The following is a 67,834-nucleotide window of genomic DNA, read 5'->3' as shown; positions in this document are numbered from 1 at the left end:
AAGCAGAGACTTGTACACCAACGTTCATTGCAGCACTATTCACAATAGCCAAAAGGTGGAAATAATTTAAATGCCCATCAACAGATAAATGGATAAACAAAATAGAATACTACTCAGCCAGCAGCAGATATGAAGTCTTAAACATGCTACAATATGGATGGAGCTTGAAGACATTATACTGAGTAAAATAAGTCAATCACAAAAGGACAGATATTGTATGACCTCACGTATATAAAAAGACAAGAAAATGCAAACGTATTAGTGGTTACCAGGGGTGGGAGGTAGGGGTAAAGGGGGGGGTTATTATTGCTTATGGAGAACCGAGTTTTGGTTTAGAGTGATGAAAAATTTGCATTGATTAGGGGTAGGGTTGCACAGTCAATTATTCTAAGTGCTGTCCATAAGCTGTACACCTGTAAAAAGTTAAATTGGCAAAAATTGTGTGAAAGATATAACAATGACCAAAAGAAAAAAGACTAGCTGCTGAAGCTGCTTATGTACAACCAAACATTTTATAGGATTTGGTTCCTTGGTTTGGATGTTTAGGGTCATGGTTTCACAGGACATCACAGTTAATTGGCCTAATAACCTGTTTAGTGCTTCTGTTCTACCTCCTAGTTCATTGCATAGTGTCTGGGGTCTTGTGGGGATATATGCCATTTAAACATGGCTGCACTATTGACAACTGCAGCCCCCACAGGCCTCTATGCTACACAGCATGTTGAGACTCGTCTCCGTCATGTTGAGACTTGTCACGATTTGTTTTCCCAAACCTATTGTCCCTTTACTGATTGGCTTGTTTACCTGAATTCCTTCTCCCTTGCCCACACCCAAAGCCCATTGTTTTGTTAATTGCTTTATTGCTTGCTGTATTGACTATAAAATAAACTCCTGGGACTGAAGGTTACTGTCTCCGCCACTCGCTGCAACAGGGTCTTAAAAGCTTGCAACAGAGCAGCCAGCCAAGGCACAACAATTGGTCTCTATTTGCCAGGAGTAACGGAGGAAGGAGAGTCAGGAATAGGAGAAGGAAATGGAATGTGTGGCTAATTGCCTCCATAATCAACTGCCTCCTCTGCCACGAGACCAGAAGAACTGGATGGTGCCTGGCTACCATTACTGAACATTTTGTTCAAAGAGTCTATAGAAGAATCCTGATCAAAAGGGGAGAAATGAAAAACAGAATTTCAAATTCTCATGGACTCCAGACTTTCTTGAGCCATGGAAGCTGTATGAACTCCTGAAACTATTGCCCTAAGATAATCTTTAAAACTTAAAATAAAAATATCCCCTGAAGTCTTCTTAAAACCAAACAATAGTTTAGCTTAACTAAACTATTAAGCATTTTGCTCTTTTAAGAACGATCTATATGGGATCAAATTGACAACAGCAACTTGAAAGATTAGATAGAAACCTTAGGGGACAGTGCTTTTATGTTAATAGAGGAGGAACAACTCAGAGAAGGAGGGTGAGAATGGTTGCACAACTCGAAGAATGTAATGAATTGTACATGTGGAAACTGTTGAATTGGTATATGTTTTACTGTGTATATTCTCAACAAAAAAAAACAAAATAAATAAAATTTTAAAAAATAAAAAGGATGTGTTTCATAATAAAACTCAAAAAGATTTTAAAAAAGAAAAACAAATGGGGGAAGTGTTGCTGGAATTAGAGGTCTTCTCAGAAATGGTGGAGAGCGGTTGCTGTAGAAGCAGGGGTAGGTCTGTTTTGTGGGAGTTAACTGATGGTGTCTGGAGGAAGGAGTGGGATTGCCAATGCTCGCAAAATTAGAGAAAAGTGTCCAACTGGCAGGAAGACTGGACTCCTCTTACCAGATGCATTAGTTTCCTATTGCTGCTGTAACAAATTACCGCAAACCTAGTGACTTAAAACACAAATGTATTCTCCTACAGTTCTTGAGGTCAGAAGTCCAAAGTAAGTCTTATGGGGCTAAAATCAAAGTGTTGGTAGGGATAGTTCTTCCTGGAGTCTCTAGGGGAAAATCCATTTCTTTGCCTCTTCCAACTTCTAGAGACTGCCAGCATTCCTTGGCTCCTAGCTGCATCAGTCCAATCTCTGCTTCCATCTTGCATCACCTTCTCCTCTTTTGCAGTCAAATCTCCTCTGCCTTCCTCTTACAAGGGCACTCATAATTACATTGGGCCCACCCAGATAATCCAGGATAATTTCCCCATTCCAAGATCCTTAACTTAGTTGCATCTGCAAAGTCCCTATTACCATGTAAGATAACACATAAACAGGTTCCGGGGAATTCGAACGTTGGCATCCTTCAGAAGCCATTACTCAACCTACCATACCAGATGTGGGAGAAGTGGTCATGCAGGGCAGGGGTGTGGACAAAATAAGTGACCGTGACAGCCACTGTGACAGGAACATGGTGGCGAGGGGGTAGTGATGACCCTGGTGACAATAAGGGGAACTAACACAGTCCTGAAAGGTCTAGTAAACATGGAAGTAGGGGGTGGGAGGGGGTGAGTGTAGTACAAAGGGCAGCTAAGGCTTGGTTGAGGCAGGGACCTCGCTGTGGTGAAAGGTGACAGAGCAGTGGACTTAGGAGTGGAGCCCAGAGACCTAGCATGGCCCACCTGGGCAGAGAGGAGGCAGGTGAGAGTGCAGGGACCCATAACAGGGGGTGGAGAGGGCAGGGAGAGAAGAGTGAGCTCTTCCTGGCTAGGGGACACAGGATACCTCATAGTAGGTGTTAGGGACAGGCCACCCATGGCAGTGGGAGAGGGGCTGGGAGAGCTGCTAAGGCTCTAGATGGCAGAGGAAATGCTGCACTGTCTGGGGGCTGCCCTCACCCTGGCCAGCCAACTTCTCTGTCTGCCCTGTGCAGCCCCACCCTCTGGAGGCCAGTCAGGCTCCTAAAACTTTCCTGCCCCTGCCCCTCGGCCTCTGTCTTCCTCTCTCTGTCTACAGCCTTCCTTTCAAACCCTGTCCACCCTCTGCTCCTGCAAAGACTGAACGAGCACTCCCGCTTCCCCCACCCAGGACAAACCTGAGAACAGAGTCCAAGACAGAGAGTAGCCGAGGGGCTGCAGAGTAGAGACAGGAGAGAGGAGAGGGTCTGGGGACAGCAGAGGAGGGCAGAAAAGGCTCTTAGCTCACAGGGTTGGGGGCAGTGGCTGACCCATAAATCCCCAAGAACCTGGCTTCTGCCCCCAGCACCCCAGCCATGCTCTCAGGCTCCATTTTCCCACCATTAGAGAATAAGGAAGATGGAAGAAGAATTGATCCCTTTGAATTATGGTGTTGGCGAAGAATATTGAATACTGAATATAACATGGACTGCCAGAAGAACAAACAAATCTGTCTCAGAAGAAGGATAGCCAGAATGCTCCTTGGAATTGAGGATGTACGCCCCTTTGATCTGGCACTTATGCTCAGAGGCTCAAAACCAGCCACTCACTCACACATCTGTACAAAGACATCTGGGCAAGGATGTTCCCTGCGGCCTCGTGTCAGAGTGGGAAAATAGAGATGACTTAAAAAGTCACATCAATAAGGAAGTTACAAAGAAATCACAGGACATTCACACTGGATGGGTGGACAGCTGTTTAAAAAGTGTTCCATCTATATGTCCTGGCATGGAAAGCTGCTCAAGATATACTGATAAGTGAAAAAATGCAAGCTGTAGTTCAATGTGAGTAGTATGACCCTATTATTTTAATGACATATTTGTTGATAGGGAAAAAATCTGGAAGAATATACTCCAAATGGTCAACCAACTCTGGTGATTACTGAGGGGTGACAAGAGGTATTTCTATGGAGCATTAACCTCCTCTATTTAACCATTTCCAGAATGTCTGACATTTTTAAATGGGCATTATAATTTTTTAAACAGAAAACAAAAACAGTGACAATTTTTAAAACGGTAATCTCTAACCCGTTGCCGTCGAGTTGATTCCGACCCATAGCGACCCTATAGTTATCCCTAGGTGGCTGGATTATGGCGATTTCTAATTTCTCCCTTATTCTTATACTTTTCTTTTGTTTTTGTATTTTTTTAACCATGAGCTGCAAGGTCTGGCTGGTCCCAGCTCCAGCACTCTCTTACAGTGGACTAACACCCTCACTGAGCCCCTTTTCCTGTCTGTAACCAGGTGTCTCTCAGCATGGGACTCACATTAGTTATCACTTCTATCATGAGAACAAAAACTAAACAAGATTTTACAAGATTTTAAGATACAGAGAAAGTGAGAGGAAGGAAAGAGGCGGAGCAGAGGGAAGGAGAGGCTCAAACCCTCATCCCTCCCGTTGCTTGGCCAGAAGGTGGCCCTCTGTCAGTTCTCGTGCCCGCCGACTGCCTACAGCGCCTCATGCTGATCCTACACAGCCTGTGGCTCCTCAGAATGTCAATGCTGGCCTGACCATGGGGCTACCTAGTCCAGTGTTTCTCCTGATGTGACCCTTAGACAACTATCATGGGGCCACCCTGAAGCACTTGCTAAAAATGCACACCGAAGGACCCCACCCAAGACCAAACAGACCAGCTCCTCTGAGTGGCCTCATGACCCTGTCACACACTCAAGTCCAACCCACCGTTTTTCAGATGGGGAAACTGAGGCCCAGACAAGGAGTGTGACTCTCCAGAGGTCTCACTGCCAGTCTGCGGCACCACTGGGTAAGAACCCAGGAATCACGATCTCCAGCCCAGAGCTTGCTCCAGCTCCCTGTGGATCTCCCCACACCTGCACCTTTTATCCTGGCTCTTCTTTGGTGTGTGCTCTGCGTGTTTTCTCCCATCCCTGTCACCCTGGAACAAACTTCAGGCTGAGAGCATACCAGTGGCCATTAGGCCCATCTCTCAGGGGTGCTGACAGCTGCAGAACACTGGGCTTCTTTCTGCAGGGCCTGCCATGCAGGCACAGGGCCTACATGGTGTAGGACTCCATGTAGAGTTGCAGATTCAACTGACTGAATCACATTCAGCTGACCTCTCCCCCAGCCCTAGGAGCAGGGCATCTTCAGATTCCAACCCCTGCCCCATACAGGGCCTGTCTCCTTTCCTTCCTCCCATCACCCCTGTGCAACCCTGCCCTTGTTCTCCCCAGACCTGGGGAAAGGGGAGGAGGGTACCAACATAAATGGCCACATCCTCTTCCTTCCCCAGACTCTCAGTTATCCTCAAAAACCCCACTTCTCCTTCCCTTTCCTGATCACTGGCCTCCATAGCCACCTCCTGAGGAAAGAATAAAGTTCTGGCTGGCCTCCGAATGCTCCACAACACAGCCTTGCCCTTACCTCCTGTGGATCCCCACAGGTACTGTGCCATTGTCATCACCCCAAGTAGGCAGGAACTGCTCTTGCCCTTGTCCTGGACTCTAGCCCCTGCAGATACATCTGAGCACCTTTCCCTTTGGCTAAATCCATTTACCCCACCTCAGCCAAAACTAGGGTCTGCCTCCCTGGAGTTCCAGCCCAACCTAGGCACCCTGTCCTTGACTCTAGCAGAAGGTTCAGCCTGCAGTCAGCACTGATCTGTGAGCAGAGGTCTCTGCTGGGCCAGGTCCTAGAACTCGCCCTGTCCTGTCACTTTCTAAGCACTTTCCTGGTTCATTAGTTGATGATAATCCTGGGTGACAAGCTGTCCCCGTCCTCCATATCTCCACTGTAGGGGCCTAGGGACTCATGCTTCCCAGCACAGCCCCGTTTTGGAGTGTGATGGGAAGGCAAGCCCCCATCACTACCATGGCCTTCACAGATCAAACATCCCTACAACATTCGGACTGGGACAGGCCTCTGCTCACACGTTCATGGTTTGTTTTCGTCATTCTAATAATTCATCATTACAACGCTTGGAAACCTGCCCTCAGATCCCTTTCTCTGGCAGCAACATCGACTGTCCATCTTTTGGTCCACTACCCCAGAGAGCTGAACGGAGGGACGTAATCTGACCAGTGGGGAGAGGGCCAGGACGCTGAAGACCGGATGCAGAGGGCCTCGGTGTCCAGGCAGGGGATTTGGGGTGGCTGAAGAGTGGAGCGCCGAGAGCCACTACATTGGGAAGAGATAGCAAGGAGTTCATCTACCCCACCCTTGTCTCCCAGGCCAAGGCGGCTGCCTTTATCGCCACCTGGCGGCCACCGCCGGCGAACGGAGACAGGACCGAGCGCGCGTTTCGGCGCCTGCGGGGGCCGGTTCCCGCGGGGCAGGCGGGCTGGGGGCACGCCCAGCTTGGAGAACAGGCAACCGCGCCGCCCCGTGCGGGTACGCCATTGGATTCAGGCGGGCCCCGCGACCCTCCGCGAGACCCCGAGACCCGGTACCCGCGGCGCTGTGGACGCGGGGCCGCGGCGCTCCGGGGCGCACGGCGCTCGGAGTGAGCGTGCACGCGCGCCCGCTCCACGCCGCGCCCATCACAGTTGCGCGCGCGCGCGCGCGCACCGTCGCTAGCCCGCGCAGGCCTGGTTCCCACGCAGTGGTTCGCGGGCACGCTTGCACGTCGCCCCTGGAGAAAAAGGCCCTTCGGTGCGATGAACTCGCGTGATCACAGTGCCGTGCACTTTTTTCACCCTCACCTCTGGCACGAGGATGCCGCCGCGGCCGCACAGTTCCTTTGGATGACCCCTTGGAGGGCGGGCCGTGGGGGGTCTGTGTGGTCCGGGCTCCTCTGCTAGGCCGCTCCCACCTGCCGGCGCGGCGGCCAATGGGAACTAGGCCTGGTGATGTCATGTCCCGACCGGACTCTGGTGACGAAAGTCCGAGGTCACCCGTCAGGGAACCAGCGCAAGCCCACCCATGAGGGTTCCGGAAGTTTCCACTGCGGCAGTGGAGTGCGGCCTCGCCTCGCAGCCCTCCGCGGGTGGCACCACGTTGGCCTTCCCTCTTGGGTGACCCCGATTCACTTCTTTCCTCCATGGGGGTCCCCCATTTCCACTCTTCATTCCCACAGGTGTCCCCTCATCCCCAGGAGTGTCCCACGTCACCTTTTCTCTACCAGTGGTACCCCGACCCCTGAGGGGGTCCTCAGTCACATTTTCACCTGCTGGTCCTCCCATGCCACCCCTATCTGTGCCGTGTCCAGGGAGGCTCGTTTATTCGGTCCCGAGGACTGACGGCCCCTGGCCCTGCGGGGACTTCCCGAGCTTCGACAGAGGTTGTCAATGTGTCCGAGTGTGTCCGTCCGTCTCTGAACGTCGGCCACTGCGTCTGTGTCTGTCACTGCATGAGATTGTCCGTCTGAGTGTCCATCGCTGCGGGCTTCTCTCCGTCTGTCACCGCGGGGTGTCTTCCGCCGCTGCAGGTCCTTCTGTCGTGCCTGTCACTGAGTGTCCGTCTGGGCCCCCGGCTCTCCGGGTCTCTGCTCCGAGGGAGGGATAGAGAAGGGAGGTGGCAGCCTGGGGACGCGGGGAGGGGCGGGGGCGGAGACAGTGGGCGGGGGCGGGAGGGGGCGCCTCGCGACCCGGAGGGGTGTGTGCGGGGGGCCGGAGGCGGCGGCTGTCAGAGTCGGCTCAGCCTGCGCCGGGGAACGTCGGCCGCCTCCAGCTCCCGGCGCGGCCCGGCCCGGCTCGGCCGCCTCAGGTGAGTCTCCGGCCTCGCACAGGACCCTCCTCCGGCCTGCGGCCCATCAGGTGTCTGGGGGACAGTGCGCTTCCCGAGGGGTCTAGGCCCCTAGGCGGGAAGCCCCCGGAGCCCCCGGGCCCGCCCAGAGACGCCCCCCGCCGCACCACACGCATCCTTAACTCTTCCCTCACCGCCGCGTACTTACAGACGCCGACAGCGGGGGAGCAGGCACCCCGCGGGGCTGGCGGCCGCCTCTCCTCTGGGATTCCTGTGGGGACCCCCGAGCGTCCCTTTGCCCGCTTGCTCCCAAGTCTGGGGTTACTGGAAGGCGCCCCCTGCTTGGGCGGAACCCGAGCTGCGCAGGTTCCTGGCTCTGGCTGGGCCCCGGGATCCCCTACCCAGAGCCGGGCCAAGGTCCCCTCCGAGGCTCAGGCGCCCCCCTCCCGCGGGGACTCCGTCTTTATTTTTTGGTAAGGGGAGGCTCAACGGAAGCCCCGAGATATAATTAGCCCCACTCGGGTTTCCTAGTTAATCTCCAGCACCACCACTCCGCAGCTCAGGGCGGCGGGGGCTGGGTGAGGGGTGACCGCCGGGAGAGGGGGGTAGTTCCAACCCGGGGAATTTTGATCCCTTGGCTGGAGATGCCGGAACCACAGCAGCTGCTGCCCCAAAATAGCATCCCCATCCCTGTAGCCGGGGATCTCTGGAGCTCCCGGAACACGGGCGTCCCGGCTCGCCCTTCAGGCCCCTTCGCAATGCCCGCGAGCCCTCAGACCCCCGCCCCAAGTTCCCGGCTCCCGGGCTCAGGGCGGGGAGCGCCGTCCTTTTCTCGGTCTCTACTGCCGCCGCCTGGCTGCACGGTGCACCACAACATCGGACGGATAGGGGACTCGAGTCCTGGGAGGGGACGAGGGCTGGCGAGCCTATTTGCTGAGGCTAGGCAAGGCGGCCGTGTAGCTAACGGGAACCGGCGGGTCCTAACGCACTGTGCCAGACAGTGGATGTGCAAGGGTGTGAGGCAAGCAGGATTTGGAATGCCCCAGGACCTGTGGCTCCCACACTCCGCATACCCACCCCACCCCGCAGGGACTCAGCCCTGGGCAACCCAGGAGAGGCTTGGGCTGCGCCTTCATGCCGCCACAAGCTCCTCCATCAGCGCCGCCGGTCAGTGAGGGCCCCGCCCCTGCCGTGTGGCCTGTGCGTGGACTGCGGACTCTGGTGCCCGCACTGCACGCACTGGGCCCGGCCCCGTCCACCCAGCAGGGAAGGAGGTGAGGGCTGAGTTCCCTCTGCGAGGCAGGGGGCCGGGAGGTTCCTTGGCAGGTCTGTTTTGTGCTTTCGTCCCTGGGTTTGTCTGTCTGAGTGTGTGTCTGCCTGGTCTCTGGGCCCTCTTGCGTCTGTTGTCCTGCGTCCTTGTCTCTGCTTGTCTCCCTCCCTCCATTTATCTCCTCCTTTCTGCTAACCTGCCCCACCTCCTCTGCAGCTCAGTGATAACCCTTGGACAAGAGTGTTACCCAATCTCCTCCCTCCGGGTTGCCTCAGGCCTTCACCCTTTGCCTTTTTTTCTCCCAACAGACACCTGCCTGCCCTGGCAGCCATGCAGCCCCCATGGTGTCCCCTGCATACGCCCTCCCTGGCTTCCCCACTCCTTCTCCTCCTCCTCTTCCTCCTTGGAGGAGGTGCAGGGGCTGAGGACTTGGAGGACCGAGAGCTACTGGTGACCGTGCGTGGGGGCCGGCTGCGGGGCATCCGCCTAATGGCCCCTGGGGGCCCTGTCTCTGCTTTTCTGGGCATCCCCTTTGCGGAGCCACCCGTGGGCCCCCGTCGTTTTCTGCCACCAGAGCCCAAGCGGCCCTGGGCAGGAGTGCTGGACGTCAAGGCTTTCCAGAGTGTCTGTTACCAATACGTGGACACCCTGTACCCTGGCTTTGAAGGCACCGAGATGTGGAACCCCAACCGTGAGCTGAGCGAGGACTGCCTCTACCTCAACGTGTGGACACCATACCCCCAGCCTGCATCCCCCACCCCTGTCCTCGTCTGGATCTATGGGGGTGGCTTTTACAGCGGGGCTTCGTCTCTGGACGTGTATGATGGCCGCTTCCTGGCACAGGCCGAGGGGACTGTGTTGGTGTCCATGAACTACCGGGTGGGAGCCTTTGGTTTCCTGGCCCTGCCCGGGAGCCGGGAGGCCCCAGGAAACATGGGTCTACTGGATCAGAGGCTGGCACTGCAGTGGGTGCAGGAGAATGTGGCAGCCTTTGGGGGTGACCCGATGTCAGTGACATTATTTGGGGAGAGCGCAGGTGCCGCCTCTGTGGGCATGCACCTGCTGTCGCCTCCCAGCCGGGGCCTGTTCCACAGGGCTGTGCTGCAAAGTGGGGCACCCAATGGGCCCTGGGCCACTGTAGGCGTGGGAGAGGCCCGCCGCAGAGCCACACGGCTGGCTCGTTTCGTAGGCTGTCCCCCGGGCAGCACTGGTGGCAATGACACAGAGCTGGTGGCCTGCCTACGAACACGGCCAGCCCAGGATCTGGTTGACCATGAGTGGAGCGTACTGCCTCAAGAAAGTGTCTTCCGCTTCTCCTTTGTGCCTGTGGTAGACGGAGACTTCCTCAGTGACACGCCTGAGGCCCTCATCAACGCTGGAGACTTCCAGGGCCTGCAGGTAACTAGTGGCTGGAGAGGGTGGAGCCGGTTCCTCGGGCCCATTCTCCCACCCACCACTTCCCCCTGGGGACCCAGGCATGGGGGCTCCTCAAGACCCACTTCCAGAGGCTCAGGCTTCCAGCCCCCATTCCTACCTCCTCCTCCCTGAGGACTCAGGCACAAACACACTCAGATCCCAGGGTAGTCAAAAGAATGGAAATGTGGGTATATTTTCTCTTTCTCTCCATCCCTTCCCCAATCTCACACTCTTTTGCTCTGTGGTTCTGGGTCTATAACTGTTCATCTCTCTGGCTCTTTGTTCTGTCTGCCTGTCTGTCTGTGCCCCCGTCCTTCATCCTGTCCCCCCAGGTGCTGGTGGGTGTGGTGAAGGATGAGGGCTCCTATTTTCTGGTTTACGGGGCCCCAGGCTTCAGCAAAGACAACGAGTCACTCATCAGCCGGGCCCAGTTCCTGGCCGGGGTGCGGGTCGGGGTCCCCCAGGTGAGTGACCTGGTGGCCGAGGCTGTGGTCCTGCATTACACAGACTGGCTGCACCCTGAAGACCCAGCGCGCCTTAGGGAGGCAATGAGTGATGTGGTGGGCGACCACAACGTGGTGTGCCCCGTGGCCCAGCTGGCTGGGCGACTGGCCACCCAGGGTGCCCGGGTCTATGCCTACACCTTTGACCACCGTGCCTCCACGTTGTCCTGGCCCCTCTGGATGGGGGTGCCCCACGGCTACGAGATCGAGTTCATCTTTGGGCTCCCTCTGGAACCCTCGTTAAACTACACCGTCGAAGAGAGAATCTTTGCCCAGCGGCTGATGAGATACTGGGCCAACTTCGCCCGCACAGGGTCAGCAGTGCTGAGGGGGAGGACGGCCTCTGGGGGCCAGGGAGGCAATGGGGAACAGAGACAGAGAGAAAGGCAGAGGGGCAGAAAAGGAGAGATGGATTCACAAACAAAAGGAGAAAAGGGGGGGGGGGAGAAAAGAAGATAAAGGGGGAGACCCAGAGAGAAAGGAAAGCAGGATGGCAAGTCCTAAAGTGATAAGGACAGAGGGAGAGAAGGGCAAAGTGAAGAAGAGATAAACAAAGAGACAAAGACATAGGAGTTAATATAGGAGCCTGAACTTTAGAGCTGAATTAAACTGGACCAAAAAAAAAAAAAAAACCAAAAAACCTCGAACCTGTTGCCCTGGAGTCGATTCCTACTCATAGCGACCCTATAGGACAGAGTAGAACTGCCCCATAGGATTTCCAAGCCTTTTGGTTAGCAGACGAGCTCTTAACCACTGCGCCACCAGGGCCCCTTAAATTGGACTTGTGTTGATTTATTCTCTGTGTGACCTTCCCCCCACCCCACTACACACCCCCCGCCCCACAGCAGTTTACTTGCCTGAAGCGGGACAATAAATCCGGCCTCGAATGGATGCTGCCAAAAGTAAACGTGATGTTTGTAGAGATAGGATTGGGCCTGGAAACACAGTAAGGGCTCAATAAATGGTAGCTTTTTTTTTTTTTTTTTAATGAGAGAAACAGATGGAGAGGAAAAACTGAGGGAAAGAGACAGACAGACAAAAAGAGGGAGAGCAGGAGGTAGGAGAAAGGTGGAGAGTCCCTGATCATAGGGGACAAGGGAGAAAAGAAAACAGGGTTGAGGAGGTGGTGGGAGGGAGGGGAATGGGGTTTTCCCTAGAGTTAAAGATGTCCAGGGTTAGGAAGCCCTTGCCTCTCCTACTCCATCTCCACTCCCCATCCCTCATCCCCATCCCCCGGAGGCGGGGCAGGCTTGCAAGGCGCTGAGCCATCCCTTTCCTCCCGCAGAGACCCCAATGATCCCCGGGACCCCAAAGCACCGCAGTGGCCACCGTACACGGTGGGGGCACAGCAGTACGTGAGCCTGAGCCTGCAGCCGCTGGAGGTGCGGCGGGGGCTGCGCGCGCAGGCCTGCGCCTTCTGGAACCGCTTCCTACCCAAATTACTCAGCGCCACCGGTACGCTGGGGCCAGCCCGGGCAGGGGCGGGGAGGAGTGGGTAGAAAAAGAGGCGCGGAGAGAGAGTGGAGTAGCAGCCGGCTGGGTGTAACCCCTCTCTTCTCCCCCCAGCCTCGGAGGCTCCCAGCACCTGCTCAGGCCCCGCCCACGGGGTGGCTGCCCCGAGGCCCAGGCCCGGCCTCCCCCTGCCCCTCCTCCTCCTCCTCTCCCGGCTCCTGCGGCTGTGACCATGGCCTCTTCCCCTCCGGCCTCAGGAGGCCTCTCCTCTAATGAGTGGTCGACTGTGGGGAAGGGCCCCACTCAGGGACCTCCAACTTAGCGCCCTCTCCCTTATCAATCCAAGAGTCTAAAACTGGACGGGGGGGAGGGGTGACCCATGACCCGACTCAGGGACCCACAAGCCTTTGTTGTTTAAATGCAAATGGAAAAGCTACACATTTTTATGTACAAAATTAGCCTTTGCAGCCTGAGCCTGCTGTTGAGGGGAGAGGGAGGACCCGGGGCGTGATAGCACCCCTACTGGGGCTGTAATTGTCAACCATTTCTGCCTCTTTTTTCCCCCACCAACCCACGGATCCTCCCCGCTCTGTCCCCTCCGTCTTCTGGTCATTTTCTCCTCCTCCCTCTCCTTCCTGCCATCTTTCTCTGGCCCCGCCTCTATCTTCATCCTCCCTCTCGTCTTTCCGTCTTTCGCGTATTCTCCTCATCCTTTCCACCATCTCACGTGGCCTCCTTACGTTGTCCATGTGCCTTCCTCGCATCCACACTCCCCACCCACCACGTCCATTTCCCGACCTTTCCCGTGTCGTCCTCCCCCCACCCACTTGCCGGCACCCTGGCCGTAGACACGCTGGACGAAGCGGAGCGCCAGTGGAAGGCCGAGTTCCACCGCTGGAGCTCCTACATGGTGCACTGGAAGAACCAGTTTGACCATTACAGCAAGCAGGATCGCTGCTCAGACCTGTGACCCAGGCGGGACCCCCGGACCACCTCCCACCCGCCACCCTGCCCGTCCCGCCTCCTTGCTGTATATACTGTTTATTTAACGGCTGGGATATAACACAGATGAGCCCCAGACCGTGCCCCCACTCCCGACTTTCCCCGGGGGCTCCCGGTCCTCTGCATGTCTCGGGCCGGGCTCCCTCCCCTGCGGTGCCTTCGCCCCTCTGGGCTGCCAATAAACTGTTACAGCCACAGGAGTGTGCGCGACTGGGGAGCCGGGGGTAGGGGCAGAATGCCTGGATCGCTGGGGCTCAGTAACTGGAAGCGTGGGTGCTACAAGCTGTAGGACGTGCGCCTCCTTGAGGTAGGGTGCAGGGCGCCTGCGGCTAGAGCCGCCGTATGTATCGTCGACTCCCGCCCCACCCAACGCGCGCCTGCGCTGTGAGGCCAGCGGTGACCGCGCAGCGGAGGGGCGGGCGCAGCGGTGCTTTGTGGGAGCTCCCGGTTGTCTAGAGCTGGGTGAGTGTCCCCGGAACTGTGCACCGGTCCTGCCCACAGTTAGCGCAATACCTGGGGCCCAGAGGCAGGGCTGAAGCCCGGCGTTCTCACTGAATTCGCTCCTCGTCGCCAGGACGACACATCTGCCCGGCCTGAGCGACCGCCTCTCCCGCCAGCCGTCCTGGAGCCGCTGAGAGACGTCCACTTGGGCCTGGCCCCACCATGCCGCGACTCCGCTCGCCTGGCCCTCCTCTTGGGCCACTACCTTTACTATCACTACGGCTGCGATGGTGTGGACGACCGGGGCTGGGGCTGCGGCTACCGCACTCTGCAAACGCTGTGCTCTTGGCCAGAGGGCCAGTCCGCCGGCGTGCCGGGGTTGAGCGCCGTGCAGGCAGCCCTGGAGGACATGGGCGACAAGCCCCCCGGATTCCGGGGCTCCCAGAGCTGGATTGGCTGTGTAGAAGCCAGCCTCTGCCTCTCCCACTTCGGAGGGCCCCAGGGGCGCCTATGTCACGTGCCCCGTGGCGCGGGGCTTAAGGGGGAAGTGGAGCAGCTCTACTCCCATTTTTCAGGGGGTGGGGGGCCTGTAATGGTGGGAGGAGATGCGGATGCCCGAGCCAGGGCCTTGCTGGGAGTCTGCCTGGGGCCAGGCACGGAAGCCTACGTCCTGGTACTGGACCCTCACTGCTGGGGCGCCCCGAAAAACCCCAATGAACTACAGGCTGCTGGGTGGGTGGGCTGGCAAGAAGTAACCAAAGCCTTTGACCCAAACTCCTTCTACAACCTGTGCTTGACCAGCCATAACTCTGAAAAGCAGCTACATACCCTGGACTGAGGATAAGGGCCCAGAACTGAGACTGCCTTTGGCACCAACCCATGTCTCTGGCCACATACATGCACACCCTTCCACTTCTCAAAGGCAAAGAGAGTTGTCTGATGGCAAGCCCCAAGGTAGTCCCAGCAAAGCCTGGGGCATTTGGCATCAATAAAGTTGGCAAGTCCCAGCTGACAATGGCCCCAGCCAATCTTGAGAGGATTTGGGGAGATACATAATATACACTCAGTCAGGCATCACTGGGGAAGTGCTTTTATTGGCAGTAGGGCTGAACATACAAAAAATTCTCAGAGCTGTATACGACAAAACAGTCTTAAGTACAGATGATACCAAGTGAGGAAAAGTGGATGGCTCAGAAGAAATCAACATCATCTGGGGCATCCAGGTCACGATATTCCACAATGGCCCTTGGGTCTCCACGAACCATCCTGTGAGGTAAGAGGTAAAGTGGGATGAGGCTTGAGGATCCCTAAAGGGAGTTTGAAGAGGGCAACAGAGCCAGAAAGCTTAGACATCATAGCTCATTCTCACCTGTTGCGGGGTTTCCCAGGATAACCTCCTTGGCCGCGAAAGGCATCATAGTTCCCTCGGCCGGCACCATACGGAGCATGGGGGTATGGAGGCCCTCCTGTGGGGACTGCAGGGCGGACAGCACCAGCTATGAAAAACATCAGTGTTGAGTTGAAAAATTACCACCTCAATTATGTCCTAGCTAAGTTTTCTTTCTCCCAGCCCCACACAACCACCAAGCCCTTTCCTCTCCCCTCCTATACTTACCTCCATAGCCCAAGATGGGGGGCCGGGGCTGCCCGTAGGGCATCAAGCCCTGGGGCGTCTGGTGTGGGTAGGGGAGTCCCGGGGTCAGGCCTGGGGGGAGTACAACACGGAGAGAGATGTGAATTACTGCGGGGGGGAGGGGGAAGGCACAGGAAACAACAGTTCTAGGAATATGGTCTAAGGGCAGGGTAGAAACTTCTCTAGGGATGACAGGTTAAAGGGAGTCCCTGGACAGCCAAGGGAAAGACAATGTGTCAGACCCTCATGGATCGTATCTTACTCTGGGCAGGGCCAGGTGGCTGAGCTGGCTTGATCTCAGGCAGAGCTGGGCGCTTGGCATCAGTGAGGAAATTGTTAAAAAATGCCACCTCCTTCTTCACTTCCTCAATTTTCTCTGCATGCTTGTTGAAGATATGTTTGCGTACAAACTCAGGGCCCTGGGTGAAGAGGAGAGGGTCAGGACAGAGCAAGGAATATGGGTTCCCTAATCCTCTCCACAAGGAGTGCCAGTGGCACAGTGGTTAAGCACTTGGCTGCTAACGAAAAGGTCTGCAGTTCAAATCCCCCAGCCGCTCCACAGGAGAAAGATATGGCAGTCTGCTCCTTAAGATTATAGCCTCGAAAACCTTATGGGGCAGTTCTACTCTGTCCTATAGAGTTGCTATGAGTCGGAATTGATTTCATGGCAAAAGATTTGTTTTTTTTTTTTTTAAATCCTTGCCACAGACCCGATTTGGAAGAATCACTCTCTCCTCCTGCCAGTACCCAGGCAGCCCCAGTTCCCTCCCCAGGCCTTTAGACTTCCTGGCCCAAACCCCTCCTCCCATGGTTCTAACAAGCCAACTCTCTAGCATCCCAGACCTTGAATTTCTTGCCACTGAGAGGACACAGCCACTTATCCTTGCCCAGTTCCTGGGTGTTAGAGGTGACAAATTTTTCCACTTCCTGCTCAGGGTCTTTGCGACCCATCTTCTGGGCCTCTTCCTCGGAAAGAGATTCTCGCACACTCAGCAGTGGAGTCAGCTTCTCCTCAAACGTCTTCTGCCACTCTAGCACTGTGGTTTGGGAAGAAAGATGGAAAGCAGGCTGCAGAAGGGAGCCAGAAGCAGGGAATTGTGGGAGAAGGAGGGAATTTAAAGGAGGAAGGAGTGACAGAGCATTGCCATCAGAGCAGGAGTAAGACTAGAGGCAGTGGGAGAGAAAGGAAAACCTCAGAAGAATCAGGAATGGGGAGTCCCGGAGCTCACCTTCTCCGTGACTGATGCGATTGGGTGGCATGGGGCCCCGAACATGGATGATGCCACAACGGTTGGGCATTTCATCCTCATTGGGGTACTCGCACGTGTTATAATAATCCAGGGAATGTACAATGCGCAAATAGAGAAGGAGTTTGTCCAAAACCTAAAGGAAAATGAGAAGCCAGTCAGGACCTGTTGTTGGTTCACCACACTCATACCCTGAGACATGTTCTCCCACGCCCACATGGCTAAAGCCAGCACCTTGATCAGCTTCTCATCCCGCTCCACATTGATCTCGGCTGGGTTCCCTTCCTTCGGAGGCTCCTCAGGGGGGGCTCCACCACTGCTCCCCAGCAGCTCCTCCTCCTCAGCGCTCACCTCCTCAATCAGGTAGTCAGTGATGTTCTTTAAGATTGGGTTCTGAGAGGGCAGACTCTGGAGGGGAGGGAGGAGGGGGAGGGTGATAAGCAGGGGCAGGCAAGACAGAGAGAAACCATCAGGGTAGAGGGCCCAGGGACCTCACTTGAAAAGCCAATGTGAGGGGGAAAGGAGTTCAGATCTCACTTGACCTGTTATCTCTGCCTCACTATTTGTCTTCATTGTCCCACCCTAACCCACAAATAAGGAGCCCTGGTGGTGCAATGGTTCAAGCGCTCAGTTGGTAACTGAAAGGTCGGCAGATCAAACCCACCAGCCTCTCTGTGGGGAAAAAAGACCTGGTGATCTGCACCCATAAAGATTACGGCGTGGGACAGTTCTACCCTGTCATATAGGGATGAGTCAAAAATGACTCAACAGCACACAACAAAAACCCACAAATAATTACTAGCGCCAGTCTGTTCTGTTGGGAATTGGAGAAGGTGGTGTTACCCAGACAGGAAGGGGCAAACAGAAGTGAATGGGTACAAGGAGTCATTGCTACAGCTCAAGACCAGAGTGCCCAGAGCAGATGAGGTGGCATCAGCTACTTCTGAAAGTCTCATGGGGAGTCACTGACTGTTGGGAGAGGAGGTGTTCCAGGCTCTGAGGCCCAGAGCTGGGTCCTGTCATCCAGTGTGTGGATCAGCTTGGCTGCCAGCTTGATGTCGTTGCGCACTATCTGCTTGTGCTGGGTAATGCCATTGATATTGCGGACACGACGGGTCAGGTCTCTGTTCACGCCAGGGCTCAGCTCACACTCCCTGAGCTGCAGGAAACAGGTCATCAGAAGGCTCACCTGCCCTACCACCACTTGCCCAAGAGGCAGCAACTCCGACACTGGCCCTATTAGCATCAGTGATAATACTATGAGCTTCCTGAGGACAAGGATCAGCTATGTCTTGTTCATGGTAACAGCCCCAGAGCCTAGCCCAGAGACAACAGTAAACAGTTCATTAGAGTAGACTTAATGGATGAAGTAGGGTGCAGAATGAATGAATCCATGAACAGACAAAGGAATCTGTATGGAGCATGGAGCACCAACTTCCCTTCCTCAAAACAGTTCCACTCACTCGGATATTCTGTAGGTTCCAACAGATCTCTTTGATATTGACACTGCGGTCAAAGGTCACCCAGCCACGACGAAAAAATCTAACCAAAAGAAAAGAACAAAAACATCATCATCATCCAGGAGTTGGGGGGAGTGTTGGCCATTAACCTTCCCCTGCATCTTCTCTCCCAGGTATCCAGCGTCACGGTGTTTTCAGTTCCTTACCTCCTCTCTGGCTGGGGCTCTGACAGCGCCACACGCATAAAGCCTGGATATCTTTTACAAAGCTGGAAAAGCAGAGGAAAATAAACCCTATTTAGTGATGATACAGTAATTCATTTCTTCCTCTAATCCCCAAGTCCTCAGAACCCCAGGGAACTAATGCCTTTTAATCTTTCCCCTCCCAATAAAGGGCTTAAGAACACCAGCACCTACAAGCAAATTGTGCAACCAGGGTCAGCCCTAGAAGGGTCTGGCCCCATGGAAAGGGCATCCCTATTACAGAAATGGGGTATGTGTCCAGAGGTGCAGTGCCTTGTGCCTTCCCTCTCCTCAAGGAACAGGGCCTGGTTGTTAAGGGTCTGGGTGTCATCCCTGCTCCAACACCATTTCCCCCACTCACAGATATGATCTCGGCCCGGGAGATGTTGGGTGCAATGTTGCGCATGAAGAGAGAGCAAGTCTTATGCAAGGGCCGGGGTTTACATTCCAGTCCTGGAGCCTCCTTAGGCTTCTCCCTTTCTTCCTCCTTGGGCTTCTCCTTTTCCTTGAGTACTTCTTCTGTGCAGGAGGTGGTGGGAGTTGATGAATTTTTTTGTTGAATTTGGAGAAGAGGATACAGAACTAAGCTGTTACCACCCCCCACAAGTCTGCACCCCATCAACTTCACCAACCTCTCTCAAACCCCGCCACCCCATTCAGTTGGAAGAGAATAGACTACAAGCAGAAAATAAAACTTACCAGCCTCCTCCTTCTCCTCCTCAGCTTGGCCGCTCTCAGACTCAGATTCAGACTCAGATACACTTCCTTCATCAAAGCTGTCATCACCACTATGCTTCCTATTCCGTTTCTTGCTACTCTGTGGGAGCCAAAGCAGGAGGGGATGGGTCAGAATCCAAGACCCCAGTGCTGACATTCTGACCCCCACATAAGAAATAGCCTACCTTTTTGGCTTCCTTCTCAGAGTCTTCTTTCTTCTCTTCCTTGTCCCCATCACCCTCAGATTTCTTAGTTTTGTCATCATTACAACTGTCATTCTCAGCCTACAAGAAGAGACAATCACTGGGGATGTCCTATCTCCCCTTCAACCTTTATCAGACAGTCCCCTCCCACTCTCCACAGCTCAGCCCGGAAACTCCTCTTTATCCCCACCCACACAACATACAACCCCCTTGGTTCCAGCCCCTTGGGGCCCCACCACCACCACCGAAGAAGCTCCATTCCTACCCTTCTCCCCTCAGTGGCCCGTCACTCATACCTGTTTGCCATCTTCTTTCTTGTCATCCTTATCATTGGCCTTGCGCTCTCCATCCCCCAGCCCTGGCCCAGCCCGGCCTTCCTCTTTCTTGCTGGGCTCCCCGGGCTTTCCTGCCTGTTCCTCCTCCTCCTCCTGCTCCAGGATGCGTAGATCATTCTCCGTGCCTCCTTCCATCTTAATCACAGCTATAACAAAAAGAGCAGATGTCATAATCCAAGAACCCTAGCCTTTAGCCTCTGGCTTTCTGTCAACCTGCTCCTGTTTCCCAACAAGACGTTGGTCACCAGGCAGTCCTCACCCTCATGCCCACCTTCCAAACACACACACCTGCATCCAGCATCTTGACAATGGCATCAGCTTTGTCTATGTCCAGAAGAAGATTATCAAACCAGCCACTCTCCATGAGAGACAGGAATACCCTCAGTCGGTTTTGCAGGGCCCCTCGGGCCTCCTGACGACGCTTCCCCACCTCATCTGGGTGGTACTTAGACCGAAACCTGAGAAGGAAGCGGGGAGGGAAGAGACAGAATAGTCATTGAAGGCCCAGGCCAGGATGTGAGGAGGGGCCCAGGAAAGTCAGAGCATAGCCCCCATCCTCTCACACCCACAAAAGATCATGAAAGCAGAGATTAGGGGAGAAGGGTGCGCTAGAACCACCCAACTGATCCCAAAGGGAACCAAAGGTCGTGCTCTGAGAAGAACTAGGGGAGGACCAGGAACTAAGAGCTCTGGATTTGGGAAGAAAAATGACTAACGGGGGAGGCCAGGATTAGAGAGGCACATTTATTGCCCCAAGTCTCTGGGAAATATGAACTTAAAAAGGTATAGTTTCCCAAAGCACCAGAGAGGACAACTAAGAAAATGTTAGGCCCCGAAGAACCTCCCTTCTTGCCAACCCCAAACTCCAGTCATTAAAAGGACTGTTCCCGCCAATTCCCTCCATCCCTAGGGGTCAGACAGGGAAACCTGAAATGCACCAGGTAGAAAAAGGCAGGATATCTTTCTCCCCCTTGGGAAGACAAGCAAGATGGTGAGGGGACAGGGAAAGACCAAAGGGAAAAACTGAAGTGCCCTTATAACCTCAGGTATTGCCCACGGGGATAGAGAAAGAAGAGGGGTGGAGGACTAGGAGTAGAGCATAAAAAAGAAAACATTTAAAATAGGACAGGAGAGGAGACAGAAGAAACCAGGGTATGAGAAAGAGGGAAAAGGGTGAGAAATTCCCAGAAGTCGAAAACAAAGGGAAAAACTGAAGACTAGACAGAGAGAAACTGAAAACACAAAGAAGTGTTAGGAAACAAGAAGACGGACGGAGAAAGAATAAAAGTAAATAAAAGACCGAAACAAAGAGAGAAAAGAAGAGGACAGAGACAGAACAGAACCACATGTTCAGTGTTAAGAGAAAAGGAAAAGCCGCAGGCATCACCTCCAGGATCTTTACCTTGGCTGCTTGGTCAAACAGAGCTCAAGATTTAACTAGCCGCGCCCAGGGCCCCTGCTGGCTGGTGGGCCACCGGCTGGCTCCTGGCTGGGGCTTCCCGGCCCGGGTGCCCCACCCCCGCGGGACTCCGCGGTGGGGGCCCTGACTGACTAGCTGCCTGAGCAATCACATTCAGCTAGACCACTGCATTGTGCACAGCGGTGCCCTGCCTGTCTGCCTGGCCGGGGCAGCGCGGTTCAGCCCAGGGAGCTCATGTATGGGCTGGGTATGGTGGGGGTGGAGGTGGGTTTGCTCCGAGCTCCGTCGATGGGCGGGTGTAGTTCCCAGTTCTGGCTCTTTTCAAGGAGGAGGAGCAGAAAGAGGATGAGGAGGAGGAGCAGGAAGGGGGGAAAAGATGGTTGATTAAAATTAAAACATCCACAAAAGGAAAAAAAATTAAAATTCTTTTTCTGTCAAACGACCCTGAGATGTTTGATTTTCTTGTCTGGATTCACTCGTCGTTTTTGGGAGGATGCCACAGCCACAGAGGGTCCCAGCGATCAGGAATGACTATGACCCAATGCCAGCAAGTGGGAAACAGTCTGTCTGCTGCCCCAAGGGGCCAGGTGTCTCCGGCCAGCTGCCTGGAGGTATCCAACTCACTGAGGACAGCGGGGAAGGGAGATGGAGTGGGGGGCAATGGCAGTCGTTGAACTGAGGAGACCCCATCAGCCAATGCTGTTATACTTCCCATCCCCCACCCCCAGGAAACTCTGGATTGGGGAAAATGGGAAGAGGACAGGGCTGCATGCGCCACTGGCTGGGCCAGGAGAAACATGCTAGGGGAGATGTAGCAGAGAAGTAGGGGCACTTACCACTCCTCATCTTTATGGGCCAGGAAGAAATCCTGCATCTGCTGCCTTCGAAAATCCAGCTTGTAGTCATTATAGCGCTTAACTGCCTCTGTCTCATCCACAGAGTCATCCAATGACAGGAGAAACTCCTTGAAGGTCTTCATGACTGGTGGCGGCACACCCAAGTCGATCTCTGCGATGCTGCCCAGCCTGGGGGGGGCCCGGTCAGGAGGTCTTGGTTGTGGGGGAAGAGGGTGGGGGGATGGGGGGGCCGAGGTAGCCAGCTGCCCCCTTCCCTTGCCCACCATGGACATCAGCCCAGGCATCAACTGCTACCACCCCCAGAGGCACTCCTCTGTGTGCCTGACCTAATTCCTGGCTCCAGCCATGGTATTCAGCAACCCCAATCCACCCCGAAGCCCACCTCCTTCTCCCAAGAACCCCAAGTCTTTACCTGGCCTGGATAGGCAGTACATGATGCTGCATGATGTGGACGTCTGGGTGGCCCCAGGGCTGAGGGGGGCCATAAGTTGGGGCCCCGCCCCCCCCAGCATAGGGCATCTCATAGCCACTGTGGTATGGGTCAGAACTGTGCTCATCCCTGAGGGTGGGGGACACAAAAGTCAGACAGAGAAGGGAACTGTCCCTCCAGAACATGAAGGAGGATGAGACAGAGGGAGGGGAATCTACAGAATGTGATCTCTCACCAAGGGTTTAGAGGGACAAAGAAACAATGAATTTATGGGAAATCTGAGAAAAGGAAATGACAGTTCTCAGCAAAGATGAGAGAAGAGAGCTGAGGCCCAGGTGGAATCGAGGCTAAGGAGAGGACCCAGAGAAACTACTGCCATCTCACCAGTCTCGTCTCATGCGCTTCTGCGGGGGGCTGAGCTCATGGCGGGGAGGAGAGAAGCGTTCTCGCCGATTCCGGTCATAGTCCCGGTATTCACCCCGACTGCGGCGCTCCCGGCCACGGTCCCATTCTCTGGAGGTAAAAACAAGAAATAGTAACAAAAGAGACAGCTGATAACCCAAGGCTAACCTCCTGGACAGGCCCTATCCCACCAGAATGTCATGAAATGAGTTCCTTTACGTCACCCTTTGCCTCAGGCCTTTGGAAAAACATCTTGGGAGATTTTTTTTTCTCCTAAAGCCTGAGGAGTTACCCTTGCCCTAGTTCTTTGGAAAAGCAACTTGAGGAAAGGGGGGGCTCCCAGGTTGTTTACTACCCTAGAGGGTTTGTTACTTTTCCCCAGGGCGTTCCCCAGGTTGATTTCTGGGTAAGCTGAAAACAACCTGATGATTTGCTACTTTTTGTCTGGCCATGGACTACAGTCTGCCCTGTGATTGGTCTATTTTATGCACCTTGCAGGGACTGGTCAATTTGCTATACAAACAGTGGCTTGAAAATCCAGCCAACAGGATTGAGTGACTTGTGAGGATTGGTCTGTTCGTGGTCCTGCTGGGAGAACAAACTGATGAGCAGGCTGCTTATATAAGCAGCCAACGCCACAAAGCTTTTTAGAGGCAAGAGAAAAGCAGCAGAGAAAGGTGGTGAGGAACCTCACTATAAGAGCTATTTCCTGTAAGAGATGTAACACGGGTCAAGTGCTATAACACTGAAGATGGCAAGAGGCCCAGAGAGGGGGCAGAGCCAGTGGTGAAGACAGAAAGCTGCTGCTAGGAAAGTAGCTAGGAGAGCTGAGCAAGCTAGTACACTGGCTATGAGCTGGGCCAGTGAACATCGAAAAGGCCTATGGCAGGGAGACTGAAAGCCAAGGGGTGGATGCATGGCCAAGAGGAGGGCCTGCCTGTTAGCACAGTCGAGAGAAGGGCCTGAGAGAGCCGTTCTGATTGGAAGCTGTCCTGTACTGGAGAAGGAAGGGATGTGCTCTCCACCTCAGGGAAGCCTTCCAAGCCTTGCCTATGTGCTTCCTGATCCTGATCCCAAATTGTTCCTGTTACTTCCAAGTTGATCTTGATCTCAAGTTATAACATGTTATTTCCCTAGCACAAGACGTAACTATGAGTATGATCTGTGTGGCCATTGCAACGAGTTATCAAACTGGGTAGAGTGTGCAATGCAGGGAGCAGCTAGTGTCAGAAATAGTGAAAAAGTTGGAGAGTGGAGGTAAGTCTGACTTCCAACTCACAGGAACCAGCTTTGTGTTGATCCTGATTCTTATCCCTCGGGCATCTAAACGACTTCTGATGCTGCTAGGATGCACAGACTAAAACCCTAAATTATAAAACTGCACTCTAAACAGAAAAACTCTGGATTACTTTCATCACTTCAACCACTGCCCACAAACTCCACCCTGGCCTTTTTCCTGAGCTCCAGACCCACATTAATAACCCCCAATTAGACACCCAAGGAGCCCTGGTGGTACAACGGCTAAGCACTCAGATGCTAACCAAAAGGTTGGCAGTTCAAACCCACCCAGCAGCTCCACAGGAGAAAGACCTGGCAATCTGCTCCCATAAAGATTACAGCCTAGAAAACCTTGAGGCGGTTCTACACTGTCACGTGGGGTCACTATGAATTGAAATCGACTCCATGGCACCTAACAACAAATTAGAATCCACAGTCGCCTCAAATTCAACACGTCAGAATGGAGCCTATTACTACCACCACTATGTAACCAAACTTGTTTCCTTCCTCCTGTTCCCCTCAGTTATATTAACATAGCACCATCTATCCAATTAACAAGTTATTACCCTCACAGCTCATTTGTTATTGTCTTGTTAATCCTCTGCCTGAAAACCTATCAAAGCTGTCCCCTTCTATGCCATCCTACAAACTCTAACCCGACCTGTAGCCTGGTTGTTTCTCCAGGGACTGCAGCAATGGTTTTGTTTACCTGCCCCTGGCCCCTTCCCCTTCTCTATTCTACTTGCAAAGTGGTCTTTCTCAAAAACAAATCTGACTGTGCCATGCCCTTGCTTAACTGTTAGTAAATAACACTGTTCAAAACCTTTGTTCTTAGCCGTTAATTCCAGCCTCTCCTCTAACCCGATAGTTTTCAAACTTTTTGGTCTTGAGATCCAATCTTAAAAATTAAGGAAGCCAAAGAGTTTTTGATTATGTGGGTTCTACCTATCAATATTTACCATACTCCAAATTAAAACAAACAAAAAAAGATTTAGTATCTATTTACTTTCAGGAGGAGCCCTGGTAGCACAGTGGTTAAGCGCACGGCTGCTAACCAAAAGGTCAGTAGTTCAAACACACCAGCTACTCTGTAGGTGAAAGATGCGGCAGTCTGCTTCCATTAAGATTTCAGCCCTGAAAACCCCCTGGGACAGTTCTACTCTGTCCTCTAGTGTTACTATGAGTCGGAATCAACTCAACGGCAATGGGTTTGGGTTTTTTTTTGTTTGGTTTGTTCACTTTTAAATTACATATTAATATAAATTACATGTTTGTGTGAAAAATGACTATTGTCCAAAACATTGTAGTGAGAAAGTGGCATTGTTTCACATTTTGCAAATCTCTTTAAGGTCTGGTTTAACAGAAGACAGGATTCTATTATTTGCTTCCATGTTCAATCTGTTGGGCTGTGTTGTTTTGGTTGAAATATATGCAGAAAATTCGGCCGCACACTGATATGTAGCTGGAAAAGGGAGTACTTTGGTAGCCTTTTCAAGTAATTATGGATAGTGTTCTTTGATACTTCCCAAAACAAGTGGTAGTTTTAAAGGTTAGTTGCAGTGTGGCCTCTGAAATTTTATCAATGAACTCTGCAACATTATACTTTGCTACATTAAAATTCATTGTTCTATCTTGCTCTTTGAATGAATTTTGACACACTTCATTAAACAATATAAAAATATCATACTAACCAACATTACCAGTTATCTCAGATATGTATTCAAGAGTCTAATAATTTTTACTGCTTCATCAAAGACATTCGTAAGTGAAACTGGCTTATTTTTTTACTGTGAGCAATGAAGAATACAATAATGACTACTGATACAGTCTGGTGCCACTGCTTTAATTAATGCGAAGGTGCCAGCAGTTTTATCCACCATTGCTACGGCACCATCAGTGCAAATGTCAATACAGTGAAAAGCCTTAGTATTTCTATAAAAATAGTTTTAACCTCACAGATCTCCTGAAAGTGTCTCGGGGACCCCCAAGGGCCTGTGGACCACATTTTGAGAACCACTACTTAAACCAAACTAGAATTTGTGCTGTTTTCTGCACACGATGTATGTCTACAATTCCAAGATGTTCACTCCATCTGTGTTCGGGGAATTCCTGTGCCTTCTTCCAATTCTGGCTAAGTGCCACTTATCCTGCAACCAAGACAGACCACCCCACTGCCCTCCTTTACAAGAATTTTCCCTCAATGCTTTTTATGATATTCTTTTACATATGCTCAGTTGCAGCATAGGCCCAAGGTCACTCCAAGCACTCCTTAAGGGAATGACCACATCTTATCCATCTTCAGCACTCCTTTGTCTTCCAACATTCTTAGAAAATACCAGGGAAAACAGGGTGGCCACATAGGGTCTCCACAGCTAAGAGATACACTCACTGGCTGGCAAGTTGAATGATTTACTAAACTTTTTCCCAAATGATACTGATGAACAAAAGCTATCACAATAAGTCACCTCACAGTCTTGTTTCCAAATGGAGCCACTGCCCAAGGTCATGGAAGCTCCACAGACACATCTGAACTCCCTGAGGGACTGAATTACTGGGCTGAGGGCTGTGGGGACCATGGTCTCAGGGAAAATCTAGCTCAACTGGCATAACATAATTTATAAAGAAAACATTCTACATTCTACTTTGATGAGTAGAGTCTGGGGTCTTAAAAGTTTCTGAGCGGCCATCTAAGATACTCCACTGGTATCACCATGTCTGGAGCAAGGGAGAATGAAGAAAACCAATGACACAAGGAAAAGATTAGTCCAAAGGACTCACGGACTACAACTACCATCAAAGCCTCCACCAGACTGAGTCCAGCACAACTAGATGGTGCCTGGCTACTACCACTGAATGCTCTGACAGGGATCAGAGTAGAGGGTCCCAGACACAGCTGGAGAAAAACATACAACAAAATTCTAACTCACAGAAAAAGACCAGACTTACTGGCCTGACAGAGGCTGGAGAAACCCCGAGAGTATGGCCCCTGGACACCCTTTTAGCTCAGTGACGAGGTCACTCCTGAGGTTCACCCTTCAGCCAAAGATTAGACAGGCCCATAAAACAAAACGAGACTACAGGGGAACACCAACCCAGGGGCAAGGCCTAGAAGGCAGGAAGGGACAGGAAAGCTGGTAATAGGGAACCCAAGGTCGAGGAGAGAGAGTGTTGACATGTTGCAGGGCTGGTAACCAATGTCACAAAACAGTATGTGTACTAATTGTTTAATGAGAAGCTAGTTTGTTCTGTAAACCTTCATCTAGAGTACAACAATTTAAAAAAAAAAATTTAAACAATGCCCCCCAAAAAAACCAAAACCAAAAACAAATGGAGCCACTGCCATCGGCTCACTGATGCCAGCCCCTTAGATTAAAAAAAACCTTCCATGTTTCCTCTTACCTTGATTACTTTATTTAAAACCATATCAGAAGTTTAAGGGAAATATTCTAACTATAATTAACTCAAAAACATCCCTGAATCCTAATTACTAGCTGATTCAAACCTAACCAATTAACTCAATTACCATTGTCCAAAGAACCCTTTTCGAAATTTTAGGCAAAATTACAAGAAATTTTATCATATCTTGCCACGGAACTAACTGGTCTTACAATCTCCCCAGTGAAGCCAATCCTATAATATTACCGCTTTTGAATCAACGTTTTTGAAGTATAATTTCCAAACAATGCACAGATATTAAGTGTGTCTATAAATATTACTTTTTTATACTAACTGAATAAAAATTCTCACTTTTATTCCTTTGATCTTCAGGACAGTTCAAAAATAAAACATATAAAATAATCAATTCAACAGTATAAAGTATTTACAAAAGAGAAAGTACTCTTGGGACCAATTCAGAATTATGCTGACAAAGATGCTGATAGAAAAATTAATTTCTTTTCATTTATAAAGTACTTCCAAAGTTTAAAAAAAAAGCAAGCATATACTTCTTTGGCCAACAGCAAACAGGATGAACCGTATGAAATTGCCATTTTTGTACACCAAGACCGTCAAGTATCAGCAATTTAATATGGTTCACCTTAATAAAATTATAGGAAAAAGTAATGAGGGTGGGCTGAAAACAGAATGAGACAGGAGGACAAAACTCAGGAAAAGGTTAAATGTCTCACCGGTCATTCCAGTCGTCCCCTCGACGTCTTTCATCTCTTTCCCGAGAACGGTCATAGTCGCTGCGCTCTCTTCTGAACTTGTCCCTGCGCCTTCGATCATATTCGTCATCACTGTCACCCATAGCGCGGTCTGAGGGGGCCTGGGGCCCAGGGAGGGGTAGTCGAGATGTTGATGAACAACGACGAGAAGAAAGGATCGCCTCCCTCCCGCAAAGGCCTGCCTTCCGCCATCCTAATCCCTCTTTCCCCGGCAAGTGGATGAAATGGATGGCTCCGACACTTCCACTCGCCCCAAGGGGTCTCCCTGCCCCACCCCTGGCGGCCCAGACCCGACAGCCGCCTCCAAAGGCTCCCCGCTGGCCCTTGGGCCCCTCTCCCTCAGTCTCGCACCAGCGCCGGCCCGAGGCCCTGGCTCTCCGGCATCCGCCCCTCCCCCCACCTGGAATCGGTCGCGGCCGTTGGCCTAGCGCTCGGGCGGAATTGTTCTCCGGGCGACTTGGGCCCGCGCCTTCGCTTTGGCGCGCGACGAGGACAATGCACGGGGGGAGAGGGACACGAAGGGGTCGTAGAGACTACAAGAAAGTGGGGCAGCAAAGGATGGGCAGCCGGCGCGCGCCGTTCGCACCGCGCTTGCGTCACTTGCGGAACGGCGCAAACTACTCCTCGCGCGCCGAAGGGGAACTAAACCAGGCGGGTATGGATAAGGCGGTGACAATAGAAGAATGATGGGAAGAGGCGGGGCCAGGAGGTCTCGCGCGTCTTCCTGTACGAGAACTGCAAGAGCGTGAAAAATCTACGGGAGGCGGGCTGAAACAAGCGTACCCTCCGCGGTAGAGGGAGCGCTCTTCCACATGTGCGCGGTCTGAGCTAGTGGCATCCAGCTTTTGCCGCGTACCCGACCTTTTTATTCGGGGCTCCTTCTGAACTCATCGAGAGTGGCTTCGCCCCTTGGGTAGGGAAAGGGCATGGGCTTGGGGAGTGCTGGCGTTAGGGGGAGACAGCAACCATTTTAAAGTCTCTCCTCCCACCATTTCATGCTCCCACACACGACGGTATGTGCTACCTGCAAAACCCGTTGTTCCTGTTCTTCGACAAAAGCGCGCCACCTTTAAGCAAAATTGGCAAATCTCAGCCTCATCCCCAACCAATACTTTGATGATCATGGTTGTGTGTTGAGGTCCTGACCAATAGGCAGCATCTTGCCTGTCCCCAGATTAAATGCACCACCACCCAAAAGGGCACTAAATCCTTTCTCAATGAGTATTAAGGCTCAATAGGAAACACTGCCTCTCTAGAGCATACTGCAGCCTTGCTCCCCGCACAGGGAAGAGGAGTATCTTTATGCTAAAAAGAGTAGTAGAATTGCAAAAATGTAGACCAAGACTAAGACTAGGTTCTAATCTTGGTTTTGCCATTTGGGAAGCATGCAATCTGGGACCCTCACTTCTCAACTCTAGAATTCTCAAAAGCAAAAATGCAGGCAGTAACAACAATCAGGCTTGTATCAGGCTGCTGTGAGAATCAGATGAAAAAATTAACTTGAAAGTGTTCTGTAAACTGTTGCAGGATTATTATTTCATAATTAGATGAAGAGAAGACAGCATTTGGTGACAAAATGATAAAGGTAGATGTCAGGGATGGTAGTCGACGGGAGCAGAGAATGCAGCAGGTGCTTCTAGGAAGATTCAGCAATCGGTGGTGACAGTGGCTGAGAGCTCCTGGATGCGCCAGGCACTGCAGGACTTGCACAAGATGTGCCCATCCAGTGGGTAGCAGCCTTGACACTCACCTTCAGAGGAGAGCAGCAACCCACACTCCTTTTGGGAAAGAAGCAACAGCTTTCCATCAGCTCTTAACCCCTGGGTTCTTTCTCCCTCAGGCTCTACCATACCCAGCACCCCAGACTCCTTCCTCTTGCCCAGGCCCCCTGACCTCACACTTGTAACAGCCAATATGAAAACTTCGATCCAGAGCAACAATTCGCACAGTCTCCTCCTGACCTGGCTCAGGCATGATGGCTCCGCCGCACACTGAGCATCGTGGAGCAAACTTCCTGGAGCGGAAGGGAACCGAGGCTGTCAAGACCAGAGTTGCGGGGACTAATAATGGAGCCCAGACAAGGTGGGATGCAGGAGAAAACAGGAGAGGCCAGAGATACGGTCTTGGATACTGGGGAAGAGAGGTGTATCAAAGAGAAGGAGGCAAGGTCAGGGTTGGAAATAGGAGCAATTGATACTGGGGCATGAAGGAGCGGTGTGGGAGATGGAGAGGGTCAGGATGACCTGTGGAAGTCCTCGATGCAGTGGATCTGGCTGGTGGCATCCACTGTGAAGGGGATGCCATCAAGGCCGCGGTGGCACACCACGCAGGTGAAGCAGCCAGGGTGGTAGGCCTTCCCCATAGCCCGAAGGATCCGGTCCAGGATGGGCTGGGAGCACATGGAACACTTCTCCAGGGTGGCCTGTTGGGAAGGAGGGCAGAAAGGTCAGGGGGCCCCATGGTAGCCCTTCTAGCATCCTGCCAGCCTACTCATCTATTTACCTAGCCACCTGCATGTGATTCAGTGAAAGGTGAACCTGAGAGAATCTGAGTTCAAGTCCCAGCACTGCAACTTACTGGACAAGTTATTTAACCCCTCTAAGCTGCAGTCTCCCATAAAAAGGTAATCAACAGTAATGTCTGCCTCACAGCGCTCATGTGAGAATTTAACTGATTCCCTTAACTCTAAAATGCTTCACACTTGTAAGGGACCATTGTCCTCCCCCTCTGACAGTTTCTAGTCCTCCAGCCTTGAGTCCTGTTCCTCTTTTGGGGTTGGCCGTCTAGCTCCCACCTTGGATGGAAGCCCCCATATCCTGCTGCTGACTCCAGCCCCCCAGCCCCAACCACTCACCACATAGCAGCTCTCACAGTACGCCCTCCTCTCCACAGCATAGAAATGCTGGCCCCGAAGCTGGGCCCGGCACGTAGAACAGACAAAGCAGCCAACATGGAAGACTCGGTCAAGGGCCACCACTCCAGCCCCATCCCCGACCACATCTTCTCCGCAGCCCCCACACCGGCCTAGGGATAGTGGGGACAAGGTCAATCTACACACACCCTGAAGACATAGATTCCACTGTTCCTCTGCCTCTCCGCTATCACTTCCCCCTACCCCCACACCGGCAGAGGCAGCTCACCAAAGTACTCCCCACTGGGTGGGTGGTTCATGTCGTGCACCAGCTTCTTGGTCAGCCTCTCAAGCTCCTCCTCAGGAGGCTGGCTCAGGGGAACCTGGGAGGTGGGAATCAGGGGTTTGTCCTTACCTCTGGCTCCTGGCACTACAAAAATCCTTGAGTGTGACATGACAGGTGGTTCAACCCAGAAAGCCCCTTTGAGAGCAACTCAGCCCAGGGCCAAGGGGAGAGCCTTGAGGAGCCAGGGTGAAGCTCTAGCCCCCTCCCTTCTGTATTTCCTAGCCTCTCCCACCCGCTTTGGGAATCCAGAGCTCTGGCATCCCAGACCTGTGACTCCGCTCTAAAATCAGGACATTAAACACCACCTTCACCCCACCCAATCAGTATCCAGTTGTCTATGAGGACCCAAAATCTGAGTGCTATGGACTTACCTGGGACCCGTACCTGCCTCCTCTTCCTCCTCCTGCAGGGCCAGGGACCCCAGCAGCCTCCTCTTTACCCCCTGGCCCTGGCTCTCGGTGGCTCCTGTAGCCAGCCCCCCAGACTTCACCTCTGCCGGAGAGAGGAAAGTGGGGGCCCAGGAGGGGCCTAGAAGCCTGAGAGGACCCCCACCTGGGTGGGCCACAGCCTCTCACTGGTTGTGCCACCTTCACTTGCACAGGGAAGGCTGGGCCAGCAGGGGTGCTGGCAGTAGCATAGGAGGCAGGAGTGGGACCCCTATAGGGGGATGCTGGAAGCTGCAGGGATGGAACACCCCCTCCATTTGGCTTCAGGGAGCCTGCACGGTAGGCAGGGGGCTGAAGGGGCTCATAAGCCTGGGAAGAAACAGACCACAAGGAGTAAGCAAGGCCCATTCCAGGACACACATCTGTGGAAACCCCACGTGTGGCCCCAAGATGGGTAATTTTGGACGAGGTACCACCCTCAAGTGGCTGACTACCTAGGAAGTTCTCTGGCCCACGCTGCTTCGTGCTGGGTGTGTATCTCTCACACAGGAGTAAGATGAAGGTGGGGTGGAATTTGGACTGAGAATCCAGGGAAGGGTGCAGGCTGGGGGCAGGGGCGGGGAAGCAGAGGACAGTGAGTAGGGGCACAGGAGGGAAGGAGTCACCTGTTGGTCTGGTCGCTGCGGCATGTGACCACGACCCCCATCCAGCTCAGCCAGCATGCTGGTCAGCGAGTCTATCTCAGCATCCAGACTTCCTGGGCACAAGCCCCCTCTATCCGGGGGGAGCCCCTGGTGGTGGAGCAAAAGCAGGGAGAAGGCAAATCACAATGTCTCCTCTCCCGCCCTAGGTCCCACTCACACTCGGCTCATACCCCCCACTCCCAGTACTCACCTGCGGGCGCTGGGGTGCTCCATGGGACCCCCCCCAGGCTGGCCCCCGATCCTCTGGTCCCCCTGTGGCCTGGTAACACTGCTCAGATGGGAGGGGGCAAAAATTGACTCTGGGATGGGGCTGGAGTGCTGGGGTGAGGGGAAGAGAGACCAAAGGTGGGGATGGGGAAGATGAGGGGTGCCAAGAGGGCCCCTCCTCTCCCTCCTCCCCCACCTGGGGTCTGATAACGGGGGCAGGCGGAAGGTCCCAGCCTGCTTGGGGGAGGGGGCAAAAGTGGAGGGAAGAAGTGAGTGCTGGGCAGCTGGTGGCTACACCGCACCCGGGCGGCCTTACCTGCTCCGTGGGCCACCGGTGGCCCTGGGGGACCTCGAGGAAACACTCTCCCCTGAGGAGCTCTGGAAGGCTCCGGCTGCTTCGGAGGGAGCCAGGTGGGCCCCGACATGGCCTGGAGCAGGGGACCCCTCAGAGCCCGGGATCTCTGGCCTTGATCCCCTCTTCCTTCCCACACCTCGTTTGGAACTCCAGGAAAGACTTTTTCTTGCTTTTTTTTCCTCCCTTCCTTCCCAATTTTGGGGATGACCACGCCTCTAGTTACGTCACCACATTCCTGGGGGAGGGTCACGTGGCCCCCTAGGCCCTAAACCACCGTCCCTCCCAGAGTCCTTCCCAGAGTCGGCCCCTCCAGCAGGGCGGGGAGTGCTGTCCTGGAGCCCACGCTGGCGGCCTGCAGATCGCACGAATCCCCCAGCCCCATGCCCCTCGCCGCCACTGGCTCTGCAACCCCAAGTCCTGCCCGTGGCAACCTCGCTTCAGGGACAGCTCCAGCACCCCTCTTTTCCACATTCCAATAAATGCTTCTCCCTTCCCCAAGGGTACCTGGCTCCCTTGGGGACCCTCTCCTTTTCCCCTGCCCCGCTAGGCAGTGCTCAGCCAGCCTGCAGTTTTTTGATCATTTATTCACGTTCAGCAGAGTTAGAAAAATAAAACAGAACAAACACATCATAACCTCAGGGGTCAGTGAGCCTGTCAGTGATGGAGGGGGTACTGAGGTAGCCTAGAGTCGCAAGAGGAGAGCCAGCCCCTCCCATCAAGGCACCAGTAAAGGGAAGGGGGGCTGCTGACTGCCCCCCCACAGTGGGGACTGGGATGCAGAGCTGCCCTGCGTTAGTATACGGGTCCCACTCACAATGGAAAAGGAGGAGTTCGCTGGCCCCAAATCCCTTCACATTTCCACTGGGCTCCCGTCCCAAGTGCAGGGCAGGAGGAAGGAGACGCTTCACCTCCTCCACATCCACTAGTCAAGATGGGTCATTGGACCTAGGTGGGCCCTCTCTACCCACCACCAGGAATGGGGCTGCATTAGGCATCAGAGATCAGTGCACGTGACAGGGGTGACACCGTGAATGAGTAGCGTGGGGCCCAGGTCATGGCTCAGGATCTCCAGCAGTGTCAGGTATCGGAGGTAGCGGGCAGGATCAGCTGGCGGCCGAGGCAAGTACAGGAAGGTCAGGGCCGTAGCAGGTCCCTCCTCTCCAGCCCCACCCTCCAGCCCATTGGGCCCTCCCACTCTGCTGCGCCTCTGTTGGGCCCGAACCAGGGCGTTGGCGCTGCATGCCAGGGCCTCTGCCTCAGCATCTCCCCATCTGCTGTTCTCAAAGTACCCTTCCTCCTCCGGCTCCCTGGTCCCAGCCCCCTCACCCCACACCACCTCCTGCACTTCAGCCCGGATCCTCAACTGGCTCAGCAGTGCACGGAGCCGCTCCTCAGCTGCCCCGGGGGCCTCCTGAGGCCCCAAGCACAGGAAGATCCGGAGACGGGCACTGTGCCAAGCAGGCACCATGCCCAAGATGGTTGCCATCTGCAGCAGGAAGAGGCCACAGACGTCCACATAGCCGGGCCCACCCCGGGGCCGCAGCAAGTTGAGGGGCCACACGTCCATGTGATGTGGCTGAGTGCCCCCAGACCCCCGGCTCAGCCGCTCAGGGGGCAGGGCCCCACAGGCCCGAGCCAGAACCACGTTCTTGTTCATCTTGAGGGCATCTGCCATGGTGGCCACATAGTCCTGGGGACTGAGAGCCCGGGGGCTCCCCGGAGACCGGGGTGGAGAGAACAAGGTGCTTAGGGCTGGAGGCGCCCCCTCCCTAGTGCCATCGGCAGGCTCCAAGAAAGCTGGGTCTGTCAGGAAATGGTCCTGGGGTGGGGCATCATCATAGAAACCCATGACCAATGTGTTGGGCTTCATGCCACCTGGGAGCAGAGAGGGGGAGGCAGGAAAGAACAGACAGGAATCAGACTCACAGGTTGAACTTCTACCATGCTCATATGCGCCCACTCACACATACTGACAATTAGTGTGTCAGCCATTAGCTATTACATTTGCACCGCGTGTGGGTTCTCGTGGCATCGTGTACATTTGCATAATGACTTTTAGTTTTTCTAAACACTTTCACATGCATTTGTCTATCTTCGTCACTGATCTCCTCCTCTAAATAGTCAAAGCTTGCCTTAGAAGATTCTCTTAACTGTTGAGCAGTTCTGGTCCATGGAAAGTAGGATGCTATTTATTCCACATTTTTAAACAGCACACCTTTTTCATGATGGGAGAGTCTGACACCCTGATTAGTCAAGCTCATGGCCCCAATCCCCAAGGAAAGCGCCTCAGACCTGCTATGAGATGAGACGAGGCTGGGCTTCGCAGCCTGTTCCTACTCCTGCAAAGCCCTGGGATGGTGCGTTCGCAGCATCATCCCTGAAGGAACTTACAAGGGGCCAGGTCCTGTTGAAAGCACTCTTTATTTTAACCAGAGCTTTGAACAGGTTAGGGGTTTGTTTGGTTTTTTTTTGACTCCCTGCTGAAAATTTGCATTTCTAACAAGTTCCCAGGCCATTCCACCCCAGATATACTGAATCAGAATCTACGGTATAATAAGATCCCCAGGTGATTCTTATGTATAATAAATCTTGAGAACCACTGCTTTACTAGTGGTTCTCAGAACCGGTCCCTAACCAGCAGCATTAGAATAGTCTTGGGAACCGGTTAGAAATTCAAATTCTCAGCAGGGGGTGGTACGCCCCCACCAAAAAAAAAAAAAAACCGGAAGGGCTGGAACTCTGGTTTTAACTCATTAAACTCTTTTAACGTTGTTGTGAGGTAGGCACCACCTATTCTCCCGTTTTACACATAAGGAACCTGAGGCACAGAGCAGGGAAGTAACTTTGCCAAAGTCTCCCTGCTAGTAGGTGCCAGGGCCAGCATGTGAACACAGCAGCCCAGCACCAAGCCAGTGTGCATGCAAACCACAATGTCCCTGCCAACAGCTCCTGATCCGTACTACTTGCACAGTCAGTGTGGAATGGGATAATCCCTCCCTTTCACAGGGCTGCATTTGCAGGAAGGCTCTGAGACCACTTCTAAGACTCCTCCTCTCGAAACAAACGGGCCGCAAAACACCCACCAGTGAATCAAATTCTATGTGCCAGGAGAATGCACTACTTAGAGGAAATCCTTTCCCTTTTACTTGACTCAAGATACATTTCCTGAAAGTAGTGGCCTCTTGGAGCCCTGGTGGTGCAGCGATTTAAGCCTTTGGCTGCTAACCAAAAGATCGGCAGTTCAAATCTACCAGCTGTTCCTTGGAAACCCTATGGGGCAGTTCCACTCTGTCCTACGAGTTTGGGTTTTTTTTTTGTTTTTGTTTTTTTTTTTTTTTGGTTTAGCGGCCTCTTTGCAGAGGTTTCCCACAAGGGTGGGGCTGAGGAAAGACTGGGCTCTCAGATGTCCCCGGGGCTATCTAACAATGCTTGACAAAGCCCAAAAATACCTCAGGAGGTGTAGAACCCCTCCCCCGCCCCCACTGCAGATGACACTAGACACCCTTCCGGAGCATTTTCTGATGTGAACTGAGCAGAGCAATGTCCAACACTGTTGGACATCAGTCAGATCCTAAACGGAGAAGGAGGCCACAGATACTGAGCACGAATTTGAAGGAATACGCAGCCCAAGGCCAGAGGCCTTGGCAGTAAGACACACAAAGCTTGGGAACCTTCCCCATGCCCCAGCATGCTTTGTGCTCTGTGGTCTCTGGCCCACGTTGCAATGTTCCCCACTTCTCCATGCGATTCAAGGCCTGGCTGAGGTGCCATCTCTTCACAAAACCTTTCCTGGTACATAAGTGCATAGTTGCCTTCGTTTCTCTGAACTCTGGTGCTTAGAAACCATCTGCCCTAGATTTGATAGGGCAGCCCTAGACTCAAATAGTTACTCTTCCGTTGCCCCCAGAAGTACAACAGACTCATCAGAGCCTGTGCCTCAATTTTTGGTTCAGGAAAAAAAAAGTGTCACTCCATCTCTAATCCTCAGCATCTTCTACTAGACCTTATCGTACACCACCATCTGCACGGTTGTTATCTTTGAGGGCTGTGTCTTATCTGCACTAGATACTGAGTTCCTTTTGGAGTCTGCGATTTGTGATTGACTCTCTGGGAGAGGGGAGTGGAGATTTAAGGGGGCCATGAAGAGGGCTGGAGGAAACAGAAAGGAAGCAGCTCACCAAGGCCCGAGATGCGTAGCAGATGCTGAGCCCCCTGGCGCACGGAGGGAGACAGTGTGAGGTCCACAAAGGCCTTCACTTGGGCCCGGTCCACCAGGCTCAGCCACGCCCCGTACTGCGGCTGCACAGGGTCCGAGGGCAGGGAGTCTGCAGAGAAGGTAGGTAAAGGAAGGCAGCACGTTGTGGTCAAACTCCTTGCCTTTTTCCTAGACTCCAAATCCCAAATGGGCAGAAGAAAAAGGTCCAGGCAGGCTGTGGCAGGTGGGGTGGGTCATCAGGGAAGAAGTAAGTCTGGGACACAAAGAATGCCTGAGACCAAGGAGGGAGGGAGAACAGGGATATGAGCAGGAAGGCAACTCACCAAGGTCACCCAGGGTGACGTGGCCCAGCACATAGAGGCCCCCCTTCTTGAGCTGGTTGGCCAACCGCAGCAGAGGCAGGGAGCCCCGGGGATTTCCTACCAAGAGCAACAGTTGTGGCCGCCAGAACTTCACGTGCTCCTTCCGGACGTCCAGCCGGAGCAGGTACTTGCGTACCTGGGGACACGGATGAGGTGTAGGGAGGAAAGGCTAGAAAGGGCAGCCACTCAGTACCTCTCGGACAGGAACGCAAACTCCAGCCGAGGGAAGAAGAGGCCCCCTTGAGGGGTGGGCTTTCCTAGAAGGCCTCCCCTCACCACCCTCCTCCACGCTCCCCCAACCTGGTGGAAAAGCAAGGCCTGGCTGACATAGCCCCAGCTGCTGGGGCCTCCTCGAGCTGTGAGCAGGGCAGAAAGCAGGCCCATGAGAAGCAGGGAGCCGCCGGCGGCCCCGGGACTGATGAGAAACATCATGAGCAGGCAGGAGGCCACCCCCAGCAAGCAGGTGTGCCAGGAGAACAGGTTGAAGGTGGGGCTGGGGATGGACAGAGAGAAGGAAGGAAACTCAGGGCCTGCCCTCAACACACAAACATTCCACCTAATCCCCACCCCCACCTCCTTGGTCCCAAACCAAAACCAAACCCTTTACTGTCCAGTTGATTCTGACTCATAGCAACCCTACAGGACAGAGCAGAACTGCCCCATAGGGTTTCCAAGAAGCAGCTGGTGGATGTGAACTGCCAACTTTTTGGTTAGCAGCTGTAGCTCTTAACCACTACACCAGTAGGGCTCTAAGGCCCTCTCATTCCTCCCTCCTTTTCTCTGGGGACACAGGCATCTTATCCTCTTACCGGAAGTTAGGGGCTGAGGCCCATTCCAGGCTCAGGCAGGACAGGTCCACTGCAGCATAGGCCACCAAGTAGAAGACTGTGACCACGGCGGCGAGTGTGTTCAACTTCCCAGCCAGGAGCACCAGCTGGGCAAGGACCAAGGGGCTGGGCGTTGATACAAATGCCAATGCATCCCACACAAAATGCCAATACAGCCTTGCCATTCAGTATATATCTCACCAGTAAACCAGCTGCCATCAAGTCAACTCCGACTCATGGCGGCCCCATGTGTGTCAGAGTAGAACTGTGCTCCATAGGGTTTTCAGTGCCTGTGATCTTTCGGAAGTAGATCACTAGTCCTTTCTTCTGAAGTGTTCCTGAGTGGACTCGAACCTCCAACCTTTTTGTTAACAGCCAAGCATGTTAATCCATTTGCACCTCCCGGGAAATGTACACATATCTCCCAGCCTGAGCCTAATCCCTCCCCTATCCTGAAAGCAGGTGATCGCACTGTAGGAGGTGGGGCAGGGTAGCCTGAAGAAGGATGCTTACCTGCACTAGGCCCCAAGAATATAGCACAGCCCCCCAGGGGTTTCCTCCTCGGGTCACAACCTTTGCCGGTGCCAACATCACACCTGTAAAAACAAAAATGCCACAGCCACATCAGCCTGGGTCAAGCAGGGCCCGAGGCAGAGCCAGGAAGGTGTGCCCAGAGCTCAGCAAGGAGGCAGGGGAGAACTCACCAAAGAGGTCATCCTGGGCCAGGGCATGGAGGATGCGTGAGGCGCCAATGAGGGAGCTCATGGAAGCTGAGAGCGACGTGGCATAGATGCCAACCAACACCAGTGGGGGCCATAGGCTGATAGCACGAAAGAACCCGTAGTCTTCCCGCAGCAGGGTCCTGGGAGGGAGGAACAAAGGAGAACACAGATAACAGATGTGCAATCATCACAGAGGGTCCTGTGGGAAAAGTGCTCCCCACAGTTAAGTGGGGAAGAGCTGTCTGTGTACATTCAACTGACCCAGCACCAACCTCAGGGATCAGAGTAATATACCAAATGGACCAAGAGGATTTCTTGGGTATGCATTGGTTCTCATTTGGCCACTTTGAATTTAATTATGTGGTGGACATTCCCCACAGTATATGCACAGGAGACCAAATATTTGTGAAAATACAAATTGACTAGAAAGCCCCCCAATCCTGCACACACACACACACACACACATCAATCAATGCTTACATGGCAGGTACATGGCAAATGCTGGGTACAGGTTGCACTCATCATATGCCAGCCCACCCCAGCAGTAGCAGCAGGAGCTCCATCTCCCTCCCAATGTGAGACATAGTCCCCATTTTCCCTCCACCCCAAAACCTGGGTATCTGCTCCCCTGCCTCTGCTTCCCTTGGTGATCCAGGTGTACCAAACTTTGCTCTGACACCCTACCCTTTTGAGGGCCTGGCTCACCCCCCTCCCCAGGCACCTGTCACAGGTGAAGCTGGAGAGGAAGAAAAGCAGGGCATAGACGAAGAAGGTGTAGGCAACAGCGACGATAGTGCCCAGGGGAATTGCCCGGCTGGGGTCCTTCAGCTCCCCTGGAGGGAGGGAAGCAGGAGGAGGGAGGTCAGCTCTCTCCACCATCCTCCTGCACCTCTGAACCCTCATGCCCGCCACAGGGGCAAGGGATGGCAGCCCCATACACCCAGGAGGCAGCAGGCAGGCACTCTCACCTGACATGTTGGCCCCGGCCATGATGCCTGTGCAGCCATTAAAGAGGACAGCAAAAACACTGACAAAGGTCATCATGGCCCCCGTGGTGTAGTCTCGGGCGTAACCACCTGAGGAGGGATTGTTCCCAGGAAGAAAGTGTCAGCATCCTTGTAAGGGACCCAGACACCTTGGCCAGGCCACCCTTCCCTCACATTCCACAACCTCCTCCCTCCCCCACTGCCCTCACCAAGACCTCAGCCCTGACATCTCACTGGCCCTAGCTCGGCTGGACTGATCACTTCCTTGTCCCCCCATACTCCTCTGTTCTTCCCTCCAGGCCTTAATTCAAGCTCATTCCTGAAATGTCTTCCCTCCCTACTCCTATCTGAATCCCTAATCCTTCTCACTCCACCTCCAGCTCCACCTACTCCTGTCTCTCCCAGCCCAGTCTCCCTGCCCTAAACTCCTATGGTGCTTCTTGTCTGCTTGACTCTCACTCTGTCTTATTTCGTTATTGAACTGTTTCCTGACTGTGTATCTTATCTCTCCAACTAGGGCACAAGTTCCTGTAAGGCAGGGATCATCTTGTGGTCTCTCTCATGCCCTACTGGGCAAAAACCACAGCAGCAAACACATGCTGGAGAGATTTTAATTAAATTGCACTGCTCTGAAGTCCAGACATCCTGCCCCCTAATTCTCTTTGACACCTGTTCCCATCCCGGGGCTCTAAGGGCCCAGCCCCAACACGTGCCCGCCCCTCATCCTGAGAATGCTGGCACCACAGTGTCCAACTCACCAGCCAAGTTGGCCTTCAGGGTGCTGCTATTGAAGCCAGTGAAGTGGCCGAACCGGGGGGGCAGGGAGGAGCCATTGGGGCCAGGCAGAGGAGTCAAGGGGATGTCCCTGGGCCCCACAGCCACAAAGCTGACCAGCACCGAGGCCAGGGAGAAAGAGACCAGCAGGAATGTAAGGAAGGAGGCCCGGGCATAGAGCCCAGCTCCCAGCGTGCAGACCCCACCCACAAGGCCCAGCAGCAGGGAGCCATAGAGCAGGCTCCAGCCATAGCCCTGGGGCAGGACTCGAAGCCCATTGGGCCCTGTGGCATCTAAAGAAAAGAAGGGACAGAGTTAGAAGGCCAGATCCCAAGAAGGGACCCAACCCATGATCCAAAGCAGTAGCAGACCCTACCCTACTTTGCCCCACGCGCCTCAGAAAGGCCATCCTTCCTACTTCCCCCACTAGGCTTTATCCCAGCATTCTCACCCTCCCGCTGGGTACCACCAATCTTGCTGTGTCAATTCTAAGAGTATTTGCCTGGTCTGCTGGACTAGATGCTAAGCTCACTGTGGGCAAGGACAATTGCTCAGACGTCTGCATCACCTGCATAAGGCTGGGCACACAGTAGGGGCTTGAGAAGGTCAAGCTAAAGGATCACTTTGCCCTTCTCCTGGAAAGGGCTTCTCTCCCTCACTGTCCCAGAATCCCAGACCCAGCCAACCCACAGAACTGCCAAAACTGGGGTGGGGAGCCTACAGACCAGCCCCGAAGACATCGAGCACAGCCTCCACCAGCCCCAGCACGCAGATGGCACAGCCACAGATGTTAGCCAGGTAGAACATGAGGCCGATGCTGCCCCCAACCTCAGGCCCCAGGGTCCGGCTGATCATGACTAAAAATGAAAGCAAGGGGTGAGCGTTAAGGGAAAAGAAAGTGAAATGGAGTATGCGGAAGGGGCCACAGAACAAAGCATTCTCCAGATGGCCCTCCAGACTCATCTCCTGCAGGACTGCTCAGCGGCAATGTGTCCTAGCATACCCACTTCCTGGCCAGGTGGCTTTGCACTAATGCCCTCTGAGCTCCAGTTTCCTCATTTCTGAAATTGAGAGAAAACTACCCAACTGGCAAGATTGCTAGGAGGATCAAAATCACAGCTAGGAAAAAACCTGGTACACGAGAGAGTGGCACTAACATGTCATTCATTAGAACTCGCCTCCCTCTTGCCCTGTCCTCCCAGCGATGGAGGGTACTGGCCCCTTTGGCACCCTCCCTAGAAGACAGAACCACCCAGACCCCAGTCTACCACCATTGGAGGATACAGTAGGCTCCGCCCCCCCGCACAGCTCCGTTGGTGGCGATGGCACAGACAGAGAGGACGGTGAGCGCCAGGATGAAGTAGGCAACCAGGAGCATGGCCAGGGCCTGCAGCAGCCCAGCATGGCCCACCACGAACCCTGGGACATGAGTAGCAAAGCAGGTCACATGGGGGTCCCACACCACAGCCATTATGCCCACCTCACCCTCTACTCCATTGATTGACAGTAAGCTCCAGGACAGAGCTAAACCCAAGGCCACAGGGAACCCCCTCTCCAAGCTCTCCATCCACGCACTTCTCCCAGGGCCCTTCCCCAACCTCACCCCACTGTCACCCCTCTGCCACCGCTGCACCCCTGCATCCTCCACCTGCTCACCAATCCGCATGAAGACAACTACACTGAACATGGACAGGACCGTGGGCACCACCACCCCCAGGAAGGTGGAGAGTCTCCGGGCAGATGTTCCTCCAGGACCCCCTGCGCCATTAGCAGGGAAGGCAACCCCCTCTTCCCCCAGGAGCCGGTAGGCCAGCAGAGGCGAACTCTCACTGGCCATGGCTGGGAGCAGTAGAGGAAGCCACAAAAGGGGTATGAGACCTGCAAAAGAAATTTTGCTGAATGAAAGCATCTCCACAGGGCCCCATAAAATACCTCTACCCAAACACTCAGAAGCCTCCCCATAGGGCAGGGCTACAAGGAAACACACACACATGCTTGCCAGCAACTCAAAAGAGTCAGTGGTTCCAACCACGGCCCCAATAATGGTGGACTCAAACCCCCTCAACATTTAGATATCAAGGCCCCTCTCAACATTTAGATATCAAGGCCCCTCCCCCTATATCCCTGAGACTAGGGTTGGCAGGGGCTCTGGAAAGAGGGCAAGGATCCTCTGGCAGCAAAGTCTTCTTCAGTCTCTCTCCCTCTGAATTAGCAGTACAAGAGGAAGCAAATCCCACAAAAGGGAAGTGAGTTACGGGCAGGGAATTCTCCTCACCCTCTCCTCTTAAGACCAGAGCCACCACTCTCAAGCCCCCCATACAAACACTTCATCCACGGGTCACAAGAAACTTCCAAATCGTCCCTAAGCCCCACCCTCCTACAACCCTCGCCCTCAACCCATCTCAACCTCCTCCTCCCTCTCCTTAACCCCATCAAACTCCTCCCATCCACACGAGGCGCCCCCAAAAATCTCCTACCAACCCAAACACACCCCTCAACTACCACAACAAAAAAACACAGCCCGGCTCGCATCCTGCAACATCCTCCCCCACCCCATTTCTGCCCACTTTCTCCCGGAGCGAGTTGGGGGGTGCCGAGCACCGTTCCACCGGCCGGGCACCCCCCACAGCTCGGGCGCTCACTCACCCAGGGCCGGAGGACGCAGCCCCTCGAGGGCGATCCCCGCGAGCCGCAAGGGTCCGCTACGAGTGGAGGAAGCGCGGGGGCCAGAAAACACTGCGGCGGCTACCGGGATGCCAGGCCCCGAGCCCGCCCACCCAACTCGGCGCCCCATTGGCCGTCGGCCGCTGCCCCGCCCCCTGGGCGAGCCCGGAGAGGCCCCGCCCCTTCCCCGTCGCCAGCTGCGAGTGCGGTTCGACATCTGCGTGCCCCTCATGATGCTGCTCGGCTTCGCCCTTCAGACTTGCGTCTCTGACAGAGTGTGGACCACAGTCCCTACTGTCCCCCCTCCCCCACCCTGGGTGGCTGGTGCAAACAAGCTCGCAGCTCGGAGGCCCCGAGAGGACCCGCCGTCTGAAAGGGGTGCGTGTTGACTGCGGCAGGGCGGCGTGGAGGTGGGCGGGCCCGCAGCACCTGGCGCAGGTGCGTCGCGAAGGATTCCGGTCCACGTCGGGTGGCGCCTTCCGGGGCCCTAGTCCTCAAACCTCCAAAATGTGAGCTGGGTCCCGGCCTTACGCCCGCGTTCCGCGGGGACTCTCCCTGCGCGGCGGGTCCTGCCCACCGGCTGCGCTCTTCGCTTCCGCCACCGGAGGGAGCTTTTGACCGACCAGCCGGTGGACGCCTCAGAGGTGCAGGCCGCCTTCGGTGCCTCACCGCACAGTGTTCTCATAGGACTTGTGAATCTCCGAGAGTGGGGACTCTCCTCACACTTTACAGGTACCATCAACATCAGCACCCCCTGCCGACGTTTCCTCATCTGTAAAATGGAGATTAGCTTGAATCTACCTGGTAAACTTGCTGTGAGAGTCCTGTGAGCTAATGCCTAAATGTGCAATAAATTATTATTTGCATACAGTACTACATTAAATATGCATAACCATTCTGCGAGGTAGATACTGCTATTATTTCAATTTTACAGATTAGGTAACTGAAGCTTGGAGAGCTTCTGTAATAAATTCTTTTATACAGCCTTTTCGGTTACATTGTCCTCTGAGCCTCAGGAAATCAACACGGTTTCTTCTGCCACCATTCTTTGGCTGCACATTATTTGCAGCATTTCCCTAGGAGAGGAAGGGGCTCAAGTCACCCCACGCTTTGCCAGGGGGAGGTGTTATGAGCAGTTAAACTTTAGGATTTTCAGTGGTCATCTTTGCTGCCCATGGCCACAGAGTTTAGCTCCTGGATTTCTCCAACACCACTCCTGTCATAATTTTTGGTGATTTCAATATCCACATCGATGAGACTTCCAACACCCTGGCCTGTCAGTTCCTTGAACTCCACTTCTCCAAAGAGAACCACTCTCCACCCCACCCAGACAGTCACTCCAGTGGCTGTGCCCCAGGCTTTGTGTTACAAATAAATGCAGCCCCTCCCTCTTTCAGTTCACCTCTGACCCTCAACAATCCTCCACCTCACTGAACCCCCAATCCATTGATCCTACCCTCTTTCTACTGTCCCTCCCCTGACCTCCATGTCCCCACTTCCCTACTTAACCAGCTTAAATTCCACAGTCAATTATAATCATGTCCTTGCATACACTCTTAACTCCCTTGCCCCTTCCTTTCTCACTTCATTACACCTGCCTGGCAAAACCACAGCCCTGGTAAACAGCTCTCCACCTACTCTGAGCCTGCCCCCAAGCAGCTTAATGTATAGCTGGAGAAACCACCCAACCGTGGCAGCCAGTCTCATTTAAAATTCATGACCATGAACCTCAAGTGGGCCCTTAGTGCTACCCAGCATTCTGACCACATCTCTCTAGTTCATCCATTCTCCCACACTCCTAGATGACTATTCAAATCTTCACCCCTCTCTCCAACCTTCCAATGCTTCCTCCAGCATTCTTGGCTCTAGGCTGATTGCCTTGCTCCCCATTTCACTGAGAAAACAGAAGCCATCCTAAAAGACTCTAAAAGCTCCTGTCCCCACAACCATCTACCTACGTGCATCAGTGCACTTTGCTCTGCTCTGTCTCCTCTTACTAGAGATGAACTGATCATGCTCCCAGCCCAGCCAACTTGCTGCTTATGCACTGGGTCCCATCTCATTGTCCTGCTGTTTTCCCCTTCCATTGAATCATTCCCATCAGTATATAGATATGCTTTTATTTCTCTTGTCTTAAAAAACATATTTTTATTGCACTGTCCCTAGCTATCACCCCATTTCTTTATTGTTCTTCATAGCAAAACTCCTTATACATGGTGTCTATACTAGCTGCTTCCAATCTGCTCCCCTCATTCTTTCTTAAACACGCTACACTTAGGCTTTTGCCCCTCACCACTCAACAGAAACTGCTCAAGTCACCCGGGACTTCCACTTAGTTAATCCAGTGGTCATTTCAGTCCTCATTTTACTAAACTATCAGCATCATTTGACATATTTGAACACTACCTTCTCCTCAAAACACTTCTCTCACTTGGCTTCTAGGACACCATGCTCTCGTGGACTTCCTCCTTCTGGTTCTTCCTAGCTCTCAACTTGAAAACCCTTAGTGCTCAGTCCTCAGACTTCTTTTCACCATTTACACCCACGCCCTTGGTGATCTCATCTAATCTCATAGTTTTAAATACCATCTAATGCTAATGACCCCCAAGGTGTATCTCCAGCCCAGACCTCTATTCTGAACTTCAGACTGGATATCCAACAACTTACTAACATCTCTGTTTCGACATAGAACAAGCAACTCAAGCTTGGTATGTCCAAAATCAAATGCCTGAACACCTCCACAACATACTCCCGTTGTAGTCTTCCCATCTTTCCAGTTGCTCAGGCAAAAAACCTTGGGGTTGTGCTTGAATACTGTCACATACCCCACATCCAAGTCATCAGCAACTCCCTTAGTCTCTACTTTTAAAATATAATCCATTTCCAACTACATCTCACTCCTCTAGTTAATCTACCGTCATCTCTCACCTGCATTATTGCAATAGCCTCCTCACTGGTTTTGCGGCTTCTGCTCTTGCCCCTATAGTCTATTCTCAATACAGCAGTTAGGGCGATACTCCTAAAGCGAACATCAGTTCCTGACTCTCCTCTTTTCAAAACCCTCCAGTGGCTTCCTGTCGTCCTCAGTGTAAAAGCTATTAACTTGACTAGGCCCAGGATGGAGTTGCTTGTGCTGAGCCTCACGTCAGCAAACCAAAACCCGTTTCCATTTCTTCTAAATCCCTAACCTTCCCAGGAGCCCAAATCCAAGTCAATCAGTTGACTCTCCCGATCAATTGATTGGCCAATCAGGACTTGCCTGCTCCTTCAACCTAGTTCGAAATTTCCACTTTGTCCCAAATAAGGAAAGAAAATGCCTGCCAGTCAATTTGAAATTTGCCCAGTATAAGCTTCCTTATTCCTATGTGTGTGTGACTATGAAACCCTTCCACTTTTGGAACTCTCATCTGACTTCCAGACAAGATGTTTGGCAGTTCATGAATTGAAAAATAAGGCTCATGAGTTCATACACAAATTTAATATTGTGAAAATGTTATTTTTAACAAAGCCAGTGCCCTACCTCTAAGTAGGGTGGCCACACTTACCTCCTGACTCATCGATTACAGTCCTGGTTTATGCCTGTTGCCCTGACAAAAGTGTTAATAATGTTTCCTTTCATTCAGAAGCGTCCCAGAGTGGTGGATATATATTATAGGGATACTATCCTAGTCATCTAGTGCTGCTATAACAGAAACACCACAAGTGGATGGTTTTAACGAAGAAGAGTTTATTTCCTCACAGTTAAAGTAGGCTAAAAGTCCAAATTCAGGGCATCAGCTCCAGGGGAAGGCTTTCTCTGTCGGCCTTCTCATCAATGTTCCCCCAGACTAGGAGCTTTTCGGCGCAGTGACCCCTGTCCAAAGGATGCGCTCTGCTCCCCGCACTGCTTTATTGATGGTATGAGGTCCCCCTGTCTCGCTGCTCACTTCTGTCTTTTATATCTCAAGACATTGCCTCAGGATACAATCCAATCTTGTAGACTGAGTCCTGCCTTACTAACACAACTGCCGCCCATCCTCCCTCATTAACATCATAGAGGCAGGATTTACAACATATAGGAAAACCCCACAATACCAGGAATCATGGCCCGGCCAAATTGATACACACATTTTTGGGGGGACATAATTCAATCCATGGCAGATACTCTACCCATGAAGCCCTACCTGATTTGCATTTTGCTACCACCTCTTCCATGTCATCTTCCATAGCTGCCCCACTTGGCTATTCCTCCAATAACCCAAGAACACTCTGTGGCTTATACAATATGAGCCACCTTTAGGTCTTCTGGACTCAAATCATCATCTTTTTTTTTTTTTCCTAAATTTTATTTTGTTGTTGTCGTTGAGAATATACACAGCCAAACATATAGCAATTCAATAATTTCTAAATGTATAATTTAGTGACATTGATTACATTCTTCAAGTTGTGCAATCATTCTCACCCTCCTTTTCTAAGTTGTTCCTCCCTCGTTAACATATACTCACTGCCCCCTGAGATTCCCATGTAATCTTTCGAGTTGCTATTGTCAACTTGATCCCATATAGATAGTTCTTAGAAGAGCATAATGCTCAAGGCAGACCTTTTTTTGTTAGTTAAACTATTGTTCAGTTTTAAGATGACTTCAGGGGATATTTTTGGTTTAACGTTTAAAGATTATCTAAGGGCAATAGTTTCAAGGGTTAATCCACTCTCCATGGCCCCAGAAAGTCTAGAGTCCATGAGAATTTGAAATTCTGTTTTACATTTTCCCTCTTTTGATGAGGATTCTTGATCAGAATGTTCAGTAATAGTAGCTGGGCACCATTTAGTTCTTCTGGTCTTATGGCAAAGGAGGCAGTTGTTCATGGAGGCAATTAGCCACACATTACATACCCTCTTCCTATTCCTCACTCTCCTTCTTCCTCTGTTGCTCCAGGTGAGTAGAGACCAATTATCATGCCTTGGATGGCTGCTTGCAAGCTTTTAAGACCCCAGGCACTATGCAGGGAATAAGGAGGTAGAACAAAAGCACTAAACACGTTATCAGGCCAATTAACAGAGATGTCCCATGAAACTATGACCTCAAACCTCCAAACCAAGGAACCAAATCCCATGAGGTTTTTGGTTGTACATAAGCAGCCCCTACAGCTACTCTGTCATTGTAAATATATCACACAACTTTCGCCAATTCAACTTTTTATAGGTGTACAACATATTGACAGCAATTACAATAATGGGCTCTGCAACCCTACCGTTAATGCAGTCAAATTAACTTGGTGAAATCTTCCCACCAACGCTATTTAAAATTGAACCACGCCCCCCTTTGGATCCCCTTTTCCTATTTTTTTCTCCATAGCACTTAACACCTGGTAATCTATTAACACAAATCGATTACTTGTTTATTTTGTTCATTGACTGCCTACTCCCATTTGAAAGTTACACCCCACGAAGGCCGGAGCTTTTGTTTTCTTCACCGCTATAGCTCCAGCGCCTGGAACAGTCCCTTGGCTCTCAAAAACCATTCATTGTTTGTGATAGAAGGAATCGTCAGTGATCACGTCCCTAGCCAGCAGTGGGCGGTCTCTGGGCTTGCTCCTCACGTGACTCATCGGCCCCGCCCTGCCTGCTGGAAAGGGAAAATGGCGGCGCCCAGGTTGGCCTCAGAAAGAGGGCAAACAACGAGAAGACGCCGGCCTACCAGAACGTTCGCACGGCCTCCTTTTCTGCGGTTGCGTCCTAGGAAGGCGCGAATTCTGGGCTACAAAGAGGTTCTCCCTCGAAAATGAGCTAAACCTAGGAGACTACTTTGTCTCTGTACGAGGCCTGCCTGCCGCCTCCCTAACCTTTGGAATCCTTGGGATCCGAGGCGTGTAGTACAAGGTTGTGGGATTAACTCTCTAGGTTTTTCTCCCCTAGCGTGGGCTCCCCTGTCAAACCTATCAAGTGACCTCAGGGTGACCGCCCAGCCTCTCGTCGAAGGGACCCCGGAACACACACAAATGCAGTCTGCCTGTTGGGGACAAGGACATCTCAAGGGCGTCCAATCCACCCAGCTCCCGGCTGCTCTACTCCGAGTTCAAGCCCAGGTGCTAATTCCTCATCGATTCTCCGCTCCCCCCGCCCACCCCATGAGTTCCCAGGATTAAGTCTGGTGAATTCAGGTCACCCCTCCCCCAGGCCCCAGGGGCAGATGAGCCCTAGGCCACCGCCCCTCCAGTTTCCTGCAGACCCAGCAAACAAAAGGCTCTGGAAGAGAGGCGAGGCTGAGCAGGGCGCCCTTCCTGCAGGAACAGCTGATGGAGCAAAATGGCCCAGGAGGGAGCAGAGGGGCGGGATGAAATTCCAAGGTTCCTGGAAGACAGGAGTGCGAGGCCAGATTCCTGGATCCTGAGAAGGGAGAGAGTCCAGGGAACTCAATATGGAGGGCCCAGGCAGGTACCTGAGTTTACTAGGCTCTACCAGATTCTTGCTGCCCTGGTGGGACATGATGTCAGCTTTAGGGAATGGAGGGGGCAGTGGGGGTCAGTGGGGTACAGGTGAGCTCTCTGGTCCCTGGAGCTGGAAGGGTGGGGGCTGGCAGAGGCCTGAAGCCCTGCGTCATCTCCTCTGGGGCCCAGCCTACTGCCCCCTGGCCCGACCTGCTACCCTCTAGTGCTGGCCGCACCCAAGCCTGGCTTCCTGCTCCTCCCCAGACGCTGATCTTTCCCTGCCAAGCTCCCCTAACTAGCCTAGGGGCTTCTTGTCCCTTCTGGACCCTGGTAGCCTAGCTCCCTGAAGAGTCCTTATGTTCCCTAATAGAGCCCATCTCCTGCCTGCCCCATACCCTATTCCTGTCAAGGATACAATGGCAAGGAAAAGGCCATGTCCAGTGCGGGGGTGGGGGGGGTGCTGGCATGGGGGGGGCTTGGCCTCATATCCTGTCAGGCTGCCAGGGGAAGAGAGGAAACAAAAGACTTCCCCCTGCTGGGACAATGAGCCTCCCAACACCTCTCCCCCCCTTCTCTTCCCCCCACCCCAAGCTCTGGCCCCCAGCCCCTCTACCTCCCTCCTCTCCACCTCCATGCCCTCTGGTACCCCTGGTCTCTGCTGTGAGCTCTGCCTTCTCCCCTTCCCCCATTCCTATCAGTACAGACTGATACTTGCTCCCAATCCCAGTTGTTTCTGTCATTTCCCAGCTATTCCACCAGTGCACAGGGTCCTTTAACCCTCCATGCTAATCCAAGCACCAAGTTTGGGGCTGGGTAGGAAAGGTTCCATTGAATGTTAGGGGGTAAATCACACCCCTTTAACGACTAATGAAAAGGAAAGGCTTAGCAAGAGAAAGACTCCAAGGCAGAGGGAGGTGAATGCCTCCTGCCTGTCCTGGGTCCTCCAGTTAGGGGAGGGAGGAGAAGGACCTGAAGGGTGTTCCAGGTTCTTGGAGGTGGGACTGGAAGGTGTCCTGGATGCTGAGTGCAGTGGAAGAACACTATGGTGGAGTCAGGTTGACCCTGCTGACTATTAGCTGGCATTTGACTGGTTACTTAACTTTCTAAGCCTGTCTCTTTAGCCTTAAAATGGGTGTCATAATAATGCCCATCCTGCCTCTCTAACAAGGTTCTTATGATGAATCAAATACAATAACGTTTATTTGAAAAAAGAAAACATGAAATTGTAAAGCTTTCTTTGATATTTTCTTGCCGATCTATACAGTCTCCTTCACACACACACACACCCCATTCCCTCCCCTTCCACGCGCAGCTTCCATCACCATCATATGCTGATAACTCCCAAACTTGTTATCTCCAGCCAAAACTGCCTTTGATTTCTGGACCTGCTGCCTGGATGGTGCACAGGGATCTCAAATCCAGCATGTCCATCATCTTCGTCCCCCATATTCCATTGCGCTAGTTCCTATCTAGCTGCCCAAGTCTAAAACCTGAATCATCCCTGATTTTCCTCTCCCTCATCCCCACAGACAGGTTCCAAGTCCTGTCTAGTTTAGCTCCTTAACATCTCTTTAATCCTCCCCAACTCCCACACGCATACACCCAGTGTTGGTTCAAGGGCTCATTGTTATTTGGAGAACTGCAACTGATTTCTCTGCCTTCAGTCTTGATCCCTTTCAATCCATTCTCCAAAGTTGTACAAGTGGGATCTTTCTATACAAATTTGATGATGTTACTTTGCCCAAAACCCTTTGGTGGCTCCCAAGGAGTTCTGGTTAAGCCCACTCTCCTGGAAGGTCCTGTGATGACCAAGGCTGGCCCTGGCACACCTTTCCAGCTCATCCATTGTTCTTGTCCTTGCACTTACCCCCTGGCATTATGAACTCTGGAATGGGACAATCACCATCTCCAGGCTTTTGTATGTGCTGCTCCTTCTGCCTTTAAAGCCCTTTCCCATGGATCTCGTCTAGGACACACCCAAACAGTGCCACCTTCTCCAGAAAGCTCTCCATGAACCTCTAGTGTTTCCCTGGCATCCCACAGGACCCTCTGCAGGCCTCCACGTATGCTCAGCACTTAGCTCCTGCATTCTGTTGAGGTTTCATGGCTCTTTCTAGCCCTAGGCTGTCAAATCTGGAAGAGGACACAAGATGATTTTGTGTCCTTAGTCCTGGCCCATAATAAGTGCCTAATAAGTAACTGCTGAATAAATTAAAGAATGACTAGTCAATAAAGGAATAAGTAGTCAACAAATATTTATTGAGCACTTACTATGGGCCAGGACTGAACTGGACTTAGAGAGGGGAACAAAACATGTTGTGCCTGTTGAAAGGTAATAACCCCTACTCTAAAGAAAAATTGAGAGACTTATTGAAAGTAAAGAGACAGCTTGAGCTGTCGAAGAATGTGGTGGAACCCAGCAATCCAATATGGTGATTCAGCAGCGACATTTTATAAAAGGGGGACAAAGGACATGAAGCACATTACTTGATCGGTGTTTACAAACTTAGATCATCGAAAGACATTACTTGATTGGTAGTAGATCATTGTAAGACAGGTCTTCCTGTAGTGGGAAATCGTAAGGTGACTGGCTTAAAAGGATATACATATCTTTCTTAGATTTGTTGCAGTGTGGTAATTACAAGGGCATGTGATGGGTGGGTGGGGTCACAGGGTAGTTATATCATATCATTACCAGACATTCTTCTCTTAGAAGCAGCACAGAAGATGGCTACCACTAGGGTGAAAATGGAACCAGCAACCAAGGAATTGCACCCAAACCTCAAGCTGGCCATTTCAGATATTATCAGGTGATTCAATTTTTTAAAAAATTCTATTATGCATTCCCTCCTTTTGATCAGGGATTTCAAGAGAAATGCTTTGACTAGTTCACTGACCACTATTCTGAAAGAAGGCTTTCTTCTGCACAGACTTTGAGAGTATGTTTATTCTGGATGGCTGCTTATTTGATAAGTCTTTAATACTTCAGATGCTATGCATGTGAAAATATTGTTAATATTGTTAGGTGCCATCAAGTTGGCTCCAACTCATAGTGACTTCATGCACAACAGAATGAACCCCTTACTGGTCTTGCACCCTTCTCTCTCCTAAGGACCATTCTGGCCATACTTCTTTCAAGAGACATTTGTTCATTTTTTTGGCAGTCTACAGCACATTCAGTATTCTTTGCCAACACCCTAATACAAAGGTGTCAATTCTTCTTCAGTCTTCCTTATTTACCATCCAACTGTCACACGTATATGAGGTAGTTGAAAATATTATGGTCTGGGTCAATTGCACCTTAGTCCTCAATGTGACATCTTTGCTTTGTAACATTTTTGAAAGGTTTTTTGCAGCAGATTTGTCCAAATGTAGCATGTCATTTGATTTCTTGATTGTTGTTTCCAGGGGCGTTGACTGTGGATTCAAGAATTATTAGATCAAACTGTGAATAGCAACTATAAATAGTAGCAGAATATTGTGAAAAGGTAGCTGGGCACTATTTGACATCTTCACCATGCCATAGCTTTAGCGTCTTGCTTCTGTGGTTTTGCTCTTTGAGAGTTAGTGCAGGGTAGGCCACATTAGAGGAATAACCTTACATGTGATGGCTTACTCAAGGAGTGGGCTTGAGTCCGTCTGAAGTATAAATACTGTCAATGTACATTATTCTTTTCATGGGCATTAAATGGGTCTTTTGGGTAACAGCATTTGTCAAAAGTTTCATACAACATTTAATAGTCCGTACGATTATTACAATGACAATAAGTATTATTAATCTGGTTGACAATATAGACTTAATCCATGATCCAACACCTGAGGGTAGCCAGCTGAAAATACCTAGAAAAGGGGAATCTAAGGGTGGGGGTATATGGAGGCAAGTAGCCTTCTGGTAAATTAGTTTAATATCTTGTTCTACCTCTCCTGAGGTGTTGATCGAAGTGCAGCAAGAGATGTTAGCTATAGCATAGACCCCTCCTTGCTGGGCTAACAGGAAATCCAGGGCAATTTGATTATCCAAAACTACTTTGTCCAGTGGATTCAGTGATTTCTCTTGAGCATTGGCAACATTATCAGATATTTCTTCCTTGGTTCTGGAGATATTATAGACGGTGTGTTCTAAATTTCCTACTCCATACCAAGGGAAGAATATCCTCAAAAAACTATAACCTAAACCAAGAATCTCCTTTAAGAGGTTCGTTCCATTTCTTCCTTGCTCATCTCTTGACCGTTTGTCTCCCCTCCTTTCGAATAGTCTCAGGTGTAAACTCTTATCAGAAGAATGGATGTCTAAAGGAATTCCCACATGGCCTAAGGTACATTGACCTGCCATGTTCCAGTCATCCCAGCAGGATAAAGCCCAAGTATAGGATTTGTTATTTGGATTTGAATTGGCAAAGGTGGGGTACCTTGATCCTCCATATAAAAATACATATCCATATGGGGCACATACTATCCCAGTCCTGGCATCTTTACCTGGGAGAGGAATGGTTTGATTTATCTGTTTAAGCCAATTCTATGTCAAAGTTGTTGCAAATAGACAGTTGTCCTAACCTTAGCCAATTCCACATTTGGACACAAAAAGACCCTTTTCATTCTAGACATGCTGTTAAATTTCCTGATACAGACACATTCCAATGTTTGGGAGGGGCATATGAAATGAAGGACTCATTTTTATAATCTGAAGAGGAGGTCCATGGTATTTTGGAACATTCTTTAATTTGAGTCAGATTGAAACATGGGACTTGGGGTTGAGTTGGTATCTCAGGAGGATGCCACAGTCTCACTTGTATGGCTCACCTAGAGGTGATGTTAAAACTGACGGTAGCAGGGGGGAAAAAGCTATAATTCAGTATGAGAGTAGCTAGTGGATCTGCGTTCTTACGTACAGTTTTGGGTACAGGATGACAGATCCAGCATTCAGTAAGATTTGTGGATCGTGCAACTGCCTGAACAAGCTTAACAAAGGCATTCTCATGCCAAGAATTAATGGGAGCTGCGATGAGCAGCAGTATGGGTAGAAAGTTTAAGAAGGGCTTCATAGCGGAGAAACATAGTCCAGAAGAAATAAACAAGGGCTACTAGTATACAAATAATACTGACAACAAATTAAACTTCAGCAGTGAAAGGCCTAAAGGAGGATAAAAAGGCTACTAACCAATGAAGGACAAATAGAATGCTAATGATAAAAAGATACAATGTTACTTAAGTATTCAGGTGTCTTACTAAATCTGTGACTGGCATTAATAGCAAGGAGTTAATAGAATATAAACGGTGGTAACAATTATAAAAATGTGATTAAAATTTAAAACAGAAGAGCTAATATGAATTCCAATCCCAGAGAGGTCATAAAAATATAAATATTTTCTAAAAGTGGTGTTTATAAAAAGAGGTCTGGGTTTTCAAGGGAAGAACAATATATTAAAACAAGGAATAATACCCCACAGTTGGAGTCCAATGACAATAAAAAGGATTAGGGCAATTGGAAAACAAACTCCTGGTACCTCTACAGCTAAATTTTTTCCATCCTAAAAGTTTGAGTTTATAAAACAAAAAGCTATTTCGAAAGCAATGGCAAGTTATAAATTAAATTAAGCAAAAATGACTATCATGGTCAGAAGGTGGCACTACAGACGAGTTAGGTCATTAAAACCATCAAAATACCTACAACTAAAAATTATGATCCAGGTGACTGAGAAAAATTCAAAAAGAGTTAGAGCCCTCATTTAAACAACTTATTTCAAAGACAACAATTAGCATAATATAATCACCAAAACTATCAGGATACAATTCTGCAATCATGCATAACAGCAAACAATACTAAGATGACCAAAAATGATAAAGAAAAAGGCAAACAGTCCAACTTTTACTGCAGGCTGCATAGGCAGTTTCCGGTCAGTTCTGGAGATCATGGGAAAGCAGTCTACCCAGCTGTCATCTGCTTATCTTCTTGGCAATATTTGAATTTTAATTTCAATCCTTTTTGAGTCTCAGGGAGAGTCAGGGCTTTCTTCAGTTGGGATAAATGAATCCAAGTCTTAACTCCCTGTAATTTAACAGCACAAGAATTAGTGAGAAGGATTAAATAAGGGCTTTTCCATTGAGGTTCAAAAGAATCTTTTAATTTGTGTCTTTTCCAATAAACATGAACTCCAGGTTGAACATTAGGTAATTTAGATATTTCTTGCTTTTGACTATCAAAAGCTTCTTTAACTTGTGTAAAGTATTCTTTAGAATATTGGATCAAAGATTTACAATATTGAAACAAATCAGATTGAACTAAATTTGACTCAGGGCATGTTGTCCAATAGGGAAGGCCATTGGCCATCTAGTGATAATTTCATGAGGAGTAAATTTCTGAGGTCGAAATGGAGTAATTCTTAAATTTAAAAGAATCAGAGGCAGCACCTTAGTCCAAGGTAATTGTAAAGATTTGGAATGTTTGGCTAGTTGAGTTTTTATTATGCCATTAGTTCTTTCAACTAGACCAGAGGATTGAGGGTGATAAGGACAAGGAAGCCTTTGAAAAATGGGGAAATTTTTACATATTTCCTAATTATCTGCCCAGTAAAATGGGTTCCTTGGTCACTACAAAGAACCCTTGGGGCTCCCCAAGAGGGATAATGTTCTCAAGAAGTTTCTTAGCCACAAATGCAGCAGTAGCTAGATGACTGGGGAAAGCTTCTACTCAGTGAGAAAATCTACAAATCATTACTAACACAAACTCGTAACCACTTGAGGGGGAAGCTGGATAAAATCAATTTGCCATTCAAGCATTAGTCCTGATGGCAAGGGAAATCTCCCAAGTGGAGCTTTATAAGGTTTACCTAAATTAAATTGAGAGTAAATGGAACATTGGGAAGCCACTTGCTCAGCGGCTCCATAAAAATGCCTCCACCAATATTTCTTTAACATTTCCATCATTTATATCATCCCAAATGAGAATTTATGTGCAATGCCTCCAGTATAGGTGCTTGCAGGGATTTGGGGAGAACTAAGTTCTCGTTGGGTCCCATCCATACCCCAGAGGTGGGGCGTTGGGAGTGTCTTAGTTATCTAGTGCTAGCTATAACAGAAATACCACACATGGATGGCTTTAACAAAGAGACATTTATTCTCTCACAGTCTAGGAGCCTAGAAGTCCGAATTCAGGGTGCTAGTCCAGGGGAAGGCTTTCTCTGTTGGCTCTTGGGGAAGGTCCTTGTCATCAATCTTCCCTGGCTGAGGAGTTTGTCAGTGCAGGGACCCCAGGTCCAAAGGGCACGCTATTCTCCTGGCTCTTGTTTCTTGTTGGTGTGAGGTCCCTCATTTCTCTCTTTTATATCTCAAAAGAGATTGACTTAAGACACAACCTAATCTTGTAGATTGAGTCTTGCCTAATTAACATAACTGCCACTCATCCCACCTCATTAACATCTTAGAGGTAGGATTTACAACACATAGGAAAATCACATCAGATGACAAAAATGGTGCACAAACACACAATACTGGGAATCATGGACTAGCCAAGTTGACACACATTTTTGGGGAGACACAATTCAATCCATAACAGGGAGCAATCATGTTTTTTCCATTTCTCAACCTTATCGTGTGGGGCTGATTTTTGAAGTTCAAATAAATCCTTTAAGGCAATTCCTCCAGGCCTAGAGGGATTCTCTATAAGCATGCTAAAATGTTGTTCATCATCTAAGACAGTGCCCCAATGCGAGGGACCATGCATAACTGTTAAAAGCTTGTGAGAAGCATTAACAGGATCGAAACAAGGGGGAGTATGATCTTTAAAACTATAAGAAAAAACATGGTCTACAGCGACAGAAAAATCTCCCCACCAATGGGCTTCTAAAGCCCTAGTTAGTTCATCTGTCATTATTTCTATATTATTATGCCAGTAGTTTTGAACCATAGGAATATGTAAGGATTCTGGCAAAATGGATTTTTTATTAGGCCTGATCCATAATCCAGTGGTTGGATTCTGATGATAGCTGGCCTGTTCCCATTCTCTAATTTCCTCTGTCAGGGTTAACTGTTGATGTTTAAAAAGTGATTCTGAAATCTCTTTTGGGTCAAATTTTGGTGGGCAACATTTTACAGGTGCCATGTTTACAGGTGTCCTAGCTGTTCTATTATTGTTATCATCTATTCCCTCCTTTTCATCATAATCACAAGTGGAATTACCGTGGTCATGACTGAGAGTGGTGATTAAAGGGTAATTGGGAAGCGGCTTGTTTAGCTGCTCTATCTAAGTCATTTCCTTTAATTTCTTCTGTTTGTGGAGCTCCTTTGAGTTGGTAGGACTAGATTTTAATTACAGCAATCTCAGAGGGGAGCAAAAGGACTTCTAAGAGGTCTGCAATTAAGGGCCCATTTTTAATTTGGGTCCCAGAGGAAGTTAGGAGCCCCCTTTGTTTCCATAACATGCTAAATCATGAATAACTCCAAAACATACCTCGAGTCTATAATAATAGTTACTGACCGTCCAGAAGCCAGTTTGCAAGCCTTCATGAGTGCAGTTCAGCTTGCTGAGCTGAAGTGACTCCAGGAAGGGCACCACTTTAAAGGACCTCAGTTGAGGTAGTCACAACATATCCTCCCTGGTAATGAGGCCTGGTAGGTTCAGGCTTTAAATATGACTATCACGAAATAGAATTAAATTAGGATTAGATAACAGAGTTTTTTGTAAATTTGGTCTAGGAAACAAAAGCTGTTTGGTAAGATTTAAGCAATCATGGGGTGAATGGTCATCATTATTAGATAAAGATAACAATGTATCTGGATTCAGAGAGGTTACAGTATGTAACCAAATATTAGAAGCAGCCAAAAGGAGAACTTCATAAGAAGTCAGCCTGCTGGCTGACAGGTGTTGAGTAAGTGTTGAATTTAAAATGGCTGACACTGCATGAGGGGCATAAATGTCAAGAAAATTTCATAAAACCATATCTGCTGTGGTCTCAACTAGTTTAGTGGGTGCTGCAACTGCTCTAAGGCAAGGCAGGTAACTGGATGCTATAACAACCAATGAGTCTCTCTTGTCCTCCATGTTTTTGAGTGGGGACTCCAAGAGCATTCTCAGAAATCTCATGGACAAAAAGTGAAAAGTCTAAATTATAATTAAATTATAAAGGAAACCCTAGAGCAGGAGTGCTAATTAATGTCTCTTTGGTTGAGTGACGGCCTTTTGGCCTTGCTCAGAAAGCTGGAAGGTGTCAGACTCTGAACTCTTTAGATAATGGTAAAGAGATTGAGCCAGCAAGGAAAAATTAAGTATCCAGGTTCTGTAATAGCTGCAGAGTCCTAGAAATCCTCTTAACTGTTTCTTGGTAGTAGGGACAGGATAAGCTAAAGTGGTCTCATTTCTTCTGGGGTCTATAGTGACCTCTTTTGCTGAAATAATGTACCTAACAAAAGGTTGGGCTAACTGCAATTATTCTCTGGAGGGGTTGTTATCTCGTCTGTCCAAATGTTGTAACAACAGTATACTATCAGTAAGACATGCCTGTTAAGAGTTAGAACAGACCAGTAAATCATCCACATACTGTAATAATGTAGATCCCTGAGTAAACTGTAATGTCTGTAAATCTGAGAAAAGTAAGTGGGGGACTCGGTAAAACCTTGCGGCATGATAGTCCAGGTAAATTGTTGGTCCCCCCAAGTGAAGGCAAAACAAATATTGACTGTCAAGATGGACTGGAATGCTTAAAAAAAAAAAAAAAAAAGCACTGCAGAGATCAACTACTGTAAAGTGAGTTGCTTCAGGGTGAACATTAGAGAGGAGTAGGTGAGGGTTGGGAACTATAAGGAATCTTGGAATTACTATACAATTAATAACGCGTAAGTCTTGTACAAATCTCCAGCCTCGATTGTTGGGTTTCTTAACAGGGAAAACCGGAGTGTTGCAAGGACTGGTGCAAGGAATTATTAAGTCTTCTGTCAAAAGTCTTGAATTATGGGAACAAGTCCTTCCTTTGCTTCTTGTTTTAAAGGATATTGAGAAATTTTAGGTAAGGGTTTGGAGGTATCTATTTAAATTTTAACTGATTCGGCTGATAGGACCCAACAAACATTGGTAGAAGTAGTGGCCCTTAAACTTTCGGGTACAGAAGAAAGACATTCCACAGAATTGGATAAAGTAGGGGAATGACCTTCTTGTAGTGGTAAGCTGAGTGCTTGTAAATAGCAATAGGCTTCTTCACTTAAAGTATTTTTGTATTATAGAATCTATCTGTTGATTGGCTTCAGGTAAGTCTCATAGCATTTCTTCTGTTCCTGAAAATTTTTATTTGGCAATTCCATTTGGATAACAAATCCCTTCCTACTAAATTTACTGGAGTATCTAAACTAAGCAAAAATGGGTGCATGTCCTCTATAGGACCTAAAGAGACATAAGCAGGCTGGGAATAGGTTAAAATCTGTTTTTGATTAGTGACCTCCACGACTCTTGAGGTTTTATTACTCCGGGGCAAGGGCTTTTGTAAATTTGTGGCATTTATCGCAGATTAGGTAACACCTGTGTCAATTAAAAATTTACATGGTTCTCCATTTATCTGAAGAAGTAGTTTCTTCCTGAGATTTTAGTGCTACCACAGGAAAAGCCCCTGATTTTTCCCCAGAACCCTTTCATTCTGTTTGCTTCTGGGCTACATTTGGTGTTAAAACCAAAAACCACACCAATTGCCGTTGAGTCGATTCCAACTCATAGTGACCCTATAGAACAGAGTAGAATTGCCCAATAGGGTTTCCAAGGAGTGCCTGGTGGATTCGAACTGCTGACTTTTTGGTTAGCAGCTGTAGCTCTTCACCACTATGCCACCAGGATTTCCTCATCTGGTGTTAGGTTGCCAAATTTATTTTTTAGTTTTGAACATTCCCATTTAAAATGTCCAGGCTTTTTATAGTAGTAACAAATGAGGGGCAAGTTATTGGGCCCAGTCCTAGCCATACATTGAGTGGACCTGTTCTGTGTGGGGAAATTATTTTGAGGCTGGATCTGTAACTGCTGTAATTGCAGGGCCATAAGTTGATTTTGTTTAGCTTTAGTTCTCTGTTCAGGGAGGGTATAGGGGCTACTGCTGGGTGGGTAGTTATCGAGGTTACAGAGCTCTAACTTGTAATTCTTAAATTTGTTTAGCTTGTTTTGAAATGGTCTCCTGCAAGGAGGCAAATTTAGCATTGTGATTTCTTCTGGAAATTTCCAAGTACCAATTAAAAAATGCCTCCTGTTGCTTTAGTTTTATTTGTAAGTCCTTAGCCTCTAATCTACTGAGCAGAAAATTCAACTTTATTAACTCAAATGACCCCCACAATAGCCACTGATCTTTTAAATTTCCCTCCATAAACACATGCTAGTAGCCTAAATACAAGACTGAACCAGGGCCATAATGCTTAGTCATATAATCTGCAGGAGTTCCCTTAGGGAGTTCTGCTTCAGCCTTGCACATGGCATTCCCCATTTTACGGAGAAACTTACAAGTATTAAATACCTAAATGCACGTGAAAACCTTACGGTGCACCAGAAAGAAAAGGGAGTTCAGTAAAATAGACTGACCATGAGCTGGCAGTCCCACGAAACTTAATGCAATAATGAACCCAGCAAGATGCTCAGGAGATGAGCAGAAAATGATAGTGTAGAGAAAAAACAGCCAATAAATCTCTCAAAGAGCCATCTTTGCAATAAGCAGAGGCTTCGATCTGAGAGGCTTACCTCCAGAGAACCTGGAGAATTTGAGGAGATGAATCTGAGCACAAGGAGCCCTTGCTGATACCAGGGCAAGCCAGTTCTGTGACTTCTTGGGAGTGCAGAAGATAATATGCTTTCAGAATGCCGATGACTACACCAATGAATGTTGAGAAGTAATAACCAGTACTCTGATTAAAGTAAAATTGAGAGATTTATTGAAAGTAAAGAGACAGCTCAAGCTGGAGATAGACTGAATTCCATGCAGTGGAATCCAGCAATCCAATATGGTGACTCAGCAGTGACGTTTTACAAAGGGGGGGACAAAGGACATGAAGCACATTACTTGATTGGTAATTACAGGCTTAGATCATTGAAAGTGATTACTTAATGTGTTATTAGATCATTATAAGGCAGGACTTCCTGTGGCGGGAACTCATATGGCCATTGGCTTAAAAAGATATACATATTTTTCTTCGATTGGTTACAGTGTAGTAATTACAAGGGTATGTGATGGGAGGGGAGGTAACAGGGTAGTTATATCATCATTACCGGACATTCTTCTCTTACAAACTGCATGGAAGATGGCTGTCCTTAGGGTAAAAATGGAACCGGCAATCAAGGAATCACACCCAAACCTTAAGCTGGCCATTTAAAATCTTATCAGGTACCTCAATTGTTAAAAAATTCCCTTACACATACCTGCTTTCATGAAACTTAGATCCGTATACAAGTAAATATACAATCACTAATCTATTAATAAAGACTTATACCCATGTGTCTATTACAACTTTGTATATAACAAGTTCAGCTAGGTTTGTAGTAATCAGACAAGAGTGGATTTAGATTTAGTGGGACCTGAAGTTTATACCATTTGGAGAACCTCTTTAAGAAAACAAGTAGAAAATTATGAATATAAAATTAAATTCAAAAGTTAATGTTTATTTAGATTGAGAAAATGTTACAAATATTTAAAAGGTGACAGATCCAATAAATATCACAAAATCCAGAAAAGTAATATTTGTAGTAAATCACTGCCGGACACACTTCTATAATACTTTTAGTTCCTATTTTTTCTTAGATGTACATACGCTTTTTTGATCATGTCTTCATACAATAATTAGGCAATATTTTCTACTCTCTATATCTCAATCTTTGATCTAGTATAGCCGATTAACTTTTTTCTTTTTTAGAGTTTATAAGCACTTCTTTGAACGTCACAACTCATTATTGGTAATGCCAAAGCTTCTAAAACACTTCTTATGTTCCTTTTCACATAAGAGCTATAAGATTTCAGGCCACTTCAAGTGTTCTTGTGGTGTGACTCACCTGAAAAACCACTTAAATTTTCAGCACTCACTAACCTGGGCCGTGGAAGGAGCCAGACAAGTGAGGGGTGCTGAACCTAAACTTCATGAGATTCAAGGTAAACTCAACCCTAGGCCTGACAGAGTTAGGTGGACCAGAAGAGAGGAGGCCAGGATGTGGGAAGAGGAGAACAATTTACATAATTTATGGTGAAAAGGGATGATTTGTTGTTTTTATTACACATAGGAAAAGTTGTAACTACAAAACTGCTCAAAACAACTGTAGTAATGTGGATAGCAAAAATACAACCCACTGGCTGTTCAAGGATGCCCACACTAGTACTGGCAGGAAGTGTGTGCTAGCAGCAGATTGACCGTGGACAGGGAACGGGGTGACAGCCTAACATTTGGAGGGGAGGGGAGAGTGAAGTGTTCTAATAATGAGGAAAGGGAGGGCCCCAAGCTGTGTTTGGGTTTGTGGAACAATCATCAGTTCAGGTACTGGCAACGATGCTCATCCATGTAATTAATGTCCACTAGAGTCACTTGCCTGGGAAGTGGTCCTGTGTGTTCTGAGGGTGGAGGTAATGATCTCATATCCAGAGGACAGACCTCACACTTCCTGAGCATTGAAGTAAAAATCTCAGATGCCATCTCTATGGAAAGAGGAAACGATAGGATTTCTACCACATTATAAGATTTTTAGAGTTCCTGGGTAGTACAAATAGTGATAGGGCTGATAACCAAAAGATTGGAAGTTCCAGTCCACCTAGAGTCGCCTTAGAAGAAAGTCCTTACCATCTACTTCTGAAAAGTCAACCACTGAAGACCCTATGGAGCACAGTTCTACTCTGACACACACATAGGGTCTCCAGGAGCCAGAGGTGACTTGATGGCAACTGTTTTCAAGGGGCATTTGTGGTTCAGTAGTAGAATTCTCACCTTCCATGTGGAAGACCTGGGTTTGATTCCCAGTCAGTGCATCTCTTGTGCAGCCTGTCTGTCAGTGGACGCCTGTGTGCTGCTATAACGCTGAACTGGTTTCAGCGGAGCTTCCAGACTAAGATGGACCAGGAGGAAAGTCCTGTGATCTACTTCTGAAAGTCAACTAATGGAAACTCTGTGGATCACAATGGTCTGATCCACAACCAATCATAGGGATGGTGCAGGACCAGGCAGTGCTTTGTTCCATTGTGCACAGGGTGGCCCTGAGTCAGGGGCCAACTTGAGGATAACTAACAACAACAACATAAGACCCTTGAAGCCAGGAGACATGTTTTACAGAGTGATCAGCTGGCACATAACCAAGCCCATTGCTATCGAGTGGATTCTGACTCATAGTGACCCTATAGGACAGAGTAGAACTGCCCCATAGGGTTTCCAAGGAGCGGCTGGTAGATTCGAACTGCTGACCTATTGGTTAGCAGCCATAGCTCTTAATCACTGTACCACTAGGGCTCCAGGTGGCACATAGTAGATGTTTAATAAAGGTTTCCATATTCTTTTATTGGTACCCACTAGGTACTAGGAACTGGATGACTTGCCGGGAGGTGGAGGCTGATGACCCCACCATATGGGACAGACTGGGTGTTTTCTAACCTAGAGCCCTATCTTCCCCCTAGGGAGGGGACCTAGTCCCCAGGAGTCAGATATATAGGTGAACTGTTATGCCCCTCACCAACTGCTGACACCTCCTCTGTCACCTGTCTCACCAGTCCCTTGCTCCACCAGCCTCATTTCTCTGAGATCGCCCTCTCTCCACCATTCAGGCCATGTCTCTCACCTCCCTGCCTCCCCCATACCTCATGATGAACTGCATCCCCACCAAATGAAAACGTTCAAGAGACCAAGCACCTGAGGGGGTTGAAGGCAGAGCCTAGGAGGGAAGAGAAGACACAATTTTTAGAGGCTAGAGAGTCTGCGGGCCGTTTCTCGGGGTGTGTGTGTGTGAATAACCTGGAGGGAGACACTGAATAAGAAAAGAGGAGACTGGGTTTGGAGCAGGGTGGTCAGGAGGGAGGAGGGGATTCCCAGCCCCAGCCTGGGCTGTCTGGCTCCAGAGATGCCGGCTGTTTCCTGCCCTCGGTGACCCCCACCCCCCCAGAGCAGGACCCAGGCAGGGCAATGAGGAAGGGCAGGGGTGTGGGGAGCACCTCTTGTGGCAGGAAGATAAGTGCGCTGGGACAAGAGGTCATTGCAGGCCTGGCTGTCCTCTCTGGAGGGTTGGAGGCGCTTGGCAGCTCCCCAAGCATCTCCAGACTCCTTCTTCCCTCGTTCTCAGCTCCCCAGCTCCTCAGCTCCTCCAGATTCCGGTCCCTGAATCACTTTCTGAATCTAAGCTGTTTCCTTCCAGGTCTTCTACAGGCAACTCCTGCAGCGATCCCCATACGCCCCACGCCCCACGCTATAGGTGCCCTGAAGTAGAAGGGGGGTTGGTGGGAGGAGCACTGCTTTCCTGGACCCTCCTCGTTAACTGATAGGACTTGGGGGGGGGGGATGGGGAGCGGAATTGGCAGTGAGAGGAAGGGCCCCTCCCAGCCATCCCGAGGGCCCCCAGGAGCCAGACAGGAAACAGCTTCAGGAAAGACAGCAGCAGCAGCCACAGCGACGCCCCCCCAGGGGTCAGGGCTGCTGGCGGCGGGAGAACCCCCACAAACGCGAGTGAAAGGGGGGTATATGGAGGTTGGTCCGTACCCCTTGGATCTACACTACCTTTTACTTACCACTTCCTCGACTTTTCTATACTTCTCCTCTAAACTCATTTTCCCCTCGTGTTCCCCGGTTGCGCGCGCAGTAGGTCCCTACTACCTAAAGTTTGTTGGAAGATTGCGTGAAGGTTTGCTCCAGGGTTATCTAAACTAGGCTCACTGCCTCAGGGCCTGCAGGGCGACTCTCCATCTTCAAAACCTCCTAGCCCTTTCTCTTTCCCTCCAAAGTCCCCTGCACCATCGAGGGGGTAGTGGGAATCCACGGCTGGAATCTGAAGTCCGCACGAAGGTCACAACCGGCTTTGTGTGTGTGGTGCACATTTTCGCGCACGCCCGCGCGGCCTTCAGTGTGGCTAGGTGTGCTTCTCTGCTCCCTCGTGTCTGCCGGGTTCGGACCTGCTACCGGGGACCCCAGCCCCAGCCCCAGCCCCGGCCCCGACCTCGGCCCCGATGCGCGACATCCCGGGCCAAGCGTAAGGCCACTGAGCACGTCTGGGCGGCCCCCGGGCTCCTTGCCCGCCGCCCCTCCCCCTTCTCCAAACTTTCTCCCAACTTCCCGACCTGCTCCGCTCGCGCCCCGCTCGCTTCCCTCATGAATTATTCAGCAGTGCGTGCTCCAATCAGCGCGCCCGGGCCCTCTCGCCAAGCCCCGGCCGGGGGGGCTCGTCACCGCCCCCCGCGCGCCCCTCCCTCCCAGGCCAGGCGCAGCCCGGCCCAGTACCAGCTTGGCCCACCCCCGGTCCGGCCCGCTCGGCCCCGCGCAGCAGTCTCCCTCCCTCCCGCTCCAGGCCCGCTCGGCTCCCACCTTCCCCGCCTGCGCCGCGGGCGGCACGAGCAGCGCGACCTTAGGGAGGGGGGGAGACCGCGAGGGCAGGCCCACCCCCAGCCAGCCGGGGCGGGATTCCGAAGCCCCAGAGGGACCCCCGACTTCAGCCACGTCTCGCTCTGCGCTCCTCCGCGCGGCCGCTTCCAGGACCTCCCCCGCCCGCGCGGCGGAGCCGCGGGGCCACACCTGGGCGCCGTGGCCGGTTGCCCGGCGCGCCCCGCATGGCCCCGCACTGAGGGCCCGACGGGGAGTCCCGCGCGGGGAGTTAGCGTCGTACCCGCTCGGGGGGGTTCAGACGTGGGGGGGCTAGCGCCCCCCAAACTCGGATCAGATCCAATCGGAGTGAGGCGACGCCATGGAGCTCCGGGCGCTGCTCTGCTGGGCTTCGCTTGCCGCCGCTTTAGAAGGTGAGTCTGTTTGGGGGAACCCCGCGACTCCTGGGGCCTCCAGAGTTGGGCCTGGGAGTGGAGGGGCTCACCTCTGTCTACTTCTACCCCGGCACCCCAACCCCAAACACTTCTGACCAGTGGTGCTAGAACGGGAGGAGGGCGGGGAGGAGGCGGCCCAGTGGGGGAGTGGAGTTTTCTTTTGTTTGGGAAAGAGATGGAGTCGAGCTATGTCCCGGGACATTCCCCAACCCCGGCTCCCCAAACGCTTACTCCAGACTACAAACGGTCTTGGCAGCCTTTCCGTTTCTCTCCACCCCAATCCTCAAAACTCCCCCAAAGTTTCTATCCCACTTCCCACCTCACGCCAAACATGAGGAAACGTTTCTGGAGGAAAAACTGCAGACAAGGCAGACCTTCATGCTAGGCCATAAAACCACCCCCACCCAGTTTCTGAGCTTTCACACCTTGATCTTACAGTTCCACTCCCCTCGGCCAGTCAAGAGGCCCACCTTCTGCACTCACACTGCAAACCCCCAATTTCTCTCAAACCCTGGGGGCTTGCTGCAGAGTGTCCCTCTTCCCTGCTTTCCCCAGGCTGCACCCCTTCTCTTTAAAAGCCACCTAGACCCCAGACCAGCCTGAGTCCCAGAGAAGTTGACTTTTCTCCAGCCCTACAGGCCAGCAGAAACTGACCCACACAGCCCTCCAAGCTTCCCTAACTTAACGCAGCTACTACCTCCTGGTCTTTTTCAAAGTATACTGTTTTCCGTATTCCCCCAAATGGTTCTTCCTCCATGTGTGTCGCTCTCCCCTACTTGTTCCCTCGAGGGGGAGCCAAGAACCCAGGAAGCCCTCCCTCATATGTCCCTCATCTCCTTTCAGTGAGCTGCTTCCTCCCTCCTTTCACTGCCTAGAATCAAAGGGGTCTCTGGGGAGTGGGCCATGGGGTGCTACTGAAGGGCAGGAATCAAAGGCAGTTAGAAAACTCTTTTCCCCTAGACTGGCTAGTACTGCTTTGGGCTGGGGATCAAAGACTGGCTGTGGGGAGGGAGTGAGCGGAGGCTTTCCCAGCTCAGAGAAAGAAGAAGGGGAAAAACTGGGAGAGGGAGAGAGGAGGGTAGACAGGAG

The 67,834-nt window shown here is 50.9% G+C and overlaps 6 protein-coding genes across 8 annotated transcripts in view; 3 read left to right on the top strand and 3 right to left on the bottom strand.

Annotated features, from left to right (window-relative positions):
• Positions 1 to 7,387: 7,387 nt before the first annotated feature.
• ACHE (acetylcholinesterase (Yt blood group)) lies at positions 7,388 to 13,362 on the top strand. Of its 2 annotated transcripts, none has more exons than XM_004386744.2 (5): positions 7,388 to 7,545; positions 9,103 to 10,192; positions 10,807 to 11,027; positions 11,999 to 12,168; positions 13,014 to 13,362. In XM_004386744.2, exons 2-5 carry the CDS (start codon positions 9,125 to 9,127, stop codon positions 13,133 to 13,135), a joined length of 1,581 nt encoding a protein of 526 aa, XP_004386801.1. In that variant the 5' UTR covers positions 7,388 to 7,545; positions 9,103 to 9,124; the 3' UTR covers positions 13,136 to 13,362. The 2 variants fall into 2 exon arrangements, with proteins under 2 accessions (XP_004386801.1, XP_004386800.1); XM_004386743.2 differs by having other exon boundaries at positions 10,543 to 11,027.
• A 582-nt stretch (positions 13,363 to 13,944) lies between these two features.
• Positions 13,945 to 14,674, top strand: UFSP1 (UFM1 specific peptidase 1 (inactive)). The gene has a single exon (XM_004386742.2). It carries the CDS (start codon positions 14,018 to 14,020, stop codon positions 14,444 to 14,446), a length of 429 nt encoding a protein of 142 aa, XP_004386799.1. The 5' UTR covers positions 13,945 to 14,017; the 3' UTR covers positions 14,447 to 14,674.
• A 124-nt stretch (positions 14,675 to 14,798) lies between these two features.
• On the bottom strand, positions 14,799 to 28,392 carry SRRT (serrate, RNA effector molecule). Of its 2 annotated transcripts, none has more exons than XM_004386740.2 (19): positions 27,960 to 28,392; positions 22,537 to 22,665; positions 22,135 to 22,281; positions 21,702 to 21,890; positions 19,734 to 19,903; positions 19,407 to 19,591; positions 19,093 to 19,191; positions 18,890 to 19,007; positions 18,552 to 18,709; positions 18,155 to 18,216; positions 17,952 to 18,030; positions 17,459 to 17,647; positions 16,723 to 16,896; positions 16,471 to 16,624; positions 16,085 to 16,278; positions 15,504 to 15,660; positions 15,224 to 15,349; positions 14,978 to 15,104; positions 14,799 to 14,874 (listed from the first exon to the last, which is right to left on the bottom strand). In XM_004386740.2, exons 1-19 carry the CDS (start codon positions 28,079 to 28,081, stop codon positions 14,799 to 14,801), a joined length of 2,655 nt encoding a protein of 884 aa, XP_004386797.1. In that variant the 5' UTR covers positions 28,082 to 28,392. The 2 variants fall into 2 exon arrangements, with proteins under 2 accessions (XP_004386797.1, XP_012413977.1); XM_012558523.2 differs by having other exon boundaries at positions 15,224 to 15,313; positions 18,552 to 18,706.
• A 1,113-nt stretch (positions 28,393 to 29,505) lies between these two features.
• Positions 29,506 to 33,198, bottom strand: TRIP6 (thyroid hormone receptor interactor 6). Its single transcript, XM_004386739.2, has 9 exons — positions 32,809 to 33,198; positions 32,476 to 32,603; positions 32,247 to 32,372; positions 31,567 to 31,950; positions 31,139 to 31,232; positions 30,853 to 31,022; positions 30,242 to 30,420; positions 29,892 to 30,012; positions 29,506 to 29,776 (listed from the first exon to the last, which is right to left on the bottom strand). The coding sequence occupies exons 1-9, from the start codon at positions 32,915 to 32,917 to the stop codon at positions 29,645 to 29,647; spliced, it is 1,443 nt and encodes a 480-aa protein (XP_004386796.1). The 5' UTR covers positions 32,918 to 33,198; the 3' UTR covers positions 29,506 to 29,644.
• A 117-nt stretch (positions 33,199 to 33,315) lies between these two features.
• SLC12A9 (solute carrier family 12 member 9) lies at positions 33,316 to 43,093 on the bottom strand. Its single transcript, XM_004386738.2, has 13 exons — positions 42,391 to 43,093; positions 42,019 to 42,153; positions 41,460 to 41,591; positions 40,719 to 41,027; positions 39,943 to 40,050; positions 39,696 to 39,807; positions 38,957 to 39,114; positions 38,766 to 38,848; positions 38,235 to 38,359; positions 37,726 to 37,918; positions 37,387 to 37,561; positions 37,026 to 37,172; positions 33,316 to 34,722 (listed from the first exon to the last, which is right to left on the bottom strand). The coding sequence occupies exons 1-13, from the start codon at positions 42,800 to 42,802 to the stop codon at positions 33,842 to 33,844; spliced, it is 2,970 nt and encodes a 989-aa protein (XP_004386795.2). The 5' UTR covers positions 42,803 to 43,093; the 3' UTR covers positions 33,316 to 33,841.
• Positions 43,094 to 66,672: 23,579 nt separating this feature from the next.
• Positions 66,673 to 67,834, top strand: part of EPHB4 (EPH receptor B4) — a 15,401-nt gene continuing 14,239 nt past the window's right edge. The window contains exon 1 of the mRNA XM_004386737.1: positions 66,673 to 66,724. Within this exon, the coding sequence (XP_004386794.1) occupies positions 66,673 to 66,724 (52 nt within the window). The remainder of the gene's footprint in view (positions 66,725 to 67,834) is intronic.

Source organism: Trichechus manatus, unplaced genomic scaffold, assembly GCF_000243295.1.
Source record: "Trichechus manatus latirostris isolate Lorelei unplaced genomic scaffold, TriManLat1.0 scaffold00170, whole genome shotgun sequence".
NCBI lineage: Eukaryota > Metazoa > Chordata > Mammalia > Sirenia > Trichechidae > Trichechus > Trichechus manatus.
The sequence above is the reverse complement of the archived record's forward strand: the minus strand, read 5'-3'. Positions and strand labels throughout refer to the sequence as shown.

What these genes read in the sequence shown, in the direction of transcription:
- SLC12A9 (XM_004386738.2), bottom strand. Translation starts at nt 42,802, where the DNA reads ATGTTGAGGGGGTTTGAGTCCACCATTATTGGGGCCGTGGTTGGAACC. An exon ending in GGCCGGGGCCAACATGTCAG is followed by an intron (nt 39,808 to 39,942) that starts GTGAGAGTGCCT and finishes CCCTCCCTCCAG; the next exon opens with GGGAGCTGAAGGACCCCAGC. An exon ending in GCTACGCATCTCGGGCCTTG is followed by an intron (nt 34,723 to 37,025) that starts GTGAGCTGCTTC and finishes CTCTGCTCCCAG; the next exon opens with GTGGCATGAAGCCCAACACA.
- UFSP1 (XM_004386742.2), top strand. Translation starts at nt 14,018, where the DNA reads ATGGGCGACAAGCCCCCCGGATTCCGGGGCTCCCAGAGCTGGATTGGC.
- SRRT (XM_004386740.2), bottom strand. Translation starts at nt 28,081, where the DNA reads ATGGGTGACAGTGATGACGAATATGATCGAAGGCGCAGGGACAAGTTC. An exon ending in GGGGACGACTGGAATGACCG is followed by an intron (nt 22,666 to 27,959) that starts GTGAGACATTTA and finishes TTTTACCTCCAG; the next exon opens with AGAATGGGACCGTGGCCGGG. An exon ending in TGTCAAGATGCTGGATGCAG is followed by an intron (nt 19,592 to 19,733) that starts GTGTGTGTGTTT and finishes TTTTTGTTATAG; the next exon opens with CTGTGATTAAGATGGAAGGA.
- TRIP6 (XM_004386739.2), bottom strand. Translation starts at nt 32,917, where the DNA reads ATGTCGGGGCCCACCTGGCTCCCTCCGAAGCAGCCGGAGCCTTCCAGA. An exon ending in GAGGCAGGTACGGGTCCCAG is followed by an intron (nt 31,233 to 31,566) that starts GTAAGTCCATAG and finishes CCCACCTCCCAG; the next exon opens with GTTCCCCTGAGCCAGCCTCC. An exon ending in ACCCAGTGGGGAGTACTTTG is followed by an intron (nt 31,023 to 31,138) that starts GTGAGCTGCCTC and finishes CACTATCCCTAG; the next exon opens with GCCGGTGTGGGGGCTGCGGA.
- ACHE (XM_004386743.2), top strand. Translation starts at nt 9,125, where the DNA reads ATGCAGCCCCCATGGTGTCCCCTGCATACGCCCTCCCTGGCTTCCCCA. An exon ending in GAGACTTCCAGGGCCTGCAG is followed by an intron (nt 10,193 to 10,542) that starts GTAACTAGTGGC and finishes CTGTCCCCCCAG; the next exon opens with GTGCTGGTGGGTGTGGTGAA. An exon ending in CAAATTACTCAGCGCCACCG is followed by an intron (nt 12,169 to 13,013) that starts GTACGCTGGGGC and finishes CCCTGGCCGTAG; the next exon opens with ACACGCTGGACGAAGCGGAG.